The following is a 72,089-nucleotide window of genomic DNA, read 5'->3' on the forward strand; positions in this document are numbered from 1 at the left end:
AAAAACCATGGTGGAAAGCCTACCCACAGTCAGAGAATACTTCTGCAGTAAGCATGTGATTACAAAAAGAGGGGTCTGCACATGCAGGAAGGCCAACAACCTAGAGCGTACTGCTCATCACAAAAGGAGCCTCACTGACTACAAAATAAATCCAGACTACAATCTGGAAAGAAGAGTGAACTGCAAGAATAACATCTCCTATGTTTGAGTACAGTTCTGGTTAAGCTTAGTACCAGAGGTCTTTAACCTCTTTCACCAACCCAATTCAATCACCTATGATCGACCAAAACCTTTGCATATGATTACAACCTTATTAATACACATATAATTGCATAACCCATAAACCCCATTTCATAACCATAACATGATCTACAAAGAGATCTTACATCATATTTATACCAATCTAGGACCTAAACAATTAGGCCGATCACCTAAAAGATAATATAATAAATTCATAACATAAACCCGCAATCCAATGATCAACCAAGTTGGCCTAAGACCAAAACAACATAATCCAATCAATAGATCCAACCGGTAACGCATCAGGATCATCGACCAACATGTTACATAAACTGGTCCATAACCTAGTAGAATAAGATAGCATTAGGTCTGGTCCTAAATAAGACACCACCAATCAATAGGAACACAGACAAGATAACCAACAACATCTCAAAAGCCATCTAGAAGCCACACCAACACCACTTATCAAGTGCATCAAAAGATCTTCAACAAAGCTTTGTCGGTAAAACCCTTACTGGTGACCAAAAGGCTTACTAGAACAAATGATAGCTCTTGAGTCATCAAATCCCGGACCAACTGATCGTGATACGCATGTGAATAATATGAATGACAGATCCAAACCAATTCCACAAACCAAAGCATACTAGATCATACCGGATCAATATCATAATCCAACCGCTCTACCGGAACCTACATGAAACCGGTAAAACAACCAAAACAATCGGTGTTGCCATCAATGACAAAACATTAATACAACACATAATCAATTCCTCCAATTTGCCAACAGTTAATGGTGCACAGGTGACACTAATGGCTAGGATACACATTGGTGGCTTGACTAAGTGCCATTGCTACATTAGTAATGAACAACATATTTTATTTTATTGTTTTCTCAAATCCATTCAATACAACCACCTTACAACTAAAATATTTTTTTCCTTAACTTCGTCTAGCATTGAACCTATATAAGTTTTATATAAAAAATTAGGGTTTTGGGGCCTTTTGGACTCAATGGCGAGGTCCTTTTGGTTTGAAAGTTTCCTCGATTGAAGTTGTTTGCTAGATCCAATCTTTAAACTCTATTGAGCAATAAAGCTTACTGATTTCTGATTTCTATTAAATTAAAATCAATCTTAACTTTCTTGAGCATTCTAAATATTGTTGTGAGCTCATATTTGATTCGTAAATATCCAAATTTTACATATAATAATAATAGAAAGAAAATCCAATAATGATGTAATATAATTAATCTTCTACAAAATCTTTGATTGAAACATATATTTCTCAAGAGAATGAATGAACTAAGGACACTAACAAAGCTCTAATACCATGAAGGATTTAATGAAATCTAAATACAAGCATAAATATAGGTGATTATAGAAGATTTAAAAAAGTTGCAGGCAAACCTACAAATCATCTAACATGTAATTGTTAGCTTAATTCCAATATAAAAAATGGAGAGATTAATATGATAATCAATTGATTGATTCTCAATGATAGGAAAGAGATACAAAATATAACCAAAAGTTTCCAAATATGACGAAGATGATGGAGAGATACAAAAATATAAAAAATCAAGCCATTTCTTTAACAATATTTCCAAATTTGATAAGATACCAAAAAAAATCCATGAAAGAAGAAATTTATATTTATGCACTTATCTCATCATACATAACTAAATAAATAAGTTACTTAAATAAACTTATAATATAAAATGCTCATATAAATCTATAACATATTTGAATGTTAAAACATAATATATATAGTTGTAAATAAATCACTTTAAACATCAATTTTTCTCAACATTTGCAACCCATTTTAAATCAAATAAGCTCTAGGATATCATTCAATTTTTTAGTAAGTGATAATACATGTTTTAGGGTTTATAACATCATATAGACAATGACTATTCAAAAAAAGAAAAGAGTAAAAGAACTGTTATCTATATATATCACATCCCTATAATCAAATTCAATTATCAAGAACCCATACCTAATTATCATAAGCCATCTTGAACATACCTAATTATCATAAGCCATCTTGAAAATGAATTGTTGTGATCATTACCATAATAAAATTGATTCCTAAATGAAACTTAATACTAATATTAAAATCTATAAAATTAACTAAACCAACTTAAGTAAGTAAATAAACATACTCATACAAATACATCACTTATCAATCAATACTTATGAAACTACACATTCAAACAAAAATAACATCACATAAATTAGGATATCATTATCCAAAAATACAACACATTATTATGGATAATAGGTGCACAATACATCAATTATTACAAATTAACATGCCACTATTAAAACAAATTAACAAATGCAACTAATATATTGTAATTACTATTATCTATACAATTTGTTACATCACAATTAATTTTTTACTTATAACACGTCAACTATTATTTAATTTTATACCTACAATAATTTTAAATCAATTTTCATCAAAAATTAAATCAATTTAATATAATTAATAGTCTAATTAAACATCATTTAAATATATTAGCTAAACTACATCTCATAACTCATTAAATCAATCATAATAGTTTCACAATGATATTCACTCTCAAACACACACCATCATCTAAAACTCAATTGTAACATATAATATGAAGCAATAATCATGGATCTTGAAGAAGCATAATAGATTCAATCTAATAATAATTAGTTGCCTAACAAATACAAGGTCAATTGATGTTGATAATGCAAAATTATGATACTCTAAATATTTGTAGTTGTGCGATCACATTTATATGCAATATTTATCACAATCAATACACAAATCATGATAACTTGCCAAAAAATTAACAAATAGGCCTCTAATATATTATTACGATATTTAAGTAAATTTTACCTAGTCAAATCAATTATAGAAAAGAGGCAAATAACCTTAAATGAGTACATGCCAAAACATACTCAACAATTCATACAATCACAATCACAATCACAATCACAATCACAATCACAATCACAATTCTAGGCATAACCTACTATTTATTCATGGAAGTGAAAAAAAAACAAAAAAAAAAGGTAACACAAACCAAATAATTAATCATCATTACTACGTATCACCAAATTAATAACATAATTCAATTAAGCTAATTTTTAGAGTTACAAATTATATGATGACTTATGTACAACTAAGTTGTTCAAGCCAAAATAGATAAGAAGAGTGTAGTGAGGTTTGCAAGATGGTTGGATTTTACATTATCTCAAATTATAATTTATAATACTTATTTGATGACGAAAGACTAAAACTAGGTAAGAATTTTAGAATATATAAAATTATCACTGAAATTGTTGAACACATCTCTACAATATTGAATTATTGTATCATGCATGTTAAATACTAAATCACCAAATATTTTATATTTTAAAAATTAAAAATATTTTATTTTATGAACAATAATTAATATTAGCAATTTTATATTATATTAATTTATCATATTTTAGCAAGATTTAGTTCACTAAGATTATATATCTAATACATTTTTAATAGATTAGATAACTTCATCAATAAAATAAATACCATTTTAACTATTAATAATTTTTAAATTATAATATAATGATTTATATGTTAAATTTAGTAAGATTATGATTCAAAATCAAGTCACTAAGATTATATATCTAATACAATTTTTTATAAATTAGATAACTTCATCAATAAACTAAACACTACTTTAATTATTAATAATTTTTAAACTATGATATAATAGTTTATATGTTAAATTTGTTATGAGGAAATAGTGAATGCATAGGATATCTTGTAATCTAAGAAAAGAGAATGATTAAGGTATCTTCATTCTCATATAAAAATGAACTCTTTCTCCGAAAGATACCTAAATTAACTTTAATTTATAAGGTTCTTAAAAATAAAGTGGGTATCTTGATTAATGTAAAAAAGATAAAGTAACTTTATTTAAAAAAAAACCCAAAAAACCTGCATGTCTTTTTGAGATAGAGATAAATTTATTTAACATGCATAATAATAATTTTTGTTTTTAATCTTGAAATTTATTATAATTACATTTTTTTGCTGTGCGGCCACGTCATATAGTAGAATGCTAATCTTCCAATATGTTTTTAAGGCAAAGATACATTAAACATGAAAATTAGAGCTATAAGTAATGAATTTCTTGGTGATGGGGCCAAAAATATGGGAAATTTCCCTGTGGTGGATATTTAAAAAGTGTGGAGATGCCGCGAAATAAGGAAACGCCGTCTTCAGGTACTATCGAATGCACAAATGGCTTTAGCGTCGTAAAGACAGTTATGGTAAATGGGAATCCCCTCAATATGCTCTCCGCCGCCAATGGATTTTGGTAATCAGTAGGAAGATCCGCTAAAGCGAAAATTCCTTACTAATGCAACCCACTTTAACGATTGTCGTTTCTTCTTCTTCAATTCTCCTCTTAGGTTTTCTTTTAGGGGGTTTGCGGTGGGGGGCGTTTATTTAGTGAGACAGAGATCGGTTTGAGTAGAGAGAGCTTTGGGGTTTAATCCAGATTAAACTGTCTGTGAAACCCGTCTTTCGCGCACAGATTTTTATTCCTGAAATTTGCAGGATGGCCGCGGTAGCCCTAGAGCCAAACCAATTTGTTTTTGCCGGGTCTGATGCGGAGTTAGAGCAACAATTGGGAGAAGCAATTGAGGCCTCTATTGATGACTTTGCGTTTCGGATTCAGCTTGAAGAAGTACTGCACTTATCGCATTATACATTTGCTTATGATCTTCAGCTCGCCGATATCACTTTTCAGGGGGAGTCGTCTTCCTCGGCGTCCTTTCCCTTATCATCTCCAGTTCAAGAAGCTTCCTCCTCCTCCTCAGATTCCTCCTCGTTTGAAGAAGATGGGTTCTTCGTACCTTTTAAGCGTTTATCCCTCAATCATAACCCTGAGGAACAGGTAAGACACGGATATTAGTTTAATGTTGCTTATGGGTTTACGCTATTTCCAATTAGTCATTGCATTTTAAGTTTTCAAGAGCTTTGGATTTGCAATATACGTGAAATTTATAATAGCAAATGTTAATGATAGACTGAAGAGATTTACTCTTGCTGATCGCTGACGAAATCCTTTGTTCTGCATTCTAGATTTGTCCTACCAAAAATCCGTAATAGTGCTTAGCATGCTAAGGCTAAAGTATAATCAACATAAACTACATACACAGATACATACCCATTAAACACTGTTGATATTGCTTTTGCTAGTGATAAATTCACTCCAAATTTTAAAATGACAAGAAATGTAAGTTACACACGCGATTGGTTATGCATATGGTCTTTTTCTGGTACAACATGGTTGAATATTACATTTTTATTTTTTAATATTTGTGAATTGTGGATCGTTGGCTTTTAACTAGAGTTTCTCTTGATCAGACCCACTAGGCATTGATATCTAATTATTTAAATTTTTATTAATTATTATTCCTTGAAAAGCATTCATCCGTATGGTTATTGAGGCCTTTCTTCTCCACATGGACCTAAAAAACAACTAGTTTGACATCTCATATGGGAATGGTCAAAAGCAAAGCTGTATTAACAGCGACCTAGAAAACTATCTTTAGCTTTTATATTTTTCATTTTCAAAATTTTAGAAATGTTTAGTTCAGCTCGCTTCCATTAACTCATTTTTTCAAGACATTATCCAGAAATACTGTTTTATGGAACTTTAGTGATTCACTTAGGGAATGTTTTCATGGAGGGGGGCTACTGCCTATAATTTGATTTATTGCTGAAACCTAAAAATTTGCGCTGTTCAAAATGATGTGCTGTCAATTTTGAAATAAGATTTTCATATATTGGTTCTACGGATTTATGACTTGTGTCTATCTAACCATCAATAGACACAGCCATTCATTAAAGTTTGTATGTTATATAGTGGAGCTCCTGTTTTATAGCGTAAAACTTTCCAGACTATTTCTAAAAAAAGGCATTCTTTCTACTATATAATTGATAACTTTAGAAAATCATTTTAAACAGATTCTGCAGTTTAAATATCCTAATTCCTACAGGATTGAAACTGAAACTAATGCCTATAAAAAATATCCTTTATTTTATATGCAAGATTCTGTTTAACTTAAACCATAGAAAATAATGTCCAAATGTGTGTTGTTCCAGTATTTTAATCACTGGTCTATACAGGTTTTCTTAAAAACACTTTTTAAAAATAATTTGAAATCACAAATCACAGAAATCTTGAAGGATTGGAGGGCAACTGAAGATGATATATATATACACACATATACATATACATATATGCACACACACATCTATGTATACACACACACACATACATATCTACGTGTGTATATACACACATCTATACATATACACACGTGTATATGTATGTATACATATACATATACATATGCTGTTCCGGCCTCTTAATTATTGGTTTTTTTGGTTAACTAATATATGCTGTTCCAGCCTCTTAATTATTGGGTTTTTTTGGTTTTCATTCAAACACTTATTTAGGTTAATTTGGAATCACAAATCACAAAAATCTTGAAGGATTAGAGAGCAACCAAGGATGCAATAATATGTGTGTCTACATATATATGCATACAGACATATATGTATGTATATATGTGTGTATATATGTGTGTATAGATGTCTATATATAACATACATATATACATGTATATGTATGTATATATAAGTGCACATACACACATACATACATGTATGTATACATATACATATACACACATTGTCATGTCCCCTCTCTAGCACCACTGTAGCTCAGTAAACAACTCGCTAAGTGTAAGTTTTCCTCCAACACTTAGTCAATTTTAGTGAATAAAGAGGAGGTTGTTTCAATAAGGTGGCAGGGTCCATGTTCACTTAAGTGACTCCTGATTTTCAGTCATGAGGATGGGGCCATTGCAATTCGTTATCCAAACATTTTCTTTAGATTCCTTATGCTTTATGGAAGGGGCGCTAAATACATAATTGATGAATACTTTTCTTAAAAGTATTATCACTGGAATTAATTAAGAGAGTCGCCTGATTTATAGGAATTAGGGTGGGTGTGGATTTTAGGTTTGATTGCCTTAAGGTTGGAGAAAGAGTTGAGGCGGTTTATGTTTTTGATGATTCTGATTTTTATTATTTCTCTCTGTCTGCCCTAGGACGAAAACCCCATGATAACCAGCTTGGACGGCCACCCAAGGTCTGCATGTTAGTATAACTGCGTGGGATCAGCATTCAGCATCTGTTGAGGGTCGCAGTAGTTTAATCAGCCATGAAGTTCAGGGTTTAGAAAGTCTGCGACTCATTTCAGACTTCTAGAAGTCACCGAGTTCTCAAAGTTTCATGAAGATTTCAGGGATACAAACAGCTATCCGCAGACACTAAGTTTTGTGAGTGCTTTTGTGAATATGTAATAAGGTGGAACATGTCTACAGACAACAAATTTCTTTATGGTTCTGTTTATTCCGTTTTCAGTTTATTTCCAGAAATCTGAAAACCAATAAAAATGTATTTGCTGCATCTAGCGTAGAGTTTTTGTTTGTTTTTGCTTGCCAAAGGATATTTTAGTGGCATCAGAGCCACAAACCCTGCCTACCTGTGGGGTTTCGATTTGCTTTTTCGTGCTTTTTTCGTTGCATGTCCTTGTTTTAGGGTTTGATGCACTCCAGAGGAGTCGGAATTCACAGATACAATACAAGGAGTAGGTGTGGGTAGCGAGAAGAAGCGGAAATTAACCCATTTGAATCAGAAATGGGTGACAGAAGGGAAGCAAGCTCGCCTAGAGATTTAAATAATCAGTTGGACAATTTTTTGACAATGTTTGCTCACCAACAACAATAGTCAATGCAGCAGTTTCAAGAGAGAATGATTGCAGCCATGGGACAACTGAGAACTGGTCGTTCTCGATCAAGGAGGTCTAGTAGTCATCATAGCCATGATAGTAGACATCACAGTTGTGAAAGTGGTCCTCATAACTGTGAAGGTAGTCGACATAGCTGTGGCGAGACATGACCCAGAAACCAAGACGGAACGACATCCAATGTCGTAAGGACAATAGACACAAGGTCTGATCGACCATTGTGTCCCAATTTCTTACCTCGACAAAACGGAATGGAGCCCATCCTAGAAGAAGAAGTAGACACTCAAATCACAGATGATATCTTGATGACACGAAATGAATATATGCAGCTGCCAACTGATGTAAGGCAGCTAATGAACTTAAATCAGTTCATGAACCAGCGTAGGGACAAGGCTAGGAATTGTTTGGAAAGACTAGATAGGAGGCCTAGAGGACTAGTGAGGCAAGCCTTCCAGGTGTTGGAATACAAAGATGCCCTGAATAAGATAAATATACCAACTTTTGATGGAATTGGAGAATTATCAGCAAGATCATGGGTTCACAAGTTGGATACCTTCTTGACACTCAAACCTATGGAAGAGGAAAAAGCTATCCAGTTTGCTAAGATGCACTTGGAAGGGGTAGCATATGACTGGTGGTATCACAGGTTCATTTCCGAGGACCATGCCATGATTCAATTATATGAAGAATTTGTTAATAGGCTGATCACCCGTTTTGACAATAAGGATATAGAGGTATATTACAGGGAGTTAGCCTAGTTGAAGCAAACCGAATAGCTTGAAACATATATCAATGAATTCCAGAAGATTGTAGTAATGGTTCCAGATATGCCTCAAAGAGGGTCACAATGCTCTTTGTGGAAGGTCTCAGTGACAAACTAAAAGGTCTAGTGAAAGCTCATAGACCTAGTTCGCTTGATGATGCTATTGGCTTAGCAATGGATTTGGAGACAGCTCCATATCAGCCTCCAAAGAAAGAGTTCAGCTCTTGGAAAAATGATAAAAAGGGCTCAAGTCTGTAGAAAAACTCAAGTTTTAATCAGCCCAGAAGCATACCTTCAAAGGTTGACCAAGAGTCACGAAATGAACTACGGAGGAAAAAACTATGTTTCTTCTGTAAAGAGCCTTGGGAGCTAGGACACCACTGCCTTGGAAAAGGTAAACTTCATTTGATTGAAGTGCACTTAGAGGAGGAAAGTCAGGATGAAGTAGAGGACAGTTATGAGATAAATAACACACAAGGAGATCAGCCGGAACAGATTGAGTTGGAAGACACTACTGTTAGAGAAAACCCACACATAGCTACTCTTTTAGGCATTCCGAGAGATAGACCTTTCCGACTGAAAGGAGTCCTTAAGGGGCAGCGAATGGTATGTTTAGTGGACAGCGGCGCCACTCATAACTTTATTGATGAGGGCTTAGTTAGTAGATGAGGACTACAAGCAGAAGAATTTCCAGGATTTAATGTGATTATGGCAAATGGTTTTCCCTTGAGTTGTATCCGTGTCATACCACAGCTGAAAATTTAGATGGGAGACTATACCTTAACAAGAAATTTCTATGTTCTCGGTCTCAGTAATGTGGATGCTATTTTGGGTCTACAGTGGCTTGAATCATTAGAGAGGTATGTTCAAGACTTCAAACAGATGCAGTTATAGTTTATGGTTGAAGGTAAGAAAATCATACTGAAGGCTATGGCAGATGGAGGACCGAGAGTGGTCTTAGCAAAACGAATGGAAGACCTCTTCCGCCATGATGATATTGAGTGGGCAACCCACTGCTTTGTTTCTAACAATGCTGCCACAAATAAGGAACCCTCTTACCATGTTGATATGCAATCTATGTTAGATAAACTTGGTGTGGTGTTTGGAGATATTCCTCCAAGACGTCCTCCTAATAGGGCATTTGAGCATGTGATTGAGCTGGAAGAAAGTTCAAAACTAGTTATAACACTTCCTTACAAGCATCCTCGTCACTTCAAAGAAGAGATCGAAAAGACGATTAAGGAGTTGTTGAAGATGGGACACATACACCCAAGTTCTAGCCCTTTTGCATCTTCAGTAGTGCTGGTCAAGAAAAACGATGGCACATTACACGTGTATTGATTACAGGGCACTGAACGAAAGAACTATTAGGAATAGATATCCTATACCCAGGATAGATGAACTTTTGGATGAGTTGCATGGTTCAGTTTTCTTTTCCAAAATTGACCTACGGTCAGGTTATCATCAGATAAGTGTGAGTGAAGAAGACATTCAGAAAACAACATTCTGCTGTCATTTTGGGCACTTTGAATTCCTTGTTATGCCCTTTGGTCTCACAAATGCACCAACAACTTTTCAATCTTGTATGAATCACGTTTTCCGTGAGCAGTTGAGGAAGTTCGTATTAGTATTTTTTGATGATATACTAACATATAGTAAAACTTGGGAAGAACATTTGCAACATTTAGATACTGTTCTAAGTATCATGGAACAACAATCATTGTTTGCTAAAGCTTCCAAGTGTGAGTTTAGAATTTCAAAGATTCTTTATCTAGGACACATGATTGGTGTTGAAGGGGTAAAAGTTCATCAGGAGAAGATACAAGCAATCTTGGATTGGCCACCTCCTAAGAACATTGCTGATTTGAGAGGCTTCTTGGGCTTATGTTGCTACTACAGAAGATTTGTACGAGGCTTTTCCTAGTTAGCTTCTCCCTTGATTGATCTTACAAAGAAAGGGGCTTTTCAGTGGTCTACAGAGGCTCATGTTATCTTTGAGAAGCTCAAGGACATCATGAGCACATGTCTTGTGCTAGCACTCCTTGACTTCACGAAGCCTTTCATTGTGGAATGTGATGCTTCAGGATAGGGAATTGGAGCGGTGCTGATGCAGGAAAGACATCCTATTGTGTTTGAGAGTAGAAAGCTCAGAGATCCAGAGAAATTGTACTCCACCTATGACAAAGAGATGTTGACTATCATGCATGCATTAGCCAAGTTTCAACAGTATTTGGTGGGTGCAAAATTCACTGTTAGTACTGATCATAATAGTCTGAAGTATTTTTTAGAGCAAAAGGATCTCAATGAACGTCAGTAGAAGTGGGTAAGTAAGATTCAAGCATATGATTTTGATGTGGAATATATCAAAGGAAAGAAAAATGTGGTTGCTGATGCACTTTCTAGAAGACCCACTCTATGTTCACTTTCATAAATTTCTGCTGATTGGAAATCGTAGCTGCTGTCTGAATACACTAAAGACTCTTGTAGTGGGGGAAGTAATATATTACAAAAACAAGATCTACCTTGTACTTGGGTCTAGACTAAAGTAGAGAGTTATGAAAGCGTTACATGACTCACCTTTGGTTGGACATCAGGGGTTTTTCAAAACTTATAGGCAGGTAAGAGAGAGATTCTCTTGGAAGGGACTTAAAGATGATGTGCTACAACATGCCCGTGAATGTTTGACATGCCAACAGAATAAGGCAGAGCACACTTTTCCGGCAGGTCTTTTACAATTATTACCCATTCCAGAACAAAAGTGGGAAGGGATATCACAGGATTTCATCACAGGGTTTCCACGAGTATAGGGAAAGGATTGCATTTATGTAGTGGTGGATTGACCGACAAAATATTCCCATTTCTTCGCCTTGCTACAGATTACTCAGCTTCTTAGGTTGCTGATTTATTTTTTAGGGAAGTGTTCAGAATGCACGGTCTCCCTAAAACCATTGGCAGCGATAGGGATAGCAGATTTATCAGCATACTTTGGCAGGAGTTATTGCGCTTGGCAGGGACAAAACTGACACCTAGTACCGGTTATCACCCTCAAAAGGATGGGCAGACCAAAATTGTAAATAAATGGGTTGAAGGCTATCTTAGAAACTACGTTTCAGGACAGCAACGTGCTTGGGTCAAATGGTTGCATTTAGGTGAGTATTGTTACAATACTACCTACCACATGACTATTGGGATGTCTCCGTTTAAGGCATTGTATGGGTATGAAGCTTTGTCATTTATAGATTTAGTTTTTTATGATAGCAAAGTACCCCGAGCAAAAGAAACCATACAAGGTTACCAAGACATTCTCAAAGCATTGAAGGACAATATCTCACAGGCTCAAAACCAACAGAAAATGTATGCAGATAGACATAGAGTCAAGAGGACATTTCAGGTAGGAGACTTGGTTTTCCTACGCTTGCAGCCCTACAGGCAGTCTTCTTTGAAAAGCAGTGGAGCGGAAAAGTTGAAACCACAGTTTATGGGCCATACAAGGTATTGAGGAAAATTGGAGAAGTTGCATATGAACTTGAATTACCAGCCGACAGGATGATCCATAATATTTTCCATGTGTCTTGCTTAAAGAAAGCATTGGGGCAGCAGATAGTTACCTCTCCAGAATTGCCACCATTGGACGAAGAGGGGAAGATGATTTTTGAACCTAAGGGTATTGCAGATTGGAGGGAAAAGAAGTTAAGGAATAAGACTGTTCGTGAATATCTAATTAAGTGGAAAGGGTTGCCATTGGATGATGCTTCTTGGGAAGGTGAGGAGATACTACAGCATCCAAACCTACGATTGCTTGTGGACCAGCAATCTTGGGAAGGGAGGATTGTCATGTCCCCTCTCTAGCACTGCTGTAGCTCAGTAAACAACTCACTAAGTGTAAGTTTTCCTCCAACACTTAGTCGATTTTAGTGAATAAAGAGGAGGTTGTTTTCAATAAGGTGGCGGGGTCCATGTTCACTTAAGTGACTCCTGATTTTCAGTCATGAGGATGGGCCATTGCAATTCGTTATCCAAACATTTTCTTTAGATGCACTAAATACATAATTGATGAATACTTTTAAGGAAAAGTATTATCACTGGAATTAATTAAGAGAGTTGCCTGATTTATAGGAATTAGGGTGGGTGTGGATTTTAGGTTTGATTGCCTTCATAAGGTTGGAGAAAGAGTTAAGCGGATTATGTTTTTGATGATTCTGATTTTTATTATTTCTCTCTGCCTGCCCTTGGACGAAAACCCCATGATAACCAGCTTGGACGGCCACCCAAGGTCTGCATGTTAGTATAACTGAGTGGGATCAGCATTCAGCATCTGTTGAGGGTTGCAGTAGTTTAATCAGCCATGAAGTTCAGGGTTTAGAAAGTCTGCAACTCATTTCAGACTTCCAGAAGTCACCAAGTTCTCAAAGTTTCATGAAGATTTCAGGGATACAAACAACTATCCGCGGACACTAAGTTTTGTGATTGCTTTTGTGAATATGTAATAAGGTGGAACATGTCTACAGACAACAAATTTCTTTATGGTTCTGTTTATTCCGCTTTTAGTTTATTTCCAGAAATCTGAAAATCAATAAAAATGTATTTGCTGCATCTAGTGTAGAGTTTTTGTTTGTTTTTGCTTGCCAAAGGATATTTCACACATACATACATATACATGTGTATTGTGTATACATATATATACACATATACACATACATATGTATACACACGTGCCCACACTTGTGCATGCACACACACAAACACTTATATTACAAAATATAAAAGAAATATTTACATTGGATTAAATTTCTAGGGTTGTGCAGTCACCCTCACTCTTACATACCAAAATTATCAGTTTCATATTAAGGAGACACATAATTCAATTCAACAATCTGATTGAGCCCTCACATCCGTTAATCGAGAGTTTCTTTGGTTTGGTTGGGCACTTGTTATGATGCAAGGTGTTGGTTCTAGTATTACCAAATTGGCTTAATGGCAAGTCTGAATGGCTTTAAGTGGTGTCAATGGATACCAAATGTGGGGATGATTGTGTGGAATGTTGATGACTTGGGAATGAGGGGCTTCTTTGTTAAAGAAGCTGGAACAACTGCCCTCTTGGATCATTGTTGCCTTGATTTCTTGCTAAATCACTTAGATGTTTCTCATAGTGGAGTGGCCGACATGAATCCACGTGCGCCCTCAACTGCTTGTTGTTTGAAGGTGCCTCCTGAATGGTGAATAAGTGGCCTGTGACTTGGACCGTTGTCTTGTATGCTTGCTTGGCTTAGGGAAAGGTTAACAGCTCACTGCATATCCTTCTCTTGTATAGAGAAATTGTGATTTGATCAAAAAGTTGTAGGTTTTAGTGGAAATAACACACATATGCTAGGGCTTTTGCCCTAATCTTAGGGTATTGTCATGGTTTTTGTCCTTGCAGTATTTGTCTTTGGAATCAAATTGTAATTGTTAGAAAATACCAATTGTCTCTATCTAGAACAAAGAAGACTTATAAATATGCATTCCATATAGAGAGAAGGGGACATGACAATCCTACTTCCCCCAAACTGCTTGCTCTCGAGCAATTTTAGATTTGGATGATAAAAAATCTCCACTTCTCATGCATCGTGGAGTGGAAGATTCTTCCTTTTCACTAAGTATTTCGGAATGACCTTGTCTCTTAATCTCCTCTCTCTCTCATATCAATGATAGCCTTAGGTGTTGAGTTCAAATTTCCTTCATCATTTAGTGTGGTGACTTTGAGGAAGGTGTAACCTGCTGCCCAAGAGCCTTCTTAATGAATGGCACATGAAAAACATTGTGGATTATGCTATTTTCCATTAGCTCTAGCTCATTGTAAAGACCATTTCTAATTTGACTAGAATATTTCTTTCATTTACATTTGTTTCCGAGTTTGCATAAGTTTCAGACTTGCTGTTTGTGTGTTTCAGATTGCCATGTCTTGGGACAAGAGTTGGTATGCCAAACTCACACAGCAAGGAGGGAGTTATGTATTTTTGAAATCCTCTGCTCAGTCCCATGCTGAATCTGGAAATGATTGAAGTCTGAAATATTTCTGCTGAGCACTTCTCAAGTCACCTTCTACTCAATACAAGGTAGCTTTCCAAATAAATACTCAGAATTGATTCTTGTAACCTCATGCCACACATAACACTAACAGCAGTGACAAATATTGTTCGGTAAGTATTATGCCAGAGAGATTAGGTGTGGCAGAGTAGAAGTCACACACAGCTCTAAGGTATCTCAGAGAATAAAGCATCTTCCAAATCAATGCACCAGCAATATGAATTCTACACCAAATAAGGGTACCGTTCCAGTAATTGCCCCATCACGATCCAAGAAGTAATTCCTCTCTGATTCCACAAAGTGACTTCAGTAATGACGGCTACGGTTTCAGATGTAGGCCTGACCCGCATAAACAACTTCTTGTCACAAGAAACCTTTGAACATTAATATGTGCCAAAGAATACCTGCGATAAAGAATAGCTATCGCTTTAATCAAACTCACATTGGCAACAAACTATACGACATATAAGGCCAGGCCAATAATTTTAAAGAGAGGCCTAGAATATAATTCTACAACAATGTTTCACACCAGAGTATCCCTGCACAATATTATATACTTTTGTTATTGAAACAATTTTTTACCAACATAGCCACAGGCTGGGAAGCTGCACCGAACATTAGACTGGTGGACAATAAAATGTCTCCAAAGGCGACTTTACATATTATTGCATATTTGTCTCCAAAGGCGACTTTACATTGCTCAAATATAATCTTGATTGAATCCACCCTTAGAAAGAGTTAGTTTTTCGTCCAACCCTTGTCAATCTGCTAATGTTTTCGTCCTCAGAGATCCAGCTTCTCATACACTGCAATTTTCTCAGACGCATTTATCATACAAAATTATCATGCTTTATTACAGCTCATCACCCTCCTTATAAATACTTCCAGCTATTATCTAGAAGGTTAGGCCACATTTAATATTAGTCACAACTGGAAATCTTTATTTAATAAAGCGACCATTTTATTTATTTTTTAATTAAATTAATCAATTATGAGTCATCCTTTGGAAATAATATTAATTTTTGGACAGCTTAATCTATTATTTTAATTAAGTTACTTTACCAAAATTTGGGAGCATTATACTCATATGCAACCTTTCCCATCTTTCATATGATTTTATAAGGTCCATAAATTGTGGCTTAAACTTTTCTACCCCACTCCTTTTGAGAGATGATTGCTAGTAAGGTTGTAATTTTGAAAGACCATGTCTCCTATATCAAAAGTGTTCTCTAAATAATGGCAATCAACATACACGTTTTGTTGATTTTGGGCCTGCTATATGTTCTCCTTGAGTGAACCCAAATTATCAAGGTTTTGTTGTGCCAAATCTCTAGTTCCAGGATCTCTACTATTGGAAAGAATGAAATCCATGAAAGAAGATGCATCATAACCATATAGTGCTTTGAAACGAGTCATAGACATACGATGAATGGAGTTGTAGCAATACTTCTCAAGGTGGAGCCACTTAATCCATGCTATTGATGTCCTTTAACATAATTCTTTAAATGCATAGCCGTGATGTTTGTGTTAACCTTGTAGCGATGAAAGGCTTCAAGGAACTCCTCCCCCAACACCCTTTTGGTTGCATGCAAGACAAGGGGGTGGCCCAAGAATAGAATGGCTTGCATGTGCTTGTCAATAATTTCCCCCACTAATGCCATCTGCATCTTGGTTGATTCTAACAAATGGGTTGTCCATCGCTCACCACTTAGATTAGCTATTTTGATAGAGAAAACAGAGTGACTCATCTCCCTCTGCCCGCACCTATAAGAATTGGCTTGCTTTGTGTTGCCATGATGGGCTTCTGACATATCCAATCAATGCTTGATCGTCCGACACATCACCCCAAATCTTTGGAATTCCTTTTGGGATTTATGCCACCCTATAATACCTTGGCAAAGTACCTGGTAAGCTCCCTTGTTCTGACGAGTCACAACCCAAACATCATCTTCCCCTGTGTCTTCGCCACATGTCTATCTTCCATATGCAATTAGCTATGCTTTGGATCTTTAAGTGGCGACTCCTTTCTATTTGTCATTATTAAGGGGGCACTTAACTCGTTACATCCATTTCTCATACAATAAGTGTTATCCCAAGCATAAAAAAACCTTGCTAATTTTGTACTCCATCTTCCACCTCAGCTTGTTGCCCTTTTCGCCGCCCCCTTTGCCAACCTGTCAGCCAGCTCATTGCCTTCCTTGTAGATGTGGCTGATCCTGTAGTCTTCAAGTTTGCTAAGCAAGTCCTTGATGGGTCGGAGCCATTGACAGAGCTTCCAATTCAGGGTGTCATTGAGGCGAATTGCATTGATAGTTATTAGGGAGTCTCCTTCCAAGTGAATGTGAGTGTCTTCTATCTCCAGACCCATTTGCAGCCCTATCAATGCTGCTCTAAATTCAGCTACATTATTTGTGGAGATCCCCAAAGGGATAGATCTCTCTGCTAGTGTCATTCCATGCTCATCTCGTGCTATGCAGCCTACCCCATCTGGACTTGGATTACCCAAGGAGGCACCATCAAAGTTGATTTTAATCCACCCTACTTCGGGAGCCTGCCATTTTACCTCTCTTTTGTTCCTCTCAAGAATTTGACCCCCACCATCATCCTGCATAGGGGGAATTTTCAGCACTGTGAATGTTTTGGATATCCTCTCATCCCAGTTTGTGAAAATATTTTTCTTGAGAGCCTTGTTTCTAGTTGTTTTATTGACTAATTCTACTAATTGTACTTCTATCTTTCCACAGAGTCTCTCACTCTCCATTTCCTTATCTTGAAAGATCATTCTGTTTTGCTCCTTCTAGACTTCCTACCATACCGTGGCCACATTTTGAACTAGGCTTCATTGTCTTGTAGGATTGAGCATTGCAAATTTAGTTTTTGCATGAATAATTTCTAATAGGCCTTCGCATACAAGCATCCTAGCAACAAGCGATCGGCTGTTTCATTGTTATTTTTGCAAAAAACACATCTCCTCGAACCCTGAATTTTGAATCTTGCCAGTTGGTCTTCTGTGAGAGTCTTTTACTAAATTGCCATCCAGGCGAAAACCCCAGCTTTTGGGAGAATGCTTTTGTTCCATAATAGCTTGTTTGGCCAGTCCATTTTGGTCAATGCAGCTTCATTTTACCATGTAGATACCAGTATTAGCCCCACACCACCTAACAAAATCCCCTTGTGTTGGAATATTCATGACCACTGAGAGGGTAGGGGGGGGGTGGTGAATCAGTGGTCTATAAAAATTAATCTCACTTTATCAACAAGAATACTCTAACACAATGACACAAAGAATTGCAGTAGATTATAAGACTTAATGCAACAATGTCAAGAGAATGTATACTCCAATTAAGATTGCCAAAACACAAAACACCGATATTTTTGAGTGGAAAATCCTTGAAGGGTGAAAAACCACTATGAAAAGAAATTATATTATGCCTCACTGGCTAAACCTCACTCGTTACAATTTATGGTCTCTCTGACCAAACCCTTACTTGGAATAATGCTTCACTGGCTTTATGATCATCAACTCACATTTGTGTGAAGAAGCACCCACTTCTTACACATACATAAAGAGCATATTACAAAGGATACTCTGTTCCCATATAAAGCATTTATCATATACTTTCATCCATCTCATCTACGAACTGTTTGTCTCAGAGAACAAGTCTCTGTAAAAGTCTTTGAACTTTATGACATTTTTTGCAATCAATCAAAACATACAAAAATATAGACTCTGTCTACCAAACTCTTGTTCACTGTCAAACTCTTATTTTGCTAACATCTCTCACTCGAGATCATCAAAGATACTGGCTCACCTTCTTATCTCTATTATATCAAAAAATATTCATTCTGCATCATCGAAGTGCTACAGTCTTCATTTACTTATTTTTAGAAGAACGTGTTTTCTTTCCATTTCAATTCCAAAAAAAATCAAGCTCACTTCTTTGCATTTTGATCTTCATCAAAACGGTTGGGAGAAACTGCGTCTCACAAAAGCAAAAAACAATTGATTCTCTATGACATTAACTAGCCATTAGATTTGAAACAGAAAACCAAACTTCATTCCCTCGACAGTTAAGACTTAAAAATAACTTTGTATATATAACATTAGTAATTACCCAAATGACTAATATTAATAATATTTAACAGTATGCAGATTATAGCGAACTCAAAAGTTCCTGTCGCTGTGAACACATTTGCTGTCGCACTTAACTCTGCTCCTGTCGCCAGAATGCAAGGAACTCGAAATTCAGATTCAAACCTTCACATATCAAACTGAGTCTATCTTTTCTGCGTCACAACTTTAAGAGGACACCTCTTCTATAATGCATTACACAAATGATAAATCTGCTCATTCATACAAGTTCATTTCTTGACCAACAAACTCTCTGCAACATTGTTGACATCAATGACAAATCAATGCCAACACCTTGTTTCGATGGGATGAAGGTCCTCTTTCTTGGCAAAGCAGAGAGTGTCTCTTTCTGGTTCTGAGGGGCATATATATCTTGCAGAGAGTGCCATTCCCAGGTAGTTATTCCGTCTTGCTCTTTTATTGATCTGTAGTTGCTTACCTTTCTCCCCCATCTATGTGAAGTCTACTCTCGTATCTCCTCTAGATTGGGATGGCTGTCAATCAGTTCCATACCTCTCCATGAATCACTCCAAAAGGAAGTGCTTTGCCCATTTCTGATTTCCCATGTCACATGCTTCATGATAATGCCCTTGCATTCTAATATGTAGCTCTATATTGCAGAGCCTCAAGGTGGATCAATTGTTGTTAGGATTCGAGGGGGAATCATCTGAGTTCAAGTATTTTGTCCTGAGAATTCTAGCCCACTTTTGCTCCCCATTCGCATATAAGTTCCATACTAACTTGGCCCGCATAGCCAAATTCATGAGGGCTAATTGCCGGATACCTGAACCTCCAGCCTCCTTGGGGAGGTAGATTTTATCCCAAGCGATCAAAGGTAGCTTATGTTGATCTCCTGTGCCACTCCAAAAAAATCTCCTCATTATTTGGATGAGGTCATCTTCAATCTCCTTGGACAATTTTAAGCATGCCATTGAGTAAACTGGGATGGCCGATTGGACTGCCTTGTTCATAAGAAGTCTTCCTGAAGTGAGCCATTTTCCTCTCCAAGTTTCCATTTTGTTCTTTTAGCTGTTGATTAAATTCTCCCAGTAGCATTTCTCATTAATTCCAGCAAGCAATGGCATCCCCCAAAATCGGCCTGGGAAATTGGCCACCTTCAACTTCAAAATTCTTGATAAATCTCTTTGCAAGCTAGGTTGCTTTTTGAGGAAGAAAACCTCTGATTTTCTCCAGTTAATACTTTGGCTTGATGCCCTACAATATTCATAGAGAAAAGTCTTGATGGTCCTAGCTTCTCTTCTTCTTGCTGAGCCAAACGGGATGGTGTCATCAGCAAATTGCTGATGTGTGATAGGGTCCAAACTGTTGGCCACTGATACACCCTGCCGTTTGCCTTCCCTCAAAGCGTTTATACTCGTGCCAAGTGTTTCAGCCATTATGATAAACAGAAAAGGTGATAATAGATCCCCCTGTCTAATGCCTCTAGATGTGGAAAAGAAACTGTGCGCAGCTCCATTCACCAGGACTGAGAATTTTGGGGTAGTGATGCTGTTATTTTATGATCAGATTAATAGAATGCAGATATAAGACAATTCAATCAGATTTGCACAGCATATACCCTGGGAAAACCCTCCAACATGAAGGGAAAAAACTAAGCAATAAGATCTCTTATTATATTAAACAAATATGTACAATAAGATGCCTTTACAATTTAAGTGTGAATCGCTTCACTCCTTGAATCGGTCTGCTGAGAATACACGAACTATTTCAGTTTATACACGATCTATAGAAGTGCAAACTGCTGTAGATAATATTCGATCTGCTGTAGATGAATACGGACTGCTATAGATAATATTCGATCTGCTGTATCTATTCGATACAATGAAGAGAGAACCGATCTATGTTTATACCCATACGTGGGTGCCTCTTCACCAAGGGTCGGCTCTATTCCTCAAGGGTGGCGGACTTTTACCAAGTCGGCCCTTTAACAAAATAATTATGTTTTGGTTAACAAATCGTTTCATTTAAATCAGCATATACAAATATGCAAAGCCGAAAGGCTAATTGCATATTTGATTGTAGTTGGTCAAGGATACTCCCGCCGCTACAATCGACAATAGATGCAACTTTTGACCCATTTGATCCAATTGTCATTGAATCCAAACTTCCCAAGGACTGCCATCAGGAATCGCCTATCTACTAAATCATAGGCCTCGAGTATATCTAATTGCAGGATCATGCAAGCTTCCCTTGTCTTCCTAGCTGAGTGAATGGTCTCATGTGCTATAATGATACCTTCAACTATTGATCTCCCAGGTGCAAATCCATTTTGTTCCTCTGATATGATTTCTTTGAGGATATTCTTGGTCTCATGTGCTATAATGATACCTTCAACTATTGATCTCCCAGGTGCAAACCCACTTTGTTCCTCTGATATGATTTCTTTTAGGATATTCTTGAGCCTATTTGCAATGACCTTAGTGACTACCTTATACATTGTGTTGCAAAGGGCAATGGGTTTTCAAGCATGCTTTTTTAGGGGAAATCGATGCACCACTAGACAATGTGGATGGCAATCTCCTCATTTCGCTCCCTCAAAACTACTATATGTTGGTTGGGTGTGGGATGGAGGTGAGGAAATTTCCCATTGTCTGCACCCTAACGTGGGAGATGCTAGAGGAGCGATGGGAGGGCACGAAGCGGAGCATTACCTTTCTGTTTCAACTAGCCAGAATCAATCCGGAGTCAAAAGGTGAATGGGTGAAGAATTACATGGAGGAGGAAGGTCTGCTGTGGGAAAGTGACAGTGAGAGTGAGAAGGACTGGGGCCTTGGGAAGGGAGAAGATTGGGTGGAAAATGACTTCAGAGATGTTGAGAATATGGTGGCCAGCCCAGCTCATGATGCGTGCGGAAGCAACTGTTTGGTGGTGGCTAGAGCATGGCAACTAGGAACCTCCGAGAGGACGATGAAGAAGAATGAGGGGAAGGCGATGACCTCCCATGGTAAATGCAAAGATGGCTAGGCTGTTAGGATTTCTGGTCACCATTTTCCAGTAGGGTGACAAGATTTTGTAAAATTTTGTAAAGATGGCTAGGCACAATTAGGCGATGCTTGAGCCCAAGTAGTATCTGGTCATAGGAATGTGTAGTGTAGCAGAATACTTAGATATTTCAGTTTATCTCAAGTCTGTAGTAGGCGGTGGGGTTTATATTGTCAGATTATGCTAATTAGATTTCTAGATAAAGATAGTAAGGAGTGAATAGAATCAGCTATGGGTCTTGGATAGTCCAAAAGACAATGTATCCCTTTTTCAAAATGAATATAACGGGTGCTGCCCCTTTGCAGCTATTAAATTATCAAAAAAAAGAAAACATAATTCTTTAAATGCCCTTTGATCCGTTTGTTCACTATCTCAATTTCTCCATCCGTTTGAGGTTGATAACTAGTGCTTGGAAAAACCTTTGCACCTATTAATCAAAAGAGTTCTTGCCAAAACAAACCAATGAACTTGCTGTCTTTATCACTCACAATATTGCTTGGCAGCCCTATAGTGTAAACACTTCTAAAAACAAATCAGCCACCTCTGGAGCCTTCTTTTCAGACTATAAAAAACATATTTAGTGAGTCTATCCTCTACAACAAAGATGGAATCCTTACCTTGTACTTCTAGAAGATTAGTGATATAATCCATAGAGATACTCTCCCTCTTTGATTCATAGTGAGTAACGGCTACAGCAAACCAGCTGGAAATACACATTCTACATTGTTATGTTGACAAGCCGAACACTCTGTAACATGTCTGAAAACATCACTCTTGAGTTCCATAAAAAAATGTTTTTGAAGTATCCTGGTTGACCAGCTGGTGATGTGTCATGACATGTCCTCAAGGTTTTCTCCATCTTTGTTTTTGGACAAGATACATCTAGTCCTTATAGAGGATGAGCTCATGTACCACTTTCTATTTGCCATCTTTGTAATGTCCCCTTCCTGGTTTACCTATTTTTTTGTCCCAAATTCATGAATCCAAACGAAACAGGGAATATATTATAGTTAGAGGGATAATTCTCACTCAAGAATATAATATAGTTAGAGGGATAAGTCTGTCATAGAATTAGGATGATACAGCCTGTAACTAAATTATATTTCTGATTTGATCTTATAGCTATTCTGATTACTATTATGGAACTCCTGATATTATCTTTTCTATATTCTATATATATATATGCCTATACCTTGTCAAATGATGAATACCTCCACTCTTACGTGGTTGTGACAGAGGCTCTTGTTGATCCCTTCTTATCTGTAATAAACTCCCATATATTATTCCTCTTATTGACTATTACCTTAAGAGTTCTTACTGATCTTTTCAATCTATTATTATTTTCTGATCATGACATCTTTTTATATATATTTTATATTACCAACTATTAATGTATTTGCATATTATCTTTTTACATAAATCATTGATACCACCCCTGCCTAAAAACATAAGTTGATTGTATAATTTTGGCTATAAAGGCAGACAGATCTGACATTGTATATTAAATATGACTGTCATACGTATTGCTGCATAAAACATTATCAGGCTTTGAAGCATACGTATTAAACACATCCCTATGCATGAACAAAGACGTTTCTGCCTGTCATTTGCTACATATACTGTAGGGGTCGGCCTTGCCTTTCTTTGTTTTATTCTTTCCCCCCAAGTCATTCTCTGCTTCGATGGATTCAATTGCCATCTTATATTTCGCTGATTGAATAAATGCGTTCCTTGGATGCTAAGAGACATCTCCCTTCAACTTAACAATTCGGCTTATCACGCCAACCACACCCTTCCATAATTAATTATTATTATTCTTTTATTTATTTCTGATTTCATTTATATGATTAAAGAATATTATTAAATATTAATTAAATAATAATATTTAATAAATAAATAAATATTTAATAATTTCAAATAATCATTCGTTAATAATTATTATATTCATTATTAATTATAAGTGTTTATTATGCTCTATATAATGATCAAGGAGGGAATATGACAATCTTGTAGCTTGCCATTTAAAATATCGATAGTAAATGTGTTCTTGGCATACTTAACTATTATAGAAACCTTCCAATTAATAGATATATCAGCCATGGAACACAAATAAGGCTTCTTAGATAATGCATCAACCACAACATTATTCTTTAATACTTAATGTCAAAATATAGGTTTTTAACACACCCATTTTTGTTGTCTATTATTCAAATACTTTTGATTGAGGATAAACTTCAAACTATTATGATTTGTCTTCACCACAAACCTCTCACAACATAAATGTTGTCAGAACTTGACAGTGCTTGCACAATGGCTAGCGCTTCCTTTTCACATATAGAAAAACTTCTCTTTGACTCCTTGGGCTTCCTACTATCAAGTGCTATGGGGTGTTTGTTTTGCATCAAAATCACTTTGATCCCCTCTCTCGAAACATCACACTTTAAACAAAAGGAAGTGAAAAATCTAGAATATATAAAAGAGGACATGAGATCATTACAAAAGCTCTTTGACCTGAATCACTCCAAGAGAAAGCGCCCTTCTCTGTCAATTTTGTCAATGGGACTACTTATGAAACCCTTTGACAAAACTCTTGCAATAGCTGTGGAGACCATAATCCTCTCAAGTGTGTTATATTCTTAAGTGGAGACCAATCCATAATTGCCTCAATCTTTTCGCCGTCCACTTTAGCCCCTTGGACACTAATTTTATACCCTTGATATGATATCTTTCTCAACCAAAACACACATATTGAAGCCTTGGCAAAAAATGACTGTTGCTCTAGAATACCCAACACCTCATCTATGTGCCTTAAATGATCCTATCATCTCTTGCTATAGATTAAGATGTCATCAAACAAATCTAGTACAAATTTTGTCAATTGCATGATATACACTTGATTTATGCATGATTGAAATGTGGATGGTGTATTAGTCAACCCAAATGACATGGTCCAGAACTCATAATGCCTATAATGGCACTTGAAAGCTGTCTTATACAAATTCTCATCACTTACCTTACTTGGTTATACCATGATCATAGATCAATATTAGAGAATTACACTATACTATGAAGCTTGTTTTTCAACACATCGATCTTGGGAATGGGATAGCGATTCTTGATTTTCTTCTTGTTAAGGGCTCTATAATCGATGCACATCCTTTTAGAACCATCCTTCTTTTTGACCAAGACCATGGAGGGAGCAAATGGGCTTGGTCTCAATTGTATGTGTTCCATATCTAACAGCTCTTTAGCCGCCTTTTTAATCTCTTACTTATGCCTCCTAAGATGATGATAAGGTGTGGTTATGATTGGTTTTGCTTCCTCCTCCGACTCAATTACATGCTAGAAACCTCTATCCATGACCTCCTTTGGGATTCTCTCCTCTGTCAGTGCAAAATAATTTAGTACCTTTTGAACAAAATGTTGCTCAAATATGACAAAATCTGAGTGATTGCAATACATATCCCAGATATAGGTCCAACATTGGACCGACAAGTCTCTTCCTTCTCCATCTTGTGTCTTTAGTGGCAAGTCAGGACCCCAGACCTTCTTCCCATTGCATAGAAGCATGTGACAAATGAGTGAATACCATTCGAAGTCAAATTTCTCTATGTTGGCCTTGGCTTTCACAAAACTTTCATGTATCTTGTGACCTAATCACACATCACCCCATTCTAAATGGGGACCCCCTACGTTTTAGGTCCACATGGTCTTTTGGTTGTGGTTTTTTGGGTCTTTTCGCAGCAATTCCTTTGGTCTCCCTAGGTTTGCAAATGTTTTGACAAATTTTGATTAAGTTTGCAAGTGTTTTGAGCGAATTTGGCCAAGATTGGAGCTTGTTTTGTCTATTTTAGGGTTTTTGCCCTTTAGACTTAGATTTGAGGTCGTTTTCTTAGGGTTTTGGAAAATCAGAACGTAGCAATGAAGTCAGATTCCTTCAAGGAAGCTACCAATGAAATTTGAGCGAATTCTGAGCACTTATTATTTTTAGTTTCACTGTGTCTTGGATTGGCCTAATTTTGCATTTAAACAAACTTGCTATTTAGCAGTTTCTATTTTTAGTGACTGTTATCTTGTCTGGGTTTGCCCTAATTTGATGTTTGGAAGTACTTACTATTTTTAGTTAGTGTATTTTTGGTAGGTCTATCTCAGATAGTTGGTAGGACATTGATGGTAGAGCATTCCTTAAAATACAAGTTCCAAATCCGGAAAAGTTAAAAAAACAGGTAGTTGATTAGAAAAATGTTTGTTTGGAATTCTTTCTTGAAATGAAAAATGCATGAAAAATTACCCTAAGGCATGAAAGAGTTCTCCTTCACTGAAAAATATTCCTATTTCCCATAATGGCATTCATGGCAAGGTGCTTGGGCGCTAAAACCTCACCAAGGAGGAATTTCCACGCTTTTCAAATTTCTATCACCTTGCAAATGTGCCCAAGCTATAGGGGGTAGGGTGCCAAATCATAGTCAAGAAGGAAAAATCCAAGCTTCATAAAATTCCTTCATCGTTGCCAATATGCGCTCCAGACAAGAGTAAGGCACCAAAATGGGGTAAGGGAGGAAAATTCTCCCAAGGCAAAAGTTCCTCTTTAGTGAAAATGCGCTCTTGGCATGAAATGGGCGCTAAAGTGATGAGCAAGAGGGATTTCCTTCCAAAACCAAATTTGCTCCAAATGGGGTAGTGGGCATTAGAAGTAGGTTGAGGAGGAATTTCCAAGATTTTCCAAAATCCTCCTTCATAGTGAAATGGCGCCCAAGTAAGAGAGAGAGCTCTAGGATGGCATCAAGGAGGAAATTTTCACGATTACCAAAATGCCTCCTTCCAATACAAAGCATGCTCCAGGTCAAGTAGAAGAAGCAAAAAACGTGGTCTAGGAGGAAAATTCAAAAATTCCTTCCTCAAGGTGGAAATATGCCCAAGGAGAAGAATTCCAAAGCACAGAAAAATTGGCTAAGTGAGGACTTTCTCTCTCCAGAACTCCACGCAAGGCAAAATTCCCCAAACATGGAAAAATGGTCAGTTGATAAATTTTTTTCCCTTCAGGACGACATGTGAACAAGAATGCAGAAGTATTCCTTCAGGCCAATTTTTTTAACAATTTGTCTTCTTCTTTTGTTGAATAGATCCCAGAGTCTGTGTGTTTTTGAATTCCCTTTCTCAATTTCCTTAGCTATCTATCCAGTAGATAAACTTACTAAATAAATTTATCAATGGAGGAGGAAGTTCAGGAAATTCTCTAACTTCACCGGTATCTGTATCTTTGATATATCATTTTTTTTTCTCCCAAATCGATAGTGATGGCAGCTGCAAGTTCCTTTATTAGGACATCTGCTAATGGATTGTTTTCACCACTTGGAGTCAATAATTGACTTTCCTTTTGGTCAAGGTACTACCTCCCTTCCACACATAATTCTTCATTATGGAGTGTACTCCTCCATTATGGCATCTTGCCAAACCTACTGACCTGCTGCCTCTTTAAAACTAGAAGGCTTTGCATTAATGATGGATGACATTAGTCCTACATAAGGTAGAAATTCTTTGGGAGAATGAATTTGCTCCAAATTGAAGACATAGGACTTCCAACTTGCTCCTGCACTCCTCGTACGCTAAAGGCTTTTTTAGCTGAATTGGATGGAAAAGAGGCCCCAAAACCTTTGAAAACTTGCTGATCTGAATCTGTTTTTTGTGATTTCGGCAGATCAGTTTTTGAGACTGCATATTCCTTTTTACCGCCTTAGTCACTGCTGCAGGTTCCTGAGATTTAGAGGACTATGCATCCTTGTCAAACTTGGCATCTTTGCTTACAGCTATCTTCCTCTGAGATGGAATATAAATTCTGTAAGCTTTCGAGGTCTTACTATAACCTACAAAGACTCTTTGAACTAGAAGTTTTCTTTCATGCCCCTGGCACGATACATCTTTCACCATTATATATTGTTTGTCTAAACCAATCACCTTGATAGATATTCAAAGACAATCATATTTATCTCTGCCTTAGATCGACCAAGGATATATGATAAAGGAGAAAAAATCAGTGTGTATTAATTATGATGGACTGAATATATTCAGTGATGTGCAGTGATACATATTCCTCTACTTTAGGTGCCAAAGAAGAAACTAAAGGTTCAGAAATTATGCATGAAAAGAAGCAATGTTATTAGTTACAAAAGCCAATTTAAACGAGCAGAGATTATAATTTTATTGAGTCAGAAAATCAAAAGGCAGCGATATGTTAGTCAAATGGCAATGGTTAGATTGTAAAGAGACACCACCTTTAAGAAGGGACGTGGCCATGTAAAAGACAACCCTATACCACGGGTTGAAGGGATATTCACATAAATATTGCATCAGTCAATTGGCAATGGTTAGATTGTAAAGAGACACCACCTTTAAGAAGGGACGTGGCCATGTAAAAGACATAACCCTATACCACGGGTTGAGGGATATTCATATAAATATTGCAGATTGGCACTCAAGGGAGAGCATCAAGAAATTAAGGATATTGATCAGGATCAAACCATTATATGTAGTCTGCACTCATGGAAGGAGATCAGTTTGATAATAGGCATCAGCATTCAAAATACAGTCTTATATTACAGCAGTCTTGTGTCCTATTCATTTTGTGGTATGCAATATAATGATAATGTTTTATTATGGCTATAATGAAAGTAGTTAATTTTATACAATTATCTATTTATTCAATCGAGTCTCCTATAAGCCATCATGTAAGGATTAGAGAGTTACCTCAATAAGGAGAGCAGATTCGTGTTCCCCTTCAAGTAGCCCACCTTATGTTGGATGGACAAGAGTTCCTACCACTTGAGGCCAAGGGGTTGAGTTATCTTGGTGGGATACTTCGCACCCTTGGGCTTAGTGTGGCGGTGAACGTTGGGCTCCTCATTGTGGAACCACGATTGGGATAGCAGGTATGGGTTCCCCTTTTAAGTAACCCACTTCATGTTGGATGGACAAGAGCTCCTGCCACTTGGGGCCAAGGGGTCGCGTTATCTTGGTTGGATGCTCTGCACCCTTGTGCTTAGTTGTGGTGAATACAGTGTGCGTTATCGTGCTTCTTCTGCAACCCCCATTATGGCTGATTATGATTGAACTATAGATGCTTTGCTTTCTAGAGTTAAAATAGCTATTACATGAATTATCTAAATAGATATAGAAATAATTGGTCTTCTGAAGTACGTTTCAAATGTTGTCTAACATGATTGCAGGACCTAAACCAGGATTTATCTTGCTGAAGACATTTTAATTGCTAAAGTTAAAATTCTAACTATATTGCATTTCTTATTTTAATTGAACTTGTGATTTTAGGACAAGATTTAGGATCATCCCAAAAGTGGACATTACATTTTCAAGGTCCTTATTTTCATCAGGAATATGAATATAAATAGGACACCTAAAAAATGTCTCCTCTGGTGTCTTGTCCTTGAACACTTTGTGAGGATACCTGTTTTGAATATATACAACTATAAGACATGCTTTTGCCCAGAGATACATGGGTAGATCTAGATTGTGGATCATATATTTAGTTATCTCTATGGTAGATTTGTTCTTTCTCTTTGCAACCTCGTTCTGTTGAGGATTGCAGGGCATTGTCAGCCCTATCTTAATTCTTTCTTCCCTGCAAAAAGTTTCAAATTCCTTGGAGGCACACTCCCCTCCATTTTGAGACCTTAATATATTAATCTTCTTTCTTGTTTGATTTTCGAAAAGGGGCCTTGAACTCTTGAAACTTCCCAAAAACCTCATCCTTGGTCTTCATGAAGTAAATCAACGACTTCCTCTAATACTATTATTCGAAGTAAATGCCGCCTGATAAGGAAGCTGAAGACATGTGTCCACATTTATTTAAATAGATTAGATCAAGTATCTCTCTTTATCTATGATCGCTGCTAAGAAAAGCAACTTTTACATGCTTCTTGAGTGCACAACCCTTGCATGCTCCTTTCTTCTCAACCTTGAAGACAAGCAATCCTTGTACCATGTTTTTCAAGATTGGAAATGTGTCTTTTGTGCCAAAGCTCAAAAAGTTGTCACTATCATGCACTAGAGTTCTCAGGGATTTCCTTTCAGCATATATAGGCCATGCTCTCAAACATCTCTGGCTAATAGTCAAGTAGGGTCCGGCCATTTCTTCTGGATGAGAACTTGGCGATAATCAAAGTTGGCCATTTATTTGATCTGTCGATATTGAAACTGAGAAGATTTTTAGTTAAACTATGCACATATAAAAAATCAGGAAGCTCAAGGATATTGCCTGATGGCATCTAGAATGAGATAGATCCCACTCTTGCAACTTAATATATGGCATCACCACCAAGTTCTACTTGCATGTTTGCCTCTTGCTCCTGAAATTTGATTTTGGCTCTTTTGTTAGAGGCCATATGTTGAGAGGCTCCACCATCCTCATACATGCCAACATTAGGCATGATGTTAAATTTCATGCATGAGACTCTAGAGAAGCGTGTCTCAAGCTTGGATGAGAGCTTATCTGTTACAGCTGATGCTTCTACACTCCCCACATACTGCTTCTGTTGCTGCAGCTTTCCCTTCTCCTTTTTCTAATGGCACTGAGAAGGAAAATGCACACTTGTAACACTTGATGTGGTTCAAGTCCTTTCTTGGTTAGAGGAACCTGAACCTCTTTCTCTTTCTTCACCTTCTGACCCTTCTTGGGTCCTCCCTTCTACTTACCCTCCTCCATCTTGCTGATGTAAGGCAAAATTTTTCTCCTCCACCATACCTACAATAGTTTTGAGTCTCATCTCCTCTGGGATGAAGTCATCCCACAGCCTTCCAAAGGTAGAAATCTTTTTATGGGATTAAATCCCACAAACAAGAGGTTGGTAAGAGAATCCATTAAATGTGATTGGTAGCAGTTCTTTGCCCTTGACTTCTCCTCCAATTACTGCAAGTTGATCACGGTGCTCTGTAATCTTCATTAAGTAGGCAGCTATGGTATCTGCCTTGCTCATCTGCCTGAATCTTTGCTTATTTTTTAGCAACATTTTTTGATTGAATTTCGGAATTTCCTTACTCTATAGTGACCAGAGCATCAAACATGTTCTTCTCAGTGGTCTTCCCTGTGATGTAGGGATCAAGTGATTGTTTATAGCATGATGATGACATGTTTGGCGTTGGCCATTTCTTCTTAGGACCTATCAGTTGTGTGGAATCAGTAGGCTCTGCAACTTCATTTGCAACGAAGTCCTAGAGATCCTACTCCAACAACATCTATACCTGACATTTCCACAGGAAGAAGTTAGAGGACTCTTCCAATCTATCTTCATATTTGAGGCTGAAAGTAGTCATACTGTTGCATTGGAATAATTTGCTAAACAAAACAAATCAGTGGCCTAACAAAGATTTTATATGTTATCACAGGTCCATTGTGCTTTCCTCAAGCACAGATCATGTGCATCTTACCCCTGAAACCTTCTGACAGCTCCCTCTCATAGGTAGCAGCTCTACTATCCATTCAAGGATTTTTCTCAGAATGTTTCTGTAAACTGCATTTGAGACCATGATAAAATTTTTCAACCACAGTACAAAGCTTCTGCGCTTTGAATATTTGAATTCCTACATGAACAACACTGAAACTACCTTATAAAAACACACTTTATGTTTGATGCAAGAATATATTTAACTTAAACTATACTAAACAAAAAATTCAAATCATGATGACTGTCAAAATATATCATATGAGTCTGCTGCATACTTAATAAAACTTCTTATCACTAAATTTTACGTCTGCCTTTTCAATTATAGAGTTGGAAAGGTGTGTGATCTGCGTGAAGGGAAAGTCTGTGCTCTATCTCAGTTGAACTGAAACACAACAAACTTAACCGTAGATAAGCTTACCTTAAACTTATGTGGCGCTTAGGCCTTGAACTCCAGTCTTAATTTAGTGGGTATGTAAAATTGGTGCATGGACTTAACTAAGTCTATTAACAGCTATCTAAAGCTGCATCATAATTGGAACTGATACTCAGTCTTTGTTGACTGATGGTGGATGCTAACTGGAACTGTTATTACAGGAGAGTAATCATATCTACTAGCTTGCTACTCTGTGCACAATATATATTAATTACTGTCTTTCAATTGCTCTGAGTGGTCAACACAGTTCTTCAGTGGAGCAACTTGTAAGAGAGCAAACTTTAATGTCAATTGCAAAAACATGCTATTTTTAATCTTTAAATTAAAAATCTGTTTTGATTTTGGGCTATCAATGCTGCCAGGTTTTCCATAATCAGTTCTATTCAAGCAGAAAAGATTGGAAGGGAAAGCAAGATAAGTTAGTACAAGTGAAACATTGAAACTTCAAGACTATTTCTAGAAAAGGACATTCATTCCATTATGGTGTCCGAATAAAGCTCACCTACATGCTACCTTGTGTGCAATACATTTTAATTAGCATCATTCGATTTCTTTGACCGGTCAACATATATTTTGGTGTAGCAACTTGTCGGAGAGCATGTAAAGGTTATTGTTGTTTGTGTCTTGCAAACTTCAAAATTAGTTGCAAAAATATGCTATTTTCAATCTTTAAATTAAAACTATCTTTAAATTCCAAGCAATGAATGCTGCTAAATTTTCCATAACCATGTTTATTTAAGTAGAAGGAATTTGAAGTGAAACGTGATTAGTTAGTACAAGGTGAAGTTAGTATCTCAAATCTTTTTATAGTGAATTACATTCATTCCACTATATGGTAGCCTTTAATTAAGCCTAACTAGCTATATTAAGCAATACATTTTAATTAGTCTTTCAATTGCTTTGAGTGGTCAACATACTATTTTAGTTTAGTGACTTGTAGACGAGTATGTAATGGACATTTGTTGCGTGTTGTTGCAAAAATGTGCTATTTTCTGTCTTTCAAGTACGACTCTGTTTCAGTTCCGAGCCATTAATGCTGCTAGACTTTCCATTATCAGGTTTATTCAAGCAGGAGGATTTCTAAGGGAAAGCAGGTGGATTCTGAATTGCAATCCCGGGAACGCTCCTACCAAATCACAAAGTCATTGCAAGTAGAATTGTGTGGCATCTGTTTTGATGATGCAGAACAAGAAATGCATGAGGGCCTGCATTGTTTACATCGCTATTGTCATTCCTGTATAACGCGGTATGTGAATTCAAGGGTGGCACAAAAGAGGCACCAAATATACTGCCCCCATGATTCTTGTGGGGAGGCCTTGACACAACAAGAGTGTGCCTATTTTCTTCCAGCTGAGATATATGATGCATGGTCGGCCCTCGAACTGGAGGCACAAATTAGCGAGTCTGAGAAGGTTTACTGCCCTTTTTCTGACTGCTCGGCTCTCCTGTTGAAAGAGGAAAATGAGGATTTGCTCAACGCGGAGTGTCCCTTTTGTAACAGAATGTTTTGCCTGAAGTGCATGGTGCCCTGGCATGCTGAGCTTGAGTGCTCAGAATTTCAGAAACTGCCACCAGCTGAACGAACACAGGAAGATTTGCAGCTCTTAAAGCTCGCTGAAGACCGCAAATGGCAACGTTGTGGAAAATGCAAAGGAATGATTGAGTTAGCATATGGCTGCATTCACATTACGTGCAGGTTAACAAGTCTCTACTGACTTCTTGTTAGGTTCTTTTTTTGGATTTTCTTTAATGTCAAACTTACCCTCTACCTGGTATGTGGTTTAAATGTGGTTTGATTTCTGGTCAGCTTTGTATCTCCCCGTTGACCAAGCTGATGAAACATTTCTGTAGCTTTATTGTTTATTTATTTGCCTAAATTAGTAAAGGTTAGAATGGGATGTGCAGGTGTGGCTATCAATTTTGCTACGAGTGTGGTGTGGGCTGGGCGAATGGACGCTCCAACTGCAAATGCCCACTATTCAATGAAAACCACCTACTGCAACGAACAAATTGATGTTTGTTACAGCAACTAATACTCACAGCTGCTAATTTCTCTTGTATATAGATTTGTTAGCAGTCCCTTCAAGATGCAACTGTATAGTCCCTAATTTTTTGTATTGTATATAAATTATGTTGGCACACCTTTTGAAACGTTATGGGACTAGTATAAATTTTAGACTATTCATATCAGATTTAAAATCAGACTTTGTGGAAGGCATGGTTAGACTGTTTTCAAAGGAACAAAGTGAAGTGTTTTGCCCAAAATATATAATCTGGATTTGTGCCTTAATTTATGTATTGTATTATGTGTTTTACCAAAAATATATTGTTTGGATGTGTGCTTCTAATTTTTGTTTTGTATTATGTGTTTAAAGGCAGTGTTCTTTTTGATGTTTTCAGCTGTTTTATGAAGGAGCTTTAGGATCTATTTTATGGAATCAGAGGTTTAGGAGATGAAAAAATGAAATACAAAGATAAATTGGGATTTACTTTTGAAAATAAGAGCCCTCTACTTTTCAGTCAAGTTTTCAAATTTTTAGTGATTACTTTCAGATCTTTTTGGGGTGAGTTTTTATAATGATCTCTTTTCATTTTTGCAACTTATTGGTTTTGGGAGTCCAAATCAAACTTGTATGAGTAAGCAACTGCTTTTGGCTAAGATTGGACTGAGGAATATATGTATCACCAAAGTCACCTAGGGTGAGTTTTGTCCCATCTTTTAAAGCATTACAAATCTTGTACTCGACTTAATCTCTTATGATTCTTTTTTTTTTGCGAATCATTCAATTTCACCAGCATATCACAAGCCACTCAACAATTTGAGAGTTTTTTTTTGCTGTCTGAAATTTTATAATTTTTTAATAATAATAATTGCTGCTAAAAAAACCATTAAATTATGATCTTTAATTCTTAGCTTTGCTTGCTGCTATAAAATATTAAAAACCATAAACTAAATGTTTGGGTCATCTGTATTTTTATGTAAAAGCAGAGATTATAAAATCAAACAATATAGTCTGATTGAGATTTAATATAGATATTTGAGTGATTGAGATAAATGTTAGAGATTATTGTTCACATGTTTAAAGTTGTTGAGAAACAACTCAATTTTATTGTTAGTCTGATTTTTTAAATATTATTTTATTTGGTTGTATTACAAGCTGTTAGAACAAGTTGTCTAAGTAAACGAGTGGTTATGCTAGTTATACTATAATATAGGAGTTTAAACTTATACATCATGTTTATTATATAGTTCTGAAGAAGCGTGATCAGTTTTATCTAAAGAGAATCTAAGTGGAATCTGTTTGAAGGTGCAGAGTCGTCAAATCCCAAAAGAAATTGCAAAGGGATCAGGCTCCATAGATCTATAATTCTTCTTGAAAGGAAGCCAAAGTGTGGAATAATGCTTTCAAATGTTAAATCTAACAAGAGAGATGATACAAAATTTGTTACAAACTCTTAAACCATTGCAAATTAAAGAAATACATATAAAGTCATATTTAAACAAATAAAACCACAACATTAGATATACGTGAGAAAACTCTTCTAAGAAAAAACCCACATTACAAAAACTAGACTCATTGTATTATCAGCAACACCAACAATTACAATACAAGACATAGAGCCAATGCTCGTCTCGTAAAAACAACCAAAACATCAACATAGAAATAGAGCTCATCACAAAGAAGTATTTTCTCATGGTTTCCAAAACCATTTTCAATGTCCAAGAGGTAAGTTGTGTCACAAGCAATACTTTGCTAATCTCATCACACATTGCACATAGCAACTTTTGAAGCAACATCTATCTCTTCTATAATAGTTATCTTGCCAAATTTAATGTAAGGTACCATGACCAAATAGGTGCCTTCCTTACCTCATACCACTTGTCAAAAGTGAATTCAAACCATAAATGCAAGTTGCCAAAAAATAACTCTCTATTTCTCTACCATCAAACTAGAAATTGTTATAGTTGTAATAGAAATTTGTCATAGTCTCAACATAACAACCTATGTCACTAGTTCCCTAAACTTAGGACTTCCAAAGTGGGTGAAAATGAAATAAATAATTAAATAAGCATGTTTGGACTCTAAAGTTGAGACACCTTAATCCCAACATTCTCCCACTTGTCGAAGACCTTTTAGAGTCAAAACTTTGTCATCTGCTCAAGACCACATTCAAATCCACGTATAGATCACTCGGTTGTTGCAGAGGTGGATGTATAGGATACAAATCCTTTATACAGAGCTTTGTAAATTGACAAATATGAGGGATTGGATTTATTTGAGCACCAACTACAAAGGAAGGGGACCCTTTGGTTATATGGACCCCTTCACTCATCATTATTGCATGTGGTCGGCGACACAAATGTAGACATAGTTGCCCCGTAAAATCGATAAACCATTAGAACTTTTCAGTGCTCATTGGTTTCATTAATGCATCTCGACATTCACCAAAGTAGCAACTTTTTCCAACTTCACTTTTTCATCTTCCACCATATCACAAACAAAATGAAACTGTACATCAATATGCTTTGTTTTGGCATGGAAAGTAGGACTCATCACTAAACAAATAACATTCTGGTTGTCATAACAAATAGTAATCTGTCTTGCATCAAAACAAATATCTGAACACAACCTTTTAAGCTAAATGACTTCCTTACAAGCACGAGTAGTTGCCATGTACTCTGCTTCTGTAGTGGACAAAGTAACTACAACTTGCCACATGCTCATCCAACTCATTGCACCACCAAACATTGTGAAACCATATCCATTGGTGGATCTCCTGTTGTCAATATCACTTGCCCAATCCAAATCCACATCCATGAATGAAAGCTAAATTCTGAGTTCCAAAAGGATAACCATGAAAACACAAGGAATAGTCAGAAGTACCCCTCAAATACTTAACACTCTTAACCACATCCCAATGCACCCTACTAGGATTAGCCATATACCGATTGAGGACTTTATTGCTTGGGCAATGTCTGGCCTCGTACAAACCATAACATACATGTCCTCCATCTCAGTAGGAGATTTTGGACAATTCTCCACAAAAGCTTCCTCCCCTATAACATTGGAACAACTAACTGCCTACAAGTTGTCATGCTGAATCTCTCCAACACAGAGTTAACATACTTACTATGGCTCATCCAAAACTTTCTGTTAGCTCTATCTCTAACGTTCTCAATCCAAAGAACATATCTTGATGCACCTAGATTTTTCATTTCAAACTGTGCTGCTAACTAAGACTTCAAATATGAAATCTTTTTTTTACTATTCCTAATAAACAACATATCATCTATAGATAGGGCTATGATAAGAATGTGACCATTTTTAGATTTATAATACACACAACGGTCAAATTTAGATCTCAAAAATCTAAAAGACAATACATACGTGTCAAACTTTTGATACCACATTCTAGGAGAACGTTTCAAACCACACAGAGATTTCTTGAACTTACAAACAAGGTTTCTTTTACTTTTTTCAACAAATTTCTCTGGCTGTGGCATGCAAATTTCCTCCTTCGAGGTACCATGAAGGAATATTGTCTTTACATCTATTTGCTCGAATTCTAAGTCATAAGCTGTTGCAAGTGATAACATGAATCAAATGGATGTTAGCTTAGCTACTAGAGAGAATATTTCACACCAGAGGATACCCCTTTGCGACCAATTGTGCCTTGTACTTCTCAACACTGCCATCTAGACCCGATTTCGTCCTTCAGGCAAAGGTTCCAAATCCCATGTAGCATTCTTCTTCAATGCAACCATCTCTTCATTAATGGCTTCCATCTAGGAATTTGCATCATGCATAACCATAGCCTCTCCAACAGTCTTAGGCTCCCCAGTGTTGGCAATCAAAGCAAATATACAACTGGAATCCAATATAGAATATCCAATCCTTTTTGGAGAATAACCATATCTGTTAGGTCACTGCCTATCACGAGTCGACCTCCTCAATTGCCAAGGTTGAGGTTCTTGCTCTTCTTTAGAACTTTTAGAGCTACTTGAGCTCTCCTCATCTTTAGGCTCACTAGGAGCTCGTACTTCTTCTTTCTTAGGGGTAGAAGGAATTTGAATTACCTCCTCCTTTTGTTTCTCTTCCTTCTCTAGATGGAAATCAACAGTTAAAGGTTTCAACTCACGAAAGATTACACTTCTATTATTGAGCACCTTCTTTGCAACTAGATCCCAAAGCTTGTAGCCTTTCACACCGACACCATAGCCAATGAAGGTACACTTAACCACCTTGTTATCCAATTTTGATCTCTTCTCACTTAACACATGTCATGTGCCTCACAACCATACGATGTCTCAACAAGGGTTTCTTATTAGACTATGCCTCCATGGGTGTCTTTTCAACTAGCGCTAAAGTAGGAGATCTATTAATTAGATAAGATGTAGTGGCTATAACTTCAACCCAAAACTTCTGTTCAAGCTTAGCACCACTCAACATACTCCTAACCCTTCAACATACTCCTAACCCTCTCCATCAATGTTTTGTTCATCCTCTTCGCGACTCCATTTTGTTGCGGCGTGTATGGAGTTGTCTTGTGTCTTTCAATCCCATGGTCCTTACAAAACCTATCTAATTCTGCTAAACAAATCTCACTGCCATTGCTAGTTCTCGAGCACTTGATTTTTCTACTAGTTTGGTTTTCAACCAAGGATTTGAACTCCTTAAATCGACTAAAAACTTTATATTTACTTGTGAGGAAATACACAAATGTCCTACTATAGTCATATATGAAAGACAAAATACATCGATCTAGATACAAAAGAAACATTAACAGGACTGTTCACATTAAAATTCCCGTAACTAAGGTTTTCGGCCAGGTTGCTTAATTTTGCCTTTTCAGCTTTCCAGCAGCGCAGGGCGTACAAGACAATTGTCAGCTCGACATTACTCCCTCGGTCCGTTTTTGGCGTTCATGTTTTGGAGTAGCGCGACAGTGACAAATGGAGAGACATTGCTAACTAGGCTTCTTTTTGGGGCCCACCTTGTAGCGCAGTAAGCAAGCGGTTACTAGGCACCGTCATGTTTTGGCGGGCGCGTTTCTGTTTGAAAGGATTTCCTACCCTGCCCCTCTGCAGTTAGTGAAATCTTTTCAATTTATGACAGTATGAAGATCGTTGTAGACAGGGAGTGAAGTCTTGGGGCCGTTTTGCTAGTTGTGATCTTCAGGGTGACACGACATGGTTTTTCTATTCAGGGGCGGTTACGCCTTTTTGGAATGTTTGGGAGCCGTTTCTAGAGCCGCGGGCTCTATTTATGCTTGTTTTTTCCCTGTTATGAAGGGTTCCGAACTTTTCAAGGAGAACAATTAAGTTTCTAAGTAGGAATTTCAACCTTTTTAAACTATTACTGTTTCCCGAAGAAGGTTAATCAAACTGTGCCTATGGCCTTTGTGATACTTCTCTCAGTATGCTTTGATGGTCTTTTCTGTGCTTTTCTATTAGAATTCCAATAACTTTGGAAATACATGTATCTAAGATTTTGCCGATTAAACTATGTTTTGCACTTGTTATCTGGTAAATGCATGATAAGTATTTCTTTATGTTGCAAGGAAATTTAATTGTGTCTTGGTTATGTTCCTGATTCAGACTTGTAGATTGTTGAATGGGTTCAAAAATCATATGTACTTGGGTTTTGTATGCTCGTGTCTTCTTAAAAATGCTATGGCGCATAGCCTTTGTAGTTTAGATTTACTGTTTTAAGTATTTCCTTCTTTTCCCTTTCTTCAAAACGCGTAAGGAAGAGTCGGCTTCTCAATCCCGGAGGTCATTCAATGAACCCTACGCAACTGGTCCCTCATCATTGAATTTCCCATAAGGCTGTTTGTTTCCAAGGTAAAATTTAGAGTCAACAGTTCTTTTTCTGGCACATCCGGTGGGACCTTTTACTTCAAATATATCTCCGAGCTAGTTTATGAGTCATAAGCCTGTCACCAGGAGTCAGACAACTTTAAATCCTCACCTTCTTTTTCCTCCACTGGTGACTGTCCATTTAGCCATAGCTTCATCCTCACAAAGTTTTCTCGCAGTCATACACGCTATGATGGCACACGTTCCCCCCAGAAATTTTGTTACATTGGATAATGGTAGCCCTCTCATTCCCCCAACTCCACCCGTGGTTTGGGGAGCCATCCTTGCAATTGCGCTTAAAGCTGTCCCCAAGTTCACGGGAGAATGTCATAAAACTCCCAGGGAGCATTTGTAAGATGTAGCCACTGTTTGCACTGTCCATGGCATCACTGAACATAATGTAGCTCTAAGATTGCTCGTAGCCTCTTTCAAGGGAAAAGCTTTGGATTGGTTCAGATCCTTAGGCCCCAACACTATAGGAGATTGGGATCAGCTGGGAGATCGTTTCTTTCAGAGATTCTTGGAGAAAGCCGTCAGATCGTCCTTGATGCACCAATTTATTACAATAAAGAGGGCACCAACGAAAGCACTAACTGATTTTAATTTGAGGTTTTAGCGAACCTGGCAGAAGATACCTTTGTTTTCTCGCCCTCTGGCAGATATGGATTTCGTATTCTATTTAAAAGCTTTCAATTCTGACATATCAGTGATGATTCAATCTTTAGGAGGCAATACTCTTCCACAAGCATTTGACATAGTAGTCCAAGCTAAAAATAACCTTATTGACGCCGGGAAGCTAGCCCCTCGCCCCACAATGCCAGTATTCCCTGAAATATCCACTCGTCTTAGAAGAAGGTACTCCTAGTACGTCCGCTCCACAGTCTATGTATTCGTTTCCTACTCCCCAAACCGCCTCTCTGGCTATTGAAGTTAGTGATATGAAGAATCTCCTAAGATCCTTCTCCAACGAGATTGTCAACCTAAAAAGAGCCCAGGTCTCACCCGCCAAGCCCCCTTTTCATCAAGATTTCTAAGGGAATCGACCTCCGTACCAACATACGAATCACCGCACTGATAAACCTCCTCAGCCGAATGGCCAAATAGTCCCAGTCCCAAATCTGTTGTAGGCTATCTACCCAACCACTAGTAGGGAATTGATAGTGGGCCAAAATAACCTGGCGGACGACACCAACTCTTGGCGTTTTCCATGCAACAATGCTCATACTCCGAGGAATTGTCCAAGAGGGAATTTGTAGTAGGGTTGTAGAACAAAGGAATTCAGGCATGACATCGGATGAGTCTGCATATATATCTCCGGGTATGGATAATGCGGCTTTTGCCGCTCAGATGCAAGGGATGTCATTGCAGCAAGAAGCATAGATCACCCCCGATCATGCACTTTTTTCATGGATGGAAGACGAGGATGCAGTGCTGACCAACAACGCAATCACCCCGAAGGATGGAACCCCTCTCGTGCACTCAGATTACAACCTTCATTCTAAAAGGCGTTTGACTGGGGCAAACACTGACAGTATGAGAGCAGTGCCCGTGGACAGACCCCCTGAACAACCGGTTGTTAACTCTGCCTATCCGAGAAAAGAGTTCATCCCTTATAAGCTGAAGGAGCCGAAGGTTCTCACACCTCAGGTGCTAGATGTGGTAGAACAATTGAAGAAGGCCCCGACTCATGTCTCTCTGTGGGACCTCATGAGTATTCCGGAGCAAAAGAACAAACTAAGAGAGGCTCTGTCTCATGACAAAAAGGACGCAAGTGTGATAACTCCACAATCTCTTCAGACTAACGAAACGGGTCTCTGACCTGATGTAGGCAAATCACACTCTCCGGCCGTATTGACAAATGAAGGCTTGCCCCTTGCTGCCCAAAGAGAAGGTAAGCCTAAGCCAAATCCATTCTACCTTACCCTTATAGTTGGAGATAAACTTTTGCATAACTCCATGATAGATTCCGGGGCTAGCACTACCGTCATGCCTAAGCAAATCGCCGAGGTATTAAACATCAGGTATGACCCTTTGAATAAAGGGGTTATGCAACTCGATGGGAATAGGGTTCAGACTGTAGGTCTCATCAAAAACCTTCCCCTAACATTGTTTGCATGTCCGAGTGTGACGATGTCTCAAGAAGTAGTGGTCATTGATATCCCGCCTCTCTTTGGGCTCTGTCTTTCTCGAGACTTTACCGCTAAAATAGGAGGCTATATGTCCCTATATTGGTCCCATGTCATCCTTCATACCCAACACGACGCCAAGCTGAAAATCCTCTCAGAACCTCTCTGTGCTGAACATATAGCCGACCAGGCCTTGATCAATTTCGATCCTACACACACCTCTATATCAAATGATGAACGAAAGGTGGTAGAGCTTTTAGAAGACAAAGAGGTAACAGGAGAAATTCCACTTGAGCAAGAGGTCTTCCTGAATGAGTTCATAGATTCAGACCCCTCTTCTAACTACCATGCCACCGACCTGGGTACCTATTGCATTTTTGAAGAGAATCAAATCATCCCAAAGCTTACTAAGGATCTGTTCTTCGAAGAGCAGTTGTCTTTAGCACTATGGACCCTGCACTTCGACAACGCCAAATGCAAGATGGGCTCCAGAGTGGGAGTTTGTCTCACCCCCCCTTCGGGCGAACAAATCCTGAAGCCTTTCCAGTTACAGTTCGTGTGCTCAAATATTGAAGTGGAGTATGAGGGACTGATTCGAGGTTTGAGCATGACGGAAAGGATGGGCATTAAAAAGTTGAAAGTCCTTGGCGATTCTGAGCTGGTGGTCCATCAAGTTTGAGGGATATCAAGTGACAAGCATGTCCGCATGAGGTCTTACCGCACTAGAGTGTGGGATCTAATAGAGAGTTTCGATGCTTTCAATATCATAAGTATTCCTCGGAAACTAAATACCATAGCGGACCAAATGGCTACCATCAGAGTGCAATTTGATCCTGTTACGGACTTACTCACCAACTTCCAAGCAGTCGACGTGGTTGTCCGCCTGACTATCCTTGATAATGATACTCACTGGCAGGTGTTTGAGAGCGATGAACAGATTGCTTTGTTCATCCAAAGCTCGGGAGAATTTGCTGATCAGCTGCAACCTAAGATAAATGAATCCTATGGGAATCAGGTCATCCAGTTGAGATCTAACAAGCTCCCTAATGGTTTGATCACTTTAGAGAACTTGTTTGACCACGAGTACGCCAAAAGGATAAGCGAAAGCTCACAACAAACAAAGAGGATTACGCCGAAATGTCGGTCGACAATGGAAGAGTTCTCAAAGTAGGAAATGATGTTTCCTCCAAAGACAAAAAAAAGTTGGCCCGATACTGTGATGAATATGAAGGTGTCTTGGCTTGGTCTTATGAGGATTTAAGAGGATACGATCCTAATATCATCCAACATACCATCGAGCTTGCAAATGAGGCCAAGCCGGTCTGACAGAAGCAAAGACCGGTTAACCCAAAAATTGAGTCTCTCATGGCTTAGGAGTTGAAAAAGGTGATCGAATCAAGGATTATTTACCCCATAAAACATAGTACATGGGTGTCAAATTTGGTGTCTGTTAGGAAAAAGAATGGAGATATTTGGCTCTGTGTGGATTTCCAAGATCTAAATCAGGCGTCTCTCAAAGACCACTATCCTCTGCCATCAATGGAGCAATTACTGAGCACGGTGGCAGGATCAGAAATGTTCTCAATGCTCGACGGTTTCTCAGGATATAACCAGGTAAGTGTGAAGGTGGAGGACCAGCACAAGACGACGTTCACCACTAAGTGGGGAACGTTTACATACCAGAAGATGCCCTTCGGATTGTCAAATGCTGGGGCAACTTTTCAAAGGGTCATGGATTTAGCTTTCAAAGAGATAATTAATAAGATCATCTTAATATACTTAGATGACCTGACTGTGTTTTCCAAGCACCGGGAGGATCATTTTGACCATCTTGAATTAGTCCTCCCAAAATGTCTTGAATTTGGGATTTCCTTAAACCCCAAAAAGTGTGTCTTTGGGGTTCTTCAAGGAAAATTACTTGGGCATATAGTTTTAAAGGAGGGTGTTTCCATTGACCCATACCAATTCAAGGCCATTAAAGACCTTCCCCTCTCGGTCAACAAAAAGGGAGTCCAATCTTTTTTAGGAAAGGTCAATTTTGTTAGTCGTTTTATTTCTGACTTTGCCGGAATAATAAGACCCATCACCCTCATGTTAAAAAAGGATATACATTTCAAATGGACTACTGAAGCCAAAAAAGCTTTTGATGAAATTAAAAATGCTATTTGTTCAGCTCCCGTATTGTCTAACCCAAACATGTCAAAGGACTTCATAATGTACGTTTTTTCTGGCCAGCATAACATCACCATGGTCCTAACCCAAAAGGATGCCCAAAAAGGAGGTGAGCATCCCATAGCTTTCCATTCAAAGACTCGTAAGGATTATGAGGCCCGATACAACTTTGTCGAGAAGCAGGCCTTAGCCGCTATAAAAGGACTAAAAAATTCAGGCATTTCATTGCCTGTAATAAAACCACGGTGTACGTAGCTCATCCTGCAGTACGAGAATACATTATGGAGGGTGACATCACTGAAAAAAGGGCAAATTGGATCACCAAGATCTTCGAATATTATGTCGACGTCAAGTCGACAAAGCTCATTCGCGGGAGAGGTCTGTGCGAATATATAGTTCAAGAATGCGAACCTTGCGACGATGAAGCGGCCACAGAGGAAATGATTATGCTTTTGCCTGATGTTCCAAAAGACAGCTGGATTGAGAAAAGAAAGCAATTCATGAAGACCGGGATTTTTCCCGAAGATCTCCCCTCGGCTAAGAGGAGGTTTTATAGACTCCGAAAAAATGGTTTCCGCTTGATAGATGGAATCTTTTTCAAAAGAATTTTTGATGGAATCCTGCTCCGCTGTGTAGACCAGAGCCAGGCTGATAAAATCCTACACGATTTCCACTACGACTCCTCAGGGGGCCATTTCTCTGCACCGACGACTGCTATCAAGATTACTCAAGCCTGGTATTTTTGGTCGTCCATGTTCAAAGACACACAATTTAATAAGGGAATGCAAGGAGTGCCAATATTACACATGAAGGAGAAAGAAAGCTGCAATGCCTCTTAGGCCCGTGTCAGTAGAAGAACCTTTCACTCAATGGGGTCTTGATTTTATCAGAATGATGAATCCTCCCAGTTCGGCCAGACATAAATGGATCCTGACTGCTACTGATTATTTCACCAGATGGTCCGAAGCCATTCCTTTACGGAATTCAACAGAAAGTGAGGTGCTGGCTTTCCTAGAGGACCTGGCATGCCGATACGGTTCCCCCAAAACCATTATATCGGATAATACGCATGCATTCATAGGCTCTCGAATTACCCAATTCACCCTCAGTAGAGGTATCTATCTCAAAACCTCTTCTAACTACTATCCTCAAGGGAATGGACTTGCTGAGTCCACTAACAAAAACTCGATTAGACTTATTAAAAGGATAGGTTCTGAATACAAGAGGGAGTGACACCACCACTTGAGAAGCGCATTATGGGTGGACCGCATAACACCTAAGTAGATTCTAAAGAACTCCCCCCTTATAAGTTGGTATATAGAAAGGATGCACTTTTCCCTATGTCGCTAGAGATCCCAACATTGCAATTACTAAAATCAATGGAAGTGGCTGAAAATGGCCCTATGGCCGTAAGATTGGGAGAGATTATGGAGCTGGAACAAGCAAGGGAGGCAACCTTCACAGCTTTCCAAGACATACAAGAATTCACCAAAGATGGTTTGATAGTAAAACGAGCTCTAATCAGGCCTTCAGCCTCTGAGACCTCGTATTGAAATACAATAAGAGGGCAGCGAATCTTGGTCAACATGCCAAGTTCGATTGCCCGTGGGAGGGACCTTTCCGCATTGTACACTGCAAAGGTTTCAACACTTTCGAGCTAGAAGACATGAATGGAGACCCCCTCCCGATTCTGGTTAATGGTTTCCACCTCAAACCTTTTCATTAGATGTTCTATGTCCTTTTAAATGTATATATTGTATATATTGTGAATAGTTTCTTTTGGTGCCTATTTATCTTATTTATTCCCAGCTAGTATCAGGCAAGCAAGAGGAGCAAGAAGAGAAAGTAGATAAAGGAGAAAAGTGAAAAGTTCATTATATTCAAGCATTTTTGTATTTTCATTACAAAATGAGTAAGCTCTTGGCCCCTCTTTTTCTACAATCATTTTTCTCAATTCCAAGGCGACGATTCATCACATCTTCAACAGTCATCTTTAGTCTCATCCTCATTGTCGTCAGAAGTTTCCTCTTCTCCTGATCACTTAGAGTCAGAGGCGCTCTCGAGCTCCCCAGGCATGAAAATAACTGTCATGCCCAGTCTTTTTGGGCCAAAACACAACTACAAATTTTTTTTTGAACAATTAATTACATGCAACCCATGCCTAAATAATTGTGACAACTGAACGAGTTGTTTCAAATGTAATCTTAAGTGATATTAAAATAGGTTTCTAAAGAGACGACGAAACAAAAATTTAACTAGAGGCCTTAGGTTTCGATAAAACTCCTAGATGATAGAATTAGAATATTACTAACATAACAATTATGATTATCAAGCAGAACAAATTAATTTTTGTAAGGACAATAATAAATCCACTTAAATGTCCCTTTCATTTCAAATGCGAATTATAATACTTAATTAGGTCAACTTCTACTAAATAGACGCCAGTATAATTACTAGGTTCAATATCAATTATTTAACTAATATCAAGTTTCTTCCATCATTGTTATTACATCCTCCCTTTATAACTTAATCAAATCCTGCATCTATTAATTAATTATTAATACGATTTCAACGTAATAATATTAATTAATTGAGCAAATAAAATTGGACTGCCAAACGTTAATATGTTAATTAATTTATTAAACACACGGTTCCATTTGGGTTAAATAAGTTCGCATGGTCAAGTTCATTGACTTATTTTAGAAATATATATTATGTCACTACAATGCCCTCTTACGGGTAAACATCTAATATCCTAAATTAAATTCTTTCATTTAATTATAAATATCATCTAAAATCCCTAAAAAGTATTTACACAACTTAAATCAAGTTGCAATATAATAATCCTCCAAACATTAGATATTAAATATTTAATTCTCAACCTTTAAATTTCCTCCTAATTTAATTTTAATCATTAAATTTTACACAAAACCATCAATAAACTTCTCTAATAAATTTACTCGAAGAGTATTATTTCTCTATAAAATAATCAATCCCCTAATAAACTAAATATTGACATTTAAAATTACCTCGTAAAATTAACTTAATTCGGCATACTATTTAAACTTTTCTTTAATAATCTTTTCAATACAACCTTCTCATAAAATAGAAAATAAAATGATTGGATACAATTTAATTCCTAATACAAAAAGTCAATCTTAGATAAGTTCGCATGGTCAAGTTCATTGACTTATTTTAGAAATATATATTACGTCACTACAATGCCCTCTTACGGGTAAACATCTAATATCCTATATTAAATTCTTTCATTTAATTATAAATATCATCTAAAATCCCTAAAAAGTATTTACACAACTTAAATCAAGTTGCAATATAATAATCCTCCAAACATTAGATATTAAAAATTTAATTCTCAACCTTTAAATTTCCTCCTAATTTAATTTTAATCATTAAATTTTACACAAAACCATCAATAAACTTCTCTAATAAATTTACTCGAAGAGTATTATTTCTCTATAAAATAATCAATCCCTTAATAAACTAAATATTGACATTTAAAATTACCTCGTAAAATTAACTTAATTCGGCATACTATTTAAACTTTTCTTTAATAATCTTTTCAATACAACCTTCTCATAAAATAGAAAATAAAATGATTGGATACAATTTAATTCCTAATACAAAAAGTCAATCTTAAATAAAATATTTAAATTTTAACCAAATAAGGATATTCCAATTCGAAATTTGAAAAACAATCTTTATCCCCTCCCTTATTACTTATTTTATTAATATCCTCTTAAAAAACCCTAACTAGGGTTTGCTTATATTTTTTTAAAAATCTATAAGCTCTCATCTAATTTTCTTTTCTATCCCTTTGTCTTTACCCTAACCCGAAATTGGGTTAGGTTTTATTATTCTATTTTTTTTTATTGTTGTGTGTGTGGTGTAGGGTCTATGGCGGTGGGGGAGGTGGCCATGGTGGAGAGCGATGCATGAAGTTCCATGGCGGGGCGAAGGGGAGCCAGAGGGCACCACTGTGGATACCCACAGTGGTGGCCTCGTGCCGCTCACTGTGGTTACCCACAGTGGCGACCCCGGGCGCCGCCCACTGTGGATACCCACAATGGTGGCGCCGATGCCACCCACGGTGGATACCCACAGTGGCGAACGTGACTCCGTCCACTGTGGATACCTATAGTAGCCGCGTTGCCCTATTCTTTTTTTGCATATTATTTTTTGTAAATATTTTAAAATAATATATATATATATATATATATATATATATATCTATTCTATATATATATGTATTTTTTTTTTCTTTTATATATATACAACAACATAAAAAGAATGTAAAATATTGGCTGACTGATAAAGAAAAGCCAACAACATTCAATAGATATACATTTCATTTTGTAGATTAAAATGTATAAACCCCTATCATGTATATGCATATTTGGGCTGATAAAAAAGAAAGGAGGTGGGACTAACCCCATTATTTTTTTTGTTTTTATTTACTTAACTTGCAGATAGGAGGAATAATGCATGTACAAACATAAATTGTATATCTATATGTTTCATTATGCTTATTTAAATGCATGCAATGTTTCTCTAACTTTTCAATATGCAAGGATATCATCATAAAAATAGTGACTGTCAAAAGACAAAATTTAAACAACAATGCAATAGTTATCTATTTTATCATTTCTTTGAAACAGGTTAAAAGTAAAACACTTTTTTGATAAGAATACAATAGTCTTTTCATAAGAATATTAAAGCAAAATATTGTAGGCTAGATTTAATGTATCTCTTTTCTTTTTAAATCTCTAAGAGTTAACTATAGGGAAATATTATTTTACCTACTTTTATTTTTTGCATTTTTTTTTGAGTAATGACAGAAGTAAATAAAACTTTCAGCAACATTAAATTTGTCTAGAAAACACTTAAAAACGTTATCAATATGTACAATGCAAAAAATGTTATACTTCTAAAGTCTGTTTAACCATATTTGCATTTGGAATAAATAAATCAGTAGGACTACATATTTACTTTTTTCTTACTAACATTCCAACTTTTCTAATTCATAATATCTCCATTTTACTTTCTGCATTTTTTTGTTTGTTAAATAAATGACAGAGATAACCAAATGGCAGCATTAATCTAGTCTAGAAAACACTTAGAAATATTAAAAATGCAGGGCTATTAGCTCCTCTAACATCCTCTTAACCACATTTTGCAATCTCAACTTAACAAAGAATACATTTCTTATAAGAAAAATCTGAGTACAATATGTCCACTTTTACAATGGGTGAAAACCCAACTAGTCTCTCATTCCTAATAATGAAGACTTAAATAAAATAATAGATTCCTCTTTCAAAATAAATACAACATAAGACTCTTCTCTTTCACTTCTGCAACTAAAATAAAATCTGCAAGACCATTTCCAAGCTTTTCCTTCAATCCCTCCTCAAAGCAACCTGCAATCCAAAATCTTAAGGCTGTGACCATGGAGAGCTCACCTCCCAGCCTAGGCTTACTAGAAGCCACCCCGAGCTTGGAGAACTAAGACCTAGACGGGTTACACTCAATCAATACAAAAACAAGCAAGGAAAAACTCACATCAAACACATTCCCATCCCAAGGTTGAACTTCATCACAAAATGTGATGTTTACATGGGTGGAAGTGGACCAAGTACCTTGAGGAGAACTGCAAGATAGTAGATCACCAGCCAACTCATGGAAACCAAGAACACAACATAAGTCCAACAAGGTAGTAGTTCACAATCCATCTCATGGCAACCAAGAACACATCACAAGTCCATCTTGACCTCACATCCTTATGACCCCCAAGACATACATGCCACAATTTCTCCCCTTATGACCCCCAAATGCATAAACAAAACTATGCATCAAGGGTCACAATACAAACCCTTGAGATCACTCTCTTGAAGAGAGCCTCTCACTCAAGGCTGTTAAACACCTTCCACCTCCAAGACCATTTTGCCCTCCCAAGGGTAAGATGGCCTTGGATACTCCCAAAACATAGAAAATGCATAACAGAATGGGAGAAGAATCACATAAAAATTTTCACAAATAAAATACAAGGGAAAGAACATCTACATTCAAGCAATCATTTAAAAGAAGATTTTCAACATGCGAAGTAAGAAATGATCCAACCTTGAATCTGCTCAAGGGTTCACTAGGGATAGCTTGGAGAAGAGCAGTCCAATTCCTCCATTCTTTTCTGCAACACTTAGCCAAAATTCTATTCTAACTATTTGAAAACTACAAGATCTCATCTCCAAAAGTGGAGAGTGGGTGATTAACTCACTAAGTCTCAATCTCTTGCCTAAGAAGGCTTCTCCCACTCTTTCCAACCTCTTGGATAGAGTGAGAGGCTCCCATTGGTTGGTCTCCCCTAGGTCTTACACACTCCCTTACCAAGGCACCTCAAGAAGAGGAATGTAATGGGGAAGAGGAATGACACATACCAAGAAGGTTATCTACCCAAGGATAACACTCCTAAAGATGAAATTCTGCCATCTAGGAAAACCCACTTTTTTGGGAGGTTAAACAAGTCCTAGGGGAAGGACAAATGGCCAAATTTGGCCTTCACCCATAGGTACCCCATAAGGCCCAATAAAAATGGTCCAAAACTAACTCTAGGAGTTGGTTTAACCCTTTGAAAGTCCACCTAAAGTTAACCTACGGGTCAACTCTGAGTTGACCCTCCTTATGGCTTACTACCCTAGATTTATTGGTACCTTCAAGGATAATTAGGAAATATAATAATTAAATAAAAATAAATCTCTCCAAAAGGGTGACATGACAATTGCCAACACAACATACAACATATGTGTCAAGTGACACTACAAAAATAATTCCACATCACAAATACACACACGAAAATTGTCCCTTGAATGATTTAAACAAATTTAATGACTACAATTTACACACATGCAAACAATTACGTTTACGAATAAAATACGATACATACGGGGTGTTTTCTCTCCAAATAGACAACCCCTGGTTTTATGAACGTACATAGGCCTAGGCTTGATTCTCCATAATGTTCCCATGGTTAGATGGATAATTTTCCTGTGCATCTCAATTACACATTAGTACTTTCCAATAGCCTCATATACTATTAACCACATAAATAAGAATACAAATCAATCACTTTGCATACCATGGACATCATATAAATCAATTTACCATAAAACAATGCGATCCATATAAAGAAATTATCATAATCCACTTAAATTCCAACCATTCATAAGGCATGCATCATAATTTCTAACATCATAATAAAGTCCTGCAAATTCAGATATAGCTGGCATACGTCATAACAAGATTATCAAATTAGTGGATCCTATAGGATCTAATTCCATAACACATCAAAATATGCACCACAAGGTAAAATGCTTCATAACCTGGTTTAATTACTTTTCTCGCTAATCTATCTATCTAACATAACTCATCCTATTGAATTTTTGTATTTATTAATACGGTCAACCTTGGTCAACTAAGTTAACTAGAGCTTGATCGGGGAGGGGATCTACAATAACAACCAGGTTCAGTTGTTGATTTGGCAGCAGAATCCTCGGGAAGATGTAGTCCCTGAATTCAGTATACCATTATGTCCCTTCTGGGACTAGGACTATCAAATTGATATGCAAAAGAAATTCCATGGCAAGCTCGACGCGATACCGATGAGAGGACAACATCATCGTTTTCAGTCAACTGATGAGCGGGTGCCAAGTTACTCCCTCGTTGCGTATGACGAACCTCTCCAGGTCGGATGGTAGTGGAAGCCCTTGGAAAGGGATGTAGTATGCAATCACATCCTCCAGCCCATCCAAGTAATCTTGGGAAAAGAGAGCCTGGGTCAGCTGTGAAGTTAGCAGCCCAGGTTGACCGCAATCCAACACCGAGGCTATGAACCGCGAGCAGATATCTGTATTCACTTGGTATCGGTTTACATTATCAATGAAATCTTCTCCAAGTATCCACTTAATGGCGGCTATTATCAAAGGATTTTTCCTATTATCTTTATTTATAGCAGATTTCCAACAGAAGATGACGAATGCTCAAAGTGCATGCCTTCCCAAATCCCAATTCTTCTGTCATATCTCCGTTAATTTGCATCAAGTGAATAAGCTTGTTTTCAGAATGCTGGTGTCCTGATAGGTACCTTGAGAGAGAGGTTGATACAAGCAAGAGCCACGCGTATGTACAGGTACATCGCGTTTTAAATAACAAGTTCCGCCGGACTGTTTCAGCTCGTGCAAACTTTATTACTTGTCGATTCTCTTGATCAAAGAAAAGGTTTGCCCAAATGTAGTTTCCTTGAGCAATGATGGGTTAGCCAAATGTGATCTTGGGAAGCGGGAATGACGATGCCCTTCATCTGCAGGAGTTTATTGCAGCTGCAATTTGAGCTGGCGCGCGTGTAAGCAGGTACTTGCCATTAAACCTTCACTTTTGAGAAGATCTAGGCACATTTTACATTTAAGGCTTGAGGTTTTTCCCTCTTCTTCATCCGTTTTGAAAAGAAAGAAAAGGGAAGCCAAAGTGATTTTCTCTCTCGACTAGAGAATTTTTTCACTAAAGGAAAGAAGCTTTCTGCTTGTAATGGAGCTTGAAGCAGCGTCCGCAAGTGCTATGCCTGGAGGCTTCTGGGTTGATATTTTTGGGGAGTTATCCTATTATGCCCATGCCATCCCTCCAAGGATGGAGTATCCAAGAACGAAGACCAAGACCAAAACGACAACTCAGAATGCATCCGCCGTCCTGGACTCCTTGGAAAATATTTTCGAACCCGAGGTTCATAAGCAGCCTAAGAGCCTCAAAGAGGCCGCATGCTCCATAATGCTTCATCATAGAGTAGACCCCCAATCCATGGCAGTGTGTTTCTAGAGTAGTGGAACTCCCCAATGCATGGTTCCCATGGTACCATACTGCCCTGATCTCATAGCAGCTTGCATGGAGGTTTTTGATCCCACCTCATGCTCTGTCAATGACTCTCTCTTGAGATTGGTAATATCTCCTGAGACCATTAGGGAGATGATATGCTGCTCGATCTTCGAAGGAACAAAGGTTTTATCAAAAAGCTCAATGGAGGAATTCTGGAGCACCAGGAGAGATGCTTTGATTTTCTATCAAAACAATCTCAATCGAAGTCTGTCTTCCGGACTTCTGAAGTTCCCTTTGTCATATAGCAACTTAAGGCAAGAGGACCTCAAAGACATTTCTTCTACCCTTGCCTGGCTGTGTGGTCATGATAGTGACCGAGATATCACAGCCTCCATGATGGGTTTTCTCTTCAAATGTAGGAAACAAAGGGAACTGTTTCACTTTGACTTCTCTGTGACTATTGCCAGAGCCATTATTAAGCAATTATCGAAGTTCCAGCAGTTGCGGCACTTCAGGTTCTTCAGTATTGGTGCACTTGCTATTACACCAAAATGAGGCTTTCTTCAGCCAGTTCATGCTATTGGCTACTTACAATGAGTCTGGAAATAGAATGCCGATGTCTTGCTAGACACCTCTTCTTCTAGCCTCCTATGATTCCTACCATTTTTTAGATCTGTTCATGACTCCCATGCTCAAGGACCTCGACGTGATTCCCAATGAACCATTAGCCCATTTCAACTAGGTTCAGATGAACAGGATGCAAAATGAGCGCCCCCCTTGCGACTGGTTCTTGGTCCTGATTTTTATTTCATCTGGGTGCATGGTTTCTCCGAGGAACCCTTTCGACTGCCTACTTATGTAACTGAATGAACCCTAGCTCTTGAAATGACTAGGCAACTGGTGAGGATCAAAAGGGCCATTGGAGCATGTAAGCATGATACCTCTATTACCAAGGACCACAAGGCCATTGGCCCAATCACTCTAGTGCAGAGGAATATAGCAGAAGAGGTTTTGACGTTGAAAATGGTGCAAATCAGCTTTGTAGTGATTGATGACTCCTAGAGCTATGACCTCGATGGCTGACTCAGCAAAAGAAAGAATGCTGTTAAGCATGAGGCTCGAAATTCATGGGTGGAGCGTACGAACCCCCGGGTTGATGACCCGAGCTTGTATGTGGGCCCTGATGATGATGACTTTCCTATCTTAAGACGCTCCCCATGGTTAAAATTTTACTCCCCCTTGCAAAAATTCAACCCCGTGAAGCCTATCCCTTGGGCGATGTTGGAAACTATGAAAACTTTAGTTTGGCCCAGGAAGAAAAGGGAAGACTTTTGGGTATATCGGCAAGAGGTGAGTTAGCCTAGAGCCAACATTGGAAATGTCCCCCTGGATGAACGCTTTGAGCAGGAATGGTGTAAGGCAAATAAATCTGATGATGAGGCAGGTGATAGGTCCTCATGCGGGGACTCATCTCCCGAGAGTGCCCTGCAATAGGAGGTAGAGGTTATAAATATTTAAAGGCAAGATCTGGAGCCACAAGTTCTCCTTGCTTTGGATAGTGCAGCTCGTAGACCTCATTCATAGGTTGGTAAAAGGCGGTCCGAGAAGAAGTCATGTGACTCCCCTCCAAAGAAGAGGTAGCCTCCTAGCACATTCGAGGGGAGCCCACCCTCTCAAATCCCAGAAGCATCCTCAGATCTTCAGTAACCGACATCTTCCACTGCTCAGGTACGTCCCTTTTTTCCCACATCTCTTGCTCATGTCATTTCCTCACCTGTCCCCATTACCACAATGCAGGCCTCAATCTCTACTGCTCTCACTTTAGCCTCGACGGGTACGCCGGTTGATCCCCATAATGTTCTCCCGTAGGCCTCTGTCCCTTTCCCGATCACGACTTTTATATCCACAAATTTTCCCTCTCCAATATCAGAAGCAACCTCTGTGTCGCGTAGGCTAGGTTTTGGAGAATCCTCTCCTCAGGTTATGGGAGTAGCGTCCTCAAGCCCTTTCCCATTAGGAACTCCCCCTTTGTCCCGTTATTTTCCCCGTCGACTCTAGCTCACCCCATCCAGACTGCTTTCGTTGAGCCTATTTCACAATTCCCTTTCACAATTCCCCCTGGTGCAGCTTTTGTGGGTCAGGCTATCGATAATCTAGATGAGTTCCAGCAACAAGTTACTTATGATAGAACTACTCCCCTTGGTGAGACATGCAAGAAAAAGGAAAAGGAAGGTGCTCATCCAACCCGCCCTCATCTACAAACACATTTCAGTGAGGAAAAGGATTGCCTCTACTTTGCAAATCTTTTCCCCAAGGTTGGCAAGCCGGAATCTCAGATGAGACCAAATGATTACACATTGCATGCTATTGACGTTAGCCTTCAAAGTGTCACGACATCTGACAAAGTAGAGATGATGGAGGAGACTTCAAAAGCTGTATCCATAGATTTTATCAAGAAGAGTCATCATCTGGAAAAGATACAAGCAGAGAATGCTAGTCTCTGATGTTCCCTCACCCATCAAAGAAAGGAAGATAAAGCCCAGAGCTCAGAAATCAATCGTCTGCAAAGCCTGTTGGCCCAAGCTAATTCAGAAAAAGGGAAGCTGTAGTCGGCCTTCAATAATGTGAGCTCTCAGTTAAAAGGCCAAGAGGTGACAAGGAACGTGGCTCTGAAGGAGTTGCAGGAGAAGGATGTGAAGATACAACAATTAAAGGCAACCTCTAGGGATGTTACTCAGATCCAAATGCACCTAGGTGAAGAAATTATTCTAGAGGAAGGTTATGCCCGCCAACTGAGTGAGGCTCAAGTATCATTGTCTGAGAAAAAGATGAAATTCAAAGTAGAACTGAAAGCGAATGAAGCTAGTCTCGGACAATCCGATGAGTGCATTTCAGAGGTGGAGACTCGTTTGCGGCATGAATAAGATCATACATTGTAGCTATAGCAAACTGTCCAAGATGGAGAGGCCAAAATCATCACTTTAGAGAATCAAGTGGCCATTGAACAAAGAAAATGCAGTAGGCTCCAGCAGGAGATGGTTGCGAAGGACGATGAAATTTCACGATTGCTCAACATTCCACTTCCGGAGCAGGTTTCCCAAGACTTTTCTACCATGTTGATAGAACTGTATGTTTCACACTGGGAAAAGATCAAGCAGTTTAGTCCTTCGTTACAACCTGTGCTGAGATTCATTCAAGATGCACAATCCCTTTGTGTAGAAGCAGAAGCCCTGGTCGATAGTTTGATGATGGTTTTGTCCCCAAAGATCCCCATAGCTCAAGAATTGATCCAAATGTTATACGCAACTCAAGATGATGAACTGAGAGAGAAAGGAATAAATGATCACAAGCAACTGATCAAGAGAACAAATGTTTTCATCAATTACCACAGAATGGCCTGCATACATCAGCTGCATTAGAGTCACTACAAGTTGCTGTCTCAACCATCAAGCAATGGATATAGAGGTTTGTTTCATTGGGCTTGCCTTCCCCTTTCTCCACTGATGGTTCGGTATTAAGAATTAAACAATTGTCAAGTCAGATTGAACTCATGCAACAAGATAGATCTTTCACTGAGAGCCTGAGCAACCCTGTTTCACTCGAAGATGTGGAACGCCTTCTGCATCCCCTTGCCCAGCTCTACGGTCTTTTGAAATTGGTCCACGATGAACCCGTAGGGTTTCCTTTTGATGAGGTCATCTATATAGATCAACACTATCAGAGTTTAGATGCGCAAACATTTCCTTCAGAGGAGGATTGGTCGACACTACAACAGGTCTCTAACCTGATCCATCCTGTCCTAACATGAAGTCTGGTCTGCGAGCCAACAGTTTTGGGTTCCCATATTCCACAGGCAGAATTTCCCTTATTAGTCGCCAATAAATGTTCACATTAAAATTCCCGTAACTAAGGTTTTCGGCTGAGTTGCTTAATTTTGCCTTTTCAGCTTTCCAGCAGTGCAGGGCGTACAAGACAATTGTCAGCTCGACATTACTCCCTCGGTCCATTTTTGGCGTTCAAGTTTTGGAGTAGCGCGACAGTGACAAATGGAGAGACATTGCTGACTAGGCTTCTTTTAGGGGCCCACCTTGTAGCGTAGTAAGCAAGCAGTTACTAGGCACCGTCATGTTTTGGTGGGCGCATTTCTGTTTGAAAGGATTTCCTACCCCGACCCTCTGTGGTTAGCGAAATCTTTTTAGTTTATGACAATATGAAGATCATTGTAGATAGGGAGTGAAGTCTTGGGGTCATTTTGCTGGTTGTGATCTTCAGGGTGACACGACATGGTTTTTCTGTTCAAGGGCGGTTATGCCTTTTTGGCATGTTTGGGAGCTGTTTCCAGAGCCATGGGCTCTATTTATGCTTGTTTTTTCCCTATTATGAAGGGTTCAGAACTTTTCAAGGAGAACAATGAAGTTTCTAAGTAGGAATTTCAGCCTTTTTAAACTATTATTGTTTCCTAAAGAAGGTTAATCAAACTGTGCCTATGACCTTGTGATACTTCTCTTAGTATGCTTTGATGATCTTTTCTGTACTTTTCTATTAGAATTCCAATATTTTTGGAAATACATTTATCTAAGATTTTGCCGATTAAACTATGTTTTGCACTTGTTATTTGGTAAATGCATGATAAGTATTTCTTTATGTTGCAAGGAAATTTAATTGTGTCTTGGTTATGTTCCTGATTTAGACTTGTAGATTGTTGAATGGTTTGAAAAATCATATGCACTTGGGTTTTGTGTGCTCATGTCTTCTTAAAAATGCTATGGTGAATCGCCTTAGTAGTTTAGATTTATTGTTTTAAGTATTTCCTTCTTTTCCCTTTCCTCCAAACCTGTAAGGAAGAGCTGGCTTCTCAATCCAAGAGGTCATTCAGTGAACCCTACGCAACTGGTCCCCCATCACTGAATTTCCCATAAGGCCGTTTGTTTCCAAGGTAAAATTTAGAGTCAACAAGGACCAAACACATTCGAATGAATATAATCCATAACCCTAGTAGACTTATGGGAATTGAAATAAAAAGAAACACGATGTTGTTTTCCATAAACAAAATGTTCATAGTTTTCAAACTCAAGATTACGATCATTAAGGCCGTCAACAAGGTTCTTATTTTTTAGGGCTCTAAGACCCTTCTAACCAATGTGATGGAGTCTTTGGTTCAATAACATTGTCTTTTCAGCTAGGAGCTTCATCTCTAAAGCACTTTCACCTTTAGGCACTTAGAAAGTATAAACAACAGTCTTCATTTCCACTCGATCTGATTGTGAGGATGAAGAAGATAAAGACCTCTTCTTGGACTTCACAGAAGCACTATTGCATTGAACCACACATGCATCTAGCTTATACAAGGTGCCAATTCGAACACCCTTAGCAAGCACCATAGAGCCTACACACCTGCACACCTGCATCACTCAGCTTGCTAACTGAAGGTAAGTTCCATTCCAAACTAGGGAAATGTAGGACACCATCAATCCCCTTCACTCTACCATCAAGGAATCAAATCTTAACTCTTCAACGACCAACGACCTTCAAGTGAGAGTCACCCAAATACACCTTCCCACCATAAAAAATTTCATACTTTGAAAACCAACTTCTATGAGAGGTCATATGAAAAGAGGCACATGAATATTTCAACCATACATCTTTCGATGCATGTGTTGCGAAGGCTACAAAAAAAGCATCTAATTCATCATGCGAGGATTTATTAGAGATTATTAGAGAAATCCTTTTCACCTTACTTTCTCTTCTCCTCACACTCTTTTAAAAAATGACCAGATTTGCCATAGTTCGGACATTTTGCCTTGGACTTTTAACCAGAAGACTTAGATATCCTTAGAGACTTGGATTTGCCATTCTTGTCCTTTTTCTTGCCTTTCTCCATCATTCTATTGCCAACAACCAAGGCCTCCTTAGCCATCTCAGAAGATTTCCTTCACATCTCTTTAGATAACAATGAACCAACCACATTCTCCATCTTTAAAGTGGTTGTTGTGCTTCCAATGACCATCACAAGGTGATCCCATGAGTCTAGCAAAGAAAAATAACAAAAGAATACATTTATCTTGATCATTAATCTTGTCACTAATAGAATTCAGTTGAATAACCAACATGTTGAACACATTCACGTGATCTGCAATAGACCCTCCTTCCTCCATCGTCAAAGAATACTTCTTTCTCAGGAATAACTTATTTACCAAATATTTTCCTTGATAAATATCACCAAGCTTTTTCCAAAGTGTAGCTACAGTCTTCTCATGGATATTTAGGTGAACTAAATCAACCAGACAGAGTCTTATCAAACCATTGGCTTTTCGATCCATTTATCCCATTCATCATGTGGTGTATTTTGAGGTTTTGTTGAAGAAACCACAATCTATAGATATCTATCCATGAGCATGTCCTCCATTTTGAGTTTTCACAAATTAAATTTGCTACCATTAAATTTATCCATCTCTATTATGTTGGATGTGCTTGCCATATTAAAATTGCAAAAAAGTGATGAAATCTTCCTCTGCAAAACTCTTACTAAAAGTAGATTAGCACAAAAAACCTGTCATCCCAACAACAATAACAAAGCTAGCCAGGCTCTAATACCAATTGAAAGGAAGCCAAAGTGCATAATAACACTTCCAAATGCTAAATCTAACATAAGAGATGATGCAAAAATTTCTTACAAACCCTTAAACTATTGCAGATTAGATAAACACATATAAAATCAGCTTTAAACAAAAAAAACCACAACACCAGATATATGTGGGAAACTATTTTGAAAAAAAAACGCACTCTTAAAAATCTAGACTCATTTGTATTATCAACAACACCAATAGTTACAATACAATGCATAGAGTCAATGCTCTTCAAGAGTAGCTACAACAAAAATAACAAAGCTATCCAGGCTCTAATACCAATTGAAAGGTAGCCAACATGCGGAACAACACTTTCAAATGCTAAATCTAACATGAGAGATGATGCAAAAATTTCTTACAAACCTTTAATCTATTACGGATTAGATAAACACATATAAAATCAGATTTAAATAAATAAAACCACAACACCAGATATATGTGGGAAAACTGTTTTGGAAAAAAAATGTACACTTAAAAATCCAGACTCATTTGTATTATCAACAACACCAATAGTTACAATACAATGCATAGAGCCAATGCTCTTCAAGAGTAGCTACAATAGAGAAATCGAAAACAATTTCGGCAGCAACAACACCTTAGCAAATAATCAGCTTGTCTCATAAAGACAAGTAAGCCATCAACATATAAATAGAGCTCATCACAAAGAGGTATGCGCCCATGATTTCCAAAACCATCTTCAATGCCCACGAGGCAAGTTGTGTCACAAGTGACACCTTGCTAATCCCATGACATGTTGCACATAACAACTCTCAAAGCAACAACACCTATCTCTTCCATAATGATCATCTTGCCAAATGTAATGTAAGTACAACATAGAAGTTTCTATGACCAAATAGGTGCCTTCCTTTCCTCACACTTGTCAAAAGTGAACTCAAGTCATAAATGCAAGCTGCCAAAAAATAACTCTCCATGACTCTTCACTGAACTAGAACCCATCATAGTCATAATAGAAATTTGTCATAGTCTCAACATACACTTATCATCCTATCATCAGAGTCATCCTATCATCATAAACTTATGGTTCCAAATTCCCCCTTTTGTTTTCTGGAATCTACGAAAGGAACAAAACAATACAATTTTTAGGGAGGAGGCAAGAAACAACAAGACACTACTGTGTATTGTTAAACAACATATTAAGGAGAATGTGAATGCTGCTTCCTACGACTTGTCTGAAATCTTGCCTAGCCTTCTTGATATCATAATTAAGTAGACATGGGGTATTATACACAATCTGATGAGAATCGATTGGAATAAAATGATTTTAAAAAAGGAATATATTTGGTACCCTCCTGAGATTCGTTGTATTAAATGCAATTTTGGTGGCTACTCTAAGGGAAACCTGGGGATCTTTGGCATAAGAGGTATAATAAGAGGCAATGGGGGACTCCTTATTAAGGGTTATTGTGTGAATTTGGGTAGGGGATCGAATAATAGAGCGAAGGCTGTGGCAAGGTCTCAAGAGACTAAGCTAGTTGAACTGTCAAGGTGTCATCCTTGAAGGTGATTCCAAGTTTATTGTTGATTTTGTAAACGATAAAGTGGGAATTCCATGAGAGATCAAAAGCATTATTGAAGAAATCAAAATGATAATGGGTCATTTTCTTAACATTAAAGTCCAACATATCTTTTAGGAGGTTAATAGAGCTGTTGATGGAGTGGCCAATTATGACCTTAACTTGAAAGACCGAGCTTTCTTTAACTTCATTCAAAGCCCTAATAGACTTAGAGAGATATTATGTCTAGAAAGAAGCAAGTATTACTTGAATGATTCACTCTCCTTTATTGGTAAAAATGTCAAAGCTAAAAATTAAAAATTTAAATAGGAGAGGGCAAAAAGGCACCAAAAGTATTCAAATTAAAAATTGGGTGATGGGATGGATGTTGATCTGTTATTTGCATCACACATTGAGCTAGCGATTTTTGTGGACTCCTCTTGGCACTAAGGAATTGAATAATATTAATGTTTTTAGTATTACGAAGCAGTCATATCACCAACCGACTTTTATTGCCATGTATGGGGATAAAATTAGAAGGAAAGGTTGTGATTTAATTTCGCTTTCCCATTAGAATTTTTTTTTAGGGAATTGCATTTTCACTTGTGCAAAAGGGTTTGATAATCATTTTAAAGACTACCTTAATCACCGCCAAATTGTTTTTGGTGGGGTTTGTGAAAAGTTTGGTGGGTCTTCTTTGTTATGTTTTTGGATGTTTGATCAAACTATTGTGGATTTGATTTGTGATATGGGGGAATAATTGAAAAGGTCGGAGCCTAAAGATTGTAAAGAGATTCAGAAAAATGAGGAGGTGTGGGACCTGTTTCATAGGGATGGGATGACACCCTTTTTCTTTTCTATGAGGGAATACAACAAGGCCCTCTTGTCAAGATTCTAAAACTATTGGCATAAAAGGTAAGTTACCATTGACAACATTTCCTTTGTTGTCACCTCTGACCTAATTGTAGAGGTGATAGGTCTCAAAAATGATGGGAAAAAAAGGTAAAAAATAAGAGCTCAGGGGGTTATTAAGGCTACTTGAAGAGATTCTTCGAGAAAGGGGAAAAGATAGTAGTCATGAAAAATGGCTATGACCGATCTATTCTTCCTATGCCCTATGCCATGGTAAGCTACTATGTCATGAAATATTTCACCCTTGAAGGGCATTATACCACTGTGCATGACTATCATTTTCCAATTCTTAATCATATTAGGCATGGTGATAAAAATTAATTTACCCTATTATCTATTCCCCTCTTTGTTTGTGAGTATTTTGAAATGGGCTGCACCCTCACTCCACCAAGGGCTTATCTATGCCCTTTACTAGTATACCGTTGACCATTGTCCCTGTGAGATTTTGCAAAGATCAAGCGCACAATGAAAAACACACAAAAGAGAGACAATAGTTTGACAAAAACAAACTGTATTCTCATCAATATGCAAATGATCAACTGGATTAACCAATACAATGAATATGGGCATGCATATATAGGCAAGGCTAAATGGATATGTGAGCACACAATCATGACATGTGGCTCAATGAGAAACAAGGCTAGGTAAGAAAAAGTAGGGGTAGGTAGGAGAAATAATATAATATTTCACAAGAGGTGGATCACCCACCGAATGTGGAATGTAACAACAAGATAAGACCACAAAAGGTGGAATTTCTCCTACAAGCATCATCCCTATGTGCACACTTCCTTAAGTGTCTCATATCCAAACTATGATGAGATGCATTATCCTAAGTCAACTTAAGTAAAGTGTAATTATATCCTATAAGAATAAATAATTACACCAACATCCCCCCTTAAGTGCAACTTAGGGGAATGAAGACTCAAGTCAACAATGCAAGATGTGTCCTGACTACTAGGCCATGATAGGTACCCATGTACAATATGAAAATGCAAGAAAACCTATGCAATGCAATCTCTCACAAATGGAGAAAGAGAGAAAACACAGTGGTAAAAAAATCCCCCCCAAAAGAGAGATAAATGTACAAAGAGACTCTCAAAGAAGAAGGACAAAACCTTAAAGAGGAAAAAATCCCCCCCATAAGAGAGGAAGGATAAGTCAGCTGACCCCCCTTAATGAAACATCCTGCACCCACAAGAGAGCTCACAACTATTGGAACTTACTCTCAGTGAAGGGTTTGGTGAATATGTCTGCAACCTGCTCCGCTATAGGACAATACTGCAAATCAATGACCTGCTCCTGAATCAACTCTCGAATGTAGTGCATATGAATCACGATGTCTTTAGTCCGCTGATGCTGAACCGAGTTCTTTGAGATTGCAATAGCACTCTGATTGTCACAATACAGAATTGTCGGTCATGGAGTGGAGAACCTAAACTCTGTGAGAATATGCTGAAGCCAAATAGTCTCAGTTGCTGCATTAAAAACCCATCGATACTCAACCTCGGTCAAAGAGAGAGAAATAGCATGTTGCTTCTTGATTTGCCAACAAATGGGGCTTGAACCAAGGTGGAAGCTGTAACCTAAAGTAGACTTCTGATCATCAAGATTGCCAACCCAATCGGAGTTCGTGTATCCAACCAAGCGAATTCTTGTGCCTACAACATAGTGAATCCCATAATGATGTGTACCCTGGATGTAGTGTAGGATGCATTTGGCGGCTTTCCAATGAAGCTCATGCAATTCCTGCATAAAGAGAAAAACCATGCCAGCCACAAATGAAATGTCAGGGCGTGTGTGAGTCAAGTAGATGAGACTACCCACAAGCTGATGATATAATGTGGCATCAACTAGTGGAGAAGAGCACTTAGCCTCAAGCTTGACTCCAGAAAGAAAGGGAGTCGATGCATGCTTACAATCAACCATATTAAAGCGTGCAAGTAGATCAAGAGTATACTTGGGCTGCAAAAGTGTAATACCGAAAGATGACTGTGAAATATCTATCCTAAGAAAGTAATGCAAAAGACCCAAGTCAGTCATAGCAAATCTGTCATGCAAAGCAGATTTGACATTGCTAATGATGGATGAGGTTCTCCCTGTAATGATCAAATCATCAACATAGAGAACAAGTATCAAGTGTGAGTCATCCTGTCACAAAATGTAGACATTCGGATCAGAATGACACCTGGTGAACCCTGCTGAGAGAAAAAAGTAATCCATCTTGGCGTACCAAGCCCTAGGGGCCTGCTTAAGGCCATAGAGAGATTTCCTCAATTAGAAAACCAATGAAGAATTTTGGGTGAAACCTTGTGGCTGCTCCATATATATCTCCTCATTAAGATCCCCATAAAGAAAAAAAATCTTCACATCCATCTGATGGACATCCCAACCATGAGCTGCAACAATAGAAAGTGTCAAGCGAATGGAGTTCATCTTGGCTATGGGTGCAAAGGTATCAATATAGTCAACACCTAGAACTTGTGAGAATAAGGCTCATCAACTGCTAGTGGACCCTGCAGAGGTGTAACCCTGCAAATCGGAGTTGAAGGAGTCTCATCATCTAAATCACTCTCATCATTATCCACAATGGAGGATAGTAGAGGAGGAAGTGAGGCTAAGCTAGTAGAGATTTCCTCAAAATGAACACTCCTCTCAATAAACACCTCGTGTGTCTCTGGATCCATCAATCAATATGCATTAACACCCTTGGGATATCCAACAAAAATATAAGGCCTACTCTGAGGTTCCAATGACTTGCATTTCTGTGGAGGAATGCGAGCCCATGCTGGACATCCAAAGACTCTGAAATGTCTCACAATCGGTTTGCTACCAGCCCAATCCTGAAAAGAAGTAATACCCATCAAAGCTTTGTGAGGAACCCAATTTTGGATGTGTGTAGCACAACTAACAACCTCTACCCAAAAGGCGGGATCAAGAGAACATGCATGTATCATACATCTAGCCATTTCCTTAAGAGTTCTATTCTTACGTTATGCAACTCCATTCTGCTGTGGAGTGTAGGCAATTGAATATTGAAGATCAATCTCCTCAAGTGTACAAAAAACCTCAAGTCTTTTGTTCAGATATTCCCTTCCATTATCTATGCAAAGGATCTTGATCACTTTCCTTGATTGCTTATCCACATGAGCCTTGAAGTCTAGAAATCTGTCAAACACTTCACTCTTATGAACAAGAAAATAGACCCAAGTAAAGCGGGAGTAGTCATCAATAAAGGTGAGGACATAACGGGCCCTAATAAATGAAGGTGATGGAAATGGACTTGCTACATCACTGTGAACAAGTTGAAGAACTTCCAAAGCTCTCCAAGATTTCCCCTTATCAAACTTCTCCTCAGGATGCTTTCCCATGGAACATCCTGAACATACACCCTCTGAAAAACTGATTTGAGGTAGACCCGTGACCATGTCTTTAGTGCTAAGCTGTTGAAGATAGTGGTAGTTGAGATGACCAAACCGCTCATGCCAGAGCTTACTTTCTGAATTTGAATGAGTAAGCAAGGCCCTAGAAGGAGAACTTGGCACAAAGTTGGAGAATGAATAAAGCCTTGAATTGTCATTGACTTCTCCCACTACTACCAAGGCATCATTATCAAGTTCTTTTACCACAACCGAATCAAGTGTAAACTCAACCTTTTTCCCATTCCCATAGTGAGTGATTTGGTAGATAGAGAGAAGATTGGTAGACAAGTTAGGAACATAAAGAACATTATCAAATGTTTTATCATCCATGGCAACCGAACCTTTCCCTTCAACCTCAACTTGTGTATCATCACCTATGTAAATGTGAGGTACCTTTGATGGTCCAATGAAGAAAACTGTTCCTTTGTAGAACACATGTGATAAGAGGCACCCGAGTCAAGTATCCACAGCTATGAAGAACCTGCTGTAGCCATAAGTGCTTTCCCTTTTCCCTTAGGTTGTGAGGAAGTGGAAGGAGATGATTCCTTCTTGTTGTAGGCAGATGACAAATTGATGTTGTTCTCTTAAGGAGATTTGTCAACTCATCAACTTGCTTGGTGTGGCATCAATGCTCATCATGACCATACTTCTTGCAATAAGCACAAGTTGGTTTTTCCTTCTTAAGTGTATTCCCCTTGTTGGAAGAGGATGAAAAATTGCCTTGTGATGGAGAGGATGATTGTCCTTTTTCATGTTGTGGCTTTGACTTAGATTGCTTCTTCTTCTTAGTTGAATCTTTGCCTTGACTCCCTTGACTCCCTTGATTAGCCACTAAAGCCTTTGAATTTGAAAACTTGAGAATCCCCATGTTCAACAACTTAGATTGTTCCAACATCAACATTTCAGTGAAAGCATCAAATGTAGGCATAGTGTAGGAACTCCCCACTGTCAAGCGATGGGTTTGGAAGCTAGAAACAAATGCTGCATATTCGGGTGAAAGTTGAATATCAATTGAGAATATTGAGAAAGCTACAAAATTAATTCTGCAGTACAAGTATGGCGGGGGCGGGGGTGACACGACCCCCCCCCCACAAATATATATATACATACATACATACATACATACATACATACATACATATATATATATATATATATATTTTTTTTTTTTTAAATTTTTTTATTTGAAATTTTTTTCAATATTTAAAAAAAAAATCTGCGAATAAATTATTTTTTTTCTTTTTCGCAGAATAAAAAAAATATTTTTGAAAATCCATACTGTACTACCCGAATTGGGTAAAAAATTACTCCAACACCCAAAATTTGACTTTTGCCAAATATGGACGAGTTTATACTCGATTTTTATGGGAAAGTCCTCCCGGATGCAATGGTGAGGTCGAAAACGATCTAGGATGCCTCCAAAAAGCAGAGTACCTCAAATCCAAAATTAGAAGCCTTCCAAGATGTCTCCCAAAACTAATCAATGAAGCCCCAATGGCTCTGATACCATGTGATATTTTGCCAAGATCAAGGGCACAATGAAAAGAACACAAAAGTGAGACAATTGTTTGACAATAACAAACTGTATTCTCATCAATATGCAAATGATCAACTGGATTAACCAATACAATGAATATGGGCTTGCATATATATGCAAGGCCAAATGGATATGTGAGCACACAATCATGACATGTGGCTTAATGAGAAACAAGGGCAGGTAAGAAAAAGTAGAGGTAGGTAGGAGAAATAATATAATATTCCAGAAGAGGTGGATCACCCATTGAATGTGGAATGTAATAGCAAGATAAAACCACAAAAGGTAGAATTTCTCCTACAAGCATCATCCCTATGTGCACACTTCCCTAAGTGTCTGATATCCAAACTATGATGAGATGCATTATCCTAAGTCAACTTAAGTAAAGTGTAATTATATCCTATAAGAATAAATAATTACACCAACAATCCCCACTATAGCCGATTGCTTACCCTACCAATGAATTTTGAGACCATGGAAGATTCCCCTCACTCTTCTATTCGAGTTGAGTTGATTGAAACTAATCCCTTATTGACAGAAGATCCAACCCTTGCCTCAATGAAGAAGTGTAAAATACCCAAAGAAGAGGCAGTTTTTGAAGCCCTTGAGATGGCTTTGCTAAGAACTACCCATGAAAATATAAAGCTACCACTCCCAAAAATATGCCAATTAAAGAAATGAAAATTAGAAAAGACTCTAACAAAATGCAGATTACAATCAATTTGGATATGCAGGATTCTGAAGAGGAGGATGACATCAAGCAAAACCATGAGAAATAAGATGGTAGCTCTAGGGAAAGGTGCTTTGTTCACCTCATTGAAAAGGATTAAAAAAGGGAGTCTTGAAGTCAAAGAGGCTTCCCTTAAATCATTTGAGAGTTTTACTCTTGAGGATGATGAGGGTTCCTCAAATGATGACTCAGAGGATGATGATTTATAGGGGGTAGAGGAGGAATAAGAAGTTGGTAGTGGGGATGGCTTGGAGGGCACAAGTAAGACAAAGGATGAAAAATAAAATTCAGATTAAAATTCCCTTTCTTTGATCACCTTTGAAGACAATGAGAGATGCCATGTTCTCAAAACTCCCCAATTGACAAGGAATTAGATAGTGCTACCTAGTTAATAAGCTAGATTATTGACCTCTAGGTTAAGGTCATGAATCTTGAATCGAAGGTGGAAGAGTATAGATAGGGCTACAAAATGATGTGGGATACCTTGAACTTCCTTTGTGCTATCACTGATGGTGTTATGCATAAAGTGACTATGGGATTTGTTTTAGGTCAAAGTAAGTTGAAGAAGAAAGATGGGAAAATCTAGGGTAAGGATAATGTGTAGGAGGGTGAGCAATGTTGGCAATTGACACTCAATTGGTTGGTTTCACTATGTTGTCATTGATAGCAACATGGTATCTTGTTTCAGCTTCATGTTTTGGTTTAGTTGTGTACTAGTAGACACTTCACCGGCATTGGCACCAACACGGTCATGGATAGGATAGAAGGATTTCTTTGGTTACCAGCAATGCAGGCCGACATGGTTTTAGAATATGGTTATCGATATTGGAGGTTGACATCTCTTGGATCCGGCATCGACAATTGATTTTGATATTCATGTATTTATGTTATCTAGCCGACATGTATATTGATATTCTAATTATCTTTGTAGGTTGGCATAAGGCATGACAACCTATATAGGGTATATAGGTCAGTTGGATTAGATCATTTTGTAATTGTAATGTAATGGATATGTGGATGCGAGATGATGCAAATATGTATTAGGAAGGAGATGCAAAATATATCTGAGAGATCATGTATGTGAGGATATTTATGTAAGGGTTACTCCGATAAAGGGTTTAGGGTTTCAAACTGGAACTGGTAGAGCTTGACCAGAACTGTATTTTGGCATAGAAGATGCTATCCTAGCAGTTCACTCATTTCTCCAGATTGAAGTTTGGATTTATATGTAGTCAGTGAGGCTCCTTTTATGATTGAGAAGTGTGCTCTAGGCTGTAAGCCTTCCTACAAGTACATGCCCCTTATATTTTTTAATATCTCTTCATATGGCCAGTGGATTGATATTGTGGGTCACAAATCCCACCGTGGTTTTTCCTCTTTGAGGTTTTCCACGTATAATTTTGTGTGTTATGGTTCTCATTTATGTGATTGGATTTTTGGTTGCTTTACTTCTTTCAATTTTGTATGTACCGGTATACTAGTTGGTGTATGCATGTTTTAATAAGGCTAAAATTGATCATTTTGATATATAACTGATTCACCCCCACCTCTCAGTGTTATTGGATTCGAACAATTAGTATCAGAGCTTTGTACCTCAAAGGAAGTTTAACAACTTGAGGTAGATCCTAAATCCATAATCCATGGATATGGGTTTGGAGAAGCAACTTGAGATGGCACTTGAAGATTATGATGATGAAAGGTTGAATAACTTAAAGCTACAAGATGAATTGAATTCTACTAAGGATTTATTTCTTGTCCTACAGGAGAAGCTGTCAGCTGTTCAATATAGGAGGAAGGAACTTTTGCAAAATCAGGATGATGAAGAGAAAGATGCACTTAATGAACAATGTCAGAAGCTGAGTTAGGAAAACATGGTCATGAGAAATGAAATGCAAGCTATAACCATGAGGATATCTAAGGAGATTGAAGACCGGAAGAAAAAGGAAGAAAATCTTGCTGTATCCTTGAAGAAAAAATTTGAAGAATGTGGTAGGTTGGTTCATGAGAATGATATGTTGAGAGCTGATTTAGTACAATCCTAGAGTAATGAACAAGATATTGAGAGACAAATGATAATTCTAAGAGATGATCTAACTACTGCAAGTGAGTATAAAGAATAATTCAAGATTAGTTCAACACAACTAGATGAATTATTGAAAAGACAAAGGCAGATTGGAGATTCCAGTGGACTTGGATTTGAGTAAGGACAGAGTTCCGGTACTGCTAATGAAGATCAAAACCATAAGGCACTGGTAAGGCAGTTTAATGCTTATAAATTTAATGGTAGATATTTTGTTTGCAATAAATTTGGTCACATGGCTAGGCAATATAGAAATAGAGCAAATCAGAACCCTGATTATGCTCCCGATCAATGTTCTAAATGTAATAAGTATGGTCATAAGACATAATATTGTAGAATGAATGCTAAGTGCTATGCATGTGGAAAATTCAGACATATGGATAATCAGTGCAAGTCAAGCAATTTCACCAGTTTTAGCAAAGCAATTCAAAGGAACAATGTTACATGTTATTGTTAGATAATTCAAATAACCAGAAGACAACTGAGAGTGGGGGGGGGTGGGTGAATCAGTTGTCATAGATTACTGAAACTATTAGCAATTTAAAATTTAATACTAGAACCCAAAATATTAATACCGAAATAACTGTTAAACCAATTAAGCATAATCAATAATCACAGAATAAATACCATCCACATGACACCAAGATTTATACGTGGAAAACCCAGTAAAGGGAAAAACCACGGTGGGAAACCTACCCACAGTCAAATAATACTTCTGTAGTAAGTATGTGAATTACAATTGAGGGGTCTTCACTTACAGCACTTGCAGGAAGGCCAACAACCTAGAGTGCAATGCTCATCACAAAAGGAGTCTCACTGACTACATAGAAATCCAGACTACAATCCGGAGAAGTGTTGAACAACAAAAGATAGCATCTCCTATGCCTGAGTATAGTTTAGGTTAAGCTCAATACTAGAGGAATAAATCCTCTTACATACACCCAATTCAATCTCCAATGATCGATCAAATCCTCTGCCTGAATGATATTACATTATTCGCACATTACATTCCTTGACCATGACCTCTAACAATAACCATGATGATCTACAATGAGATCTTACATCTATATATACAAACCCTCAACCATAAACAATTAGGTTGACCACCAGAAAATAAAAAAATTACATAATTACAAACCATGTCGGCCATAGACCAAACAAACAATATCCAACACATAAGACATCTTGGAAATACATCGAGAGGTCCAATCCACATGTTGTATTAAATCTTGTCCATAACCTAGATCAACCGGGACCTAGTATAGGTCCACACACTACAAAAATGGTCTCCATCTACCAAATATCAAACATGATCACCAACAATATCCTAAAACTCCACTAGAAGCTGTACCAACACCACTTACACAATTCATCAAAGATCTTCATCAAAAGCTCTGCTGGTGAAACCCTCGCTGAAATCAGAAACCAAGCTTCTAGGCAAGCAGGATAGCATCCGATCACCAGACCAAAACCAACTAACCAAATATGAGCATGAGTATCATGAACAAGCCAATTACATCACTAAACTATACCGGAGCCTACCAGATCATGCCGAATCCAAATCAACCAGAAACCACTCAACCTACCAGGACCAGAAGGGTGCCGGTAAAGCATCCAAACAACTAGTGTTGGCATCAATGACAAAACATCAATGCAACACATAATCAATTCCACCAAATGGCCAACAATCTCCCCCTTTGGCATTGATGACAACACTATATGTGAAAAACATCTAAGTACCAAGAAATGCCAAACAAGTCCCCCCTAATGGAAGACAACCAACAATCTCCCACATACAACTCTGAATGTCAATATCTCTCCCTTTACTCTTTTTATTCAAATTTCTCCCCTGTGACTTTTTCTTTTTCCTCCTTTGTCTTTTTCACATCAATATCTCTCCCCCTTTGACATAAATACTAGAAATATGACAAAAATATCAAAGCAAGAACATAAACCACTGAATCACAAAGCTGACTACTCCCCCTGAGTAGTAGCATCCCACATTAGTGCCAGAATGAATAGTATCTCTGATAATGCATGCCGGACTGATGCCAAACCGCATCAATCAAGTCTCTATTAGAGGGGCAAAAACTGCCAAGCTGTCTCTCAGGTACTCAAACGATTCCTTCTGCAAAGGTTTAGTGAAAATATCTGCAATCTGCTCTTTAGTGTTCACATAAACCAGTCTAACTTCATTTGCTTCCACCTTTTCCTTCAAAAAGTTATACTTGATAGATATGTGTTTTGTTTTAGAATGAAATACTGGATTCTTTGATATATCAATAGCAATAGAGTTATCATAG

At 37.8% G+C, this 72,089-nt stretch overlaps 1 protein-coding gene across 1 annotated transcript; it reads left to right on the plus strand.

Moving 5' to 3' along the window:
• The first annotated feature begins 4,400 nt into the window (after nt 1-4,400).
• LOC131049727 (E3 ubiquitin-protein ligase RSL1) lies at nt 4,401-34,228 on the plus strand. The gene is made up of 3 exons (XM_057983791.2): nt 4,401-5,158; nt 32,997-33,634; nt 33,844-34,228. Exons 1-3 carry the CDS (start codon nt 4,820-4,822, stop codon nt 33,950-33,952), a joined length of 1,086 nt encoding a protein of 361 aa, XP_057839774.2. The 5' UTR covers nt 4,401-4,819; the 3' UTR covers nt 33,953-34,228.
• Nucleotides 34,229-72,089: the final 37,861 nt, after the last annotated feature.

Source organism: Cryptomeria japonica, chromosome 1 (genome assembly GCF_030272615.1).
Source record: "Cryptomeria japonica chromosome 1, Sugi_1.0, whole genome shotgun sequence".
In the NCBI taxonomy this organism is placed as follows: domain Eukaryota; kingdom Viridiplantae; phylum Streptophyta; class Pinopsida; order Cupressales; family Cupressaceae; genus Cryptomeria; species Cryptomeria japonica.

Excerpts from the sequence above, each read along its gene's own strand:
- LOC131049727 (XM_057983791.2), top strand. The coding sequence starts at position 4,820 with ATGGCCGCGGTAGCCCTAGAGCCAAACCAATTTGTTTTTGCCGGGTCT. Across the intron at positions 5,159-32,996 it reads ATCATAACCCTGAGGAACAG|GTTTATTCAAGCAGGAGGAT; the intron begins GTAAGACACGGA and ends TTCCATTATCAG. Across the intron at positions 33,635-33,843 it reads TGCATTCACATTACGTGCAG|GTGTGGCTATCAATTTTGCT; the intron begins GTTAACAAGTCT and ends TGGGATGTGCAG.